The sequence below is a fragment of the Trachurus japonicus genome, chromosome 11 (assembly GCF_045865225.1).
Source record: "Trachurus japonicus isolate A0001 chromosome 11, Traja_1.0".
In the NCBI taxonomy this organism is placed as follows: domain Eukaryota; kingdom Metazoa; phylum Chordata; class Actinopteri; order Carangiformes; family Carangidae; genus Trachurus; species Trachurus japonicus.
In genome coordinates, this window is record NC_140917.1 from 22,586,863 (window position 1) to 22,647,810 (window position 60,948).

At 43.2% G+C, this 60,948-nt stretch overlaps 7 protein-coding genes across 12 annotated transcripts in view; 3 read left to right on the forward strand and 4 right to left on the reverse strand.

The window, feature by feature from the left end:
• aste1b (asteroid structure-specific endonuclease 1b) overlaps positions 1-3,945 on the forward strand; it is a 4,588-nt gene extending 643 nt beyond the window's left edge. For 3 of the 4 annotated variants that reach the window (XM_085791864.1, XM_085791865.1, XM_085791863.1), the window contains exons 2-7: positions 1-141; positions 467-733; positions 839-1,878; positions 1,969-2,200; positions 2,322-2,514; positions 3,124-3,945. The exon at positions 1-141 is cut by the window's left edge. In XM_085791864.1, coding sequence (XP_085647990.1) covers positions 1-141; positions 467-733; positions 839-1,878; positions 1,969-2,200; positions 2,322-2,514; positions 3,124-3,436 — 2,186 coding nt within the window. In that variant the 3' untranslated portion in view covers positions 3,437-3,945. The remainder of the gene's footprint in view (positions 142-466; positions 734-838; positions 1,879-1,968; positions 2,201-2,321; positions 2,515-3,123) is intronic. The other variant, XM_085791866.1, reaches the window with a different exon arrangement.
• A 545-nt stretch (positions 3,946-4,490) lies between these two features.
• klhl7 (kelch-like family member 7) lies at positions 4,491-9,189 on the reverse strand. Its single transcript, XM_085791867.1, has 12 exons — positions 8,720-9,189; positions 8,518-8,620; positions 8,211-8,304; positions 7,803-7,927; positions 7,386-7,561; positions 7,019-7,193; positions 6,721-6,863; positions 6,247-6,487; positions 5,872-6,073; positions 5,033-5,130; positions 4,754-4,937; positions 4,491-4,665 (listed from the first exon to the last, which is right to left on the reverse strand). Exons 1-12 carry the CDS (start codon positions 8,846-8,848, stop codon positions 4,500-4,502), a joined length of 1,836 nt encoding a protein of 611 aa, XP_085647993.1. The 5' UTR covers positions 8,849-9,189; the 3' UTR covers positions 4,491-4,499.
• Positions 9,190-9,495: 306 nt separating this feature from the next.
• Positions 9,496-11,985, forward strand: LOC146978842 (uncharacterized). 2 transcript variants are annotated; one of them, XM_085791869.1, is made up of 4 exons: positions 9,496-9,692; positions 10,166-10,238; positions 10,349-10,567; positions 10,683-11,985. In XM_085791869.1, exons 1-4 carry the CDS (start codon positions 9,639-9,641, stop codon positions 11,078-11,080), a joined length of 744 nt encoding a protein of 247 aa, XP_085647995.1. In that variant the 5' UTR covers positions 9,496-9,638; the 3' UTR covers positions 11,081-11,985. The 2 variants fall into 2 exon arrangements, with proteins under 2 accessions (XP_085647995.1, XP_085647994.1); XM_085791868.1 differs by having other exon boundaries at positions 9,497-9,692; positions 10,160-10,238.
• Positions 11,986-12,694: 709 nt separating this feature from the next.
• Positions 12,695-34,260, forward strand: hycc1 (hyccin PI4KA lipid kinase complex subunit 1). Of its 2 annotated transcripts, XM_085791871.1 has the most exons (12): positions 12,695-12,853; positions 22,024-22,105; positions 23,764-23,865; positions 24,104-24,283; positions 25,170-25,250; positions 25,351-25,466; positions 26,250-26,345; positions 27,130-27,246; positions 27,428-27,515; positions 29,285-29,447; positions 30,562-30,905; positions 32,223-34,260. In XM_085791871.1, the coding sequence occupies exons 2-11, from the start codon at positions 22,055-22,057 to the stop codon at positions 30,858-30,860; spliced, it is 1,293 nt and encodes a 430-aa protein (XP_085647997.1). In that variant the 5' UTR covers positions 12,695-12,853; positions 22,024-22,054; the 3' UTR covers positions 30,861-30,905; positions 32,223-34,260. The 2 variants fall into 2 exon arrangements, with proteins under 2 accessions (XP_085647997.1, XP_085647996.1); XM_085791870.1 differs by lacking the exon at positions 30,562-30,905.
• Positions 34,261-35,499: 1,239 nt separating this feature from the next.
• LOC146978844 (tissue alpha-L-fucosidase-like) lies at positions 35,500-40,133 on the reverse strand. The gene is made up of 8 exons (XM_085791872.1): positions 39,626-40,133; positions 39,394-39,528; positions 38,235-38,372; positions 38,018-38,123; positions 36,971-37,171; positions 36,694-36,884; positions 36,358-36,457; positions 35,500-36,160 (listed from the first exon to the last, which is right to left on the reverse strand). Exons 1-8 carry the CDS (start codon positions 39,970-39,972, stop codon positions 36,026-36,028), a joined length of 1,353 nt encoding a protein of 450 aa, XP_085647998.1. The 5' UTR covers positions 39,973-40,133; the 3' UTR covers positions 35,500-36,025.
• Positions 40,134-43,071: 2,938 nt separating this feature from the next.
• LOC146978845 (tissue alpha-L-fucosidase-like) lies at positions 43,072-46,746 on the reverse strand. The gene is made up of 7 exons (XM_085791875.1): positions 46,346-46,746; positions 46,047-46,181; positions 44,127-44,370; positions 43,745-43,945; positions 43,471-43,657; positions 43,286-43,389; positions 43,072-43,209 (listed from the first exon to the last, which is right to left on the reverse strand). Exons 1-7 carry the CDS (start codon positions 46,705-46,707, stop codon positions 43,072-43,074), a joined length of 1,371 nt encoding a protein of 456 aa, XP_085648001.1. The 5' UTR covers positions 46,708-46,746.
• A 1,661-nt stretch (positions 46,747-48,407) lies between these two features.
• zbtb8b (zinc finger and BTB domain containing 8B) lies at positions 48,408-54,233 on the reverse strand. Its single transcript, XM_085791876.1, has 5 exons — positions 54,120-54,233; positions 51,795-51,981; positions 50,663-51,578; positions 50,348-50,526; positions 48,408-48,899 (listed from the first exon to the last, which is right to left on the reverse strand). Exons 2-5 carry the CDS (start codon positions 51,966-51,968, stop codon positions 48,585-48,587), a joined length of 1,584 nt encoding a protein of 527 aa, XP_085648002.1. The 5' UTR covers positions 51,969-51,981; positions 54,120-54,233; the 3' UTR covers positions 48,408-48,584.
• Positions 54,234-60,948: the final 6,715 nt, after the last annotated feature.

Here is a 60,948-nt window from a genome sequence, read left to right on the forward strand (position 1 = left end):
GTCTGTACTTCCGCCTCTACTTTAACCACGGTCTGGACCAGCAGCATGGAGGGGACTATGATGCTTTCGCCCGCCTTCTCATCCAGTTTCTCTCTGCGTTGGCAGCCTGCAACATCCAGCCCTATGTGGTACTTGATGGAGGTAAAGATGCTGTAATAACAATCTTATTAAATTCTTGCACCCTATGAGCTCCTAAATCTTTAATAAACTCTATTTCTTTTACAATTAACAATACTGGTTTCCAAGTATATAGTTAGTCAAAGAGGGGAATCTTAAAGAGGCCTTTCAAAGTAAATCAGATCCTCACCCATTCAACCATACAGTCATCTAATCTTCAGTTTCACAAATATCACACATGCAGAGGTCAAGGTCAGTTAGTCCTCATTAGGTCCCGCATTGCATGTGATAAAACATAAATCCTATAACTCACCCACAATGTAATTTCTGTCGTTTTTATGACTATTAGGGACGGACCCCAGTGACAAGAAGTTTTCCACTCTGCGTCAGCGCCTGCAGTCCAAGATAAAGGAGGCAGACAGCATCTCTCATGGCCGCAGTGGCTCTGTTCTCCCCATCCTCACAAGAGACGTCTTCATTCAAGTCCTCAGCCAGAGAAGAGTCCCACTCTACCAGTGTGCAGCAGAGGCTGACTGGGAGATCGCGTGTTTGGCTCATCAGTGGAGCTGCCCGGTTCTGACCAATGACAGTGACTTTTATATCTTTGACCTGCCAGGTGTGGGTAGTACGAAACCCCCTAAATTAATGAATTGTATTGATCTTTGTTATCTTGATTTTATAGTTGTTATATATTATATTTGTCTCTTATGTCTCATCATAGGTGGTTACCTGCCATTCAGCTCTTTCCAGTGGAACAACCTTAACGGTAAAGCCTCTCAACGCTACATCTCAGCTCGCTGCTACACCACTAACCGCCTTTGTCACTGGTTTGGGGGAATGAACCCTGAGTTACTACCCTTGTGTGCAGTCCTAACTGGGAATGACTATGGGACTCCAAAAGATGCTGAAACGCTACTTGCTCTGTTAGATGTTGGCAGAGGTGGCAGAGGTAAAGGTAGAGCTCCTTCCTCCCGCATCGAGGGCATCCTCATGTGGCTGTCTTCTTTTTCAAACCCGGCGGTGGCCCTGGAGGAAGTGAGCAGGTTGATGGGGGAGGAGGATCTCAGGGTGAAGAGAGGACAGAAAGGTGGACTCAGTTCCCAGCTGTGGGCGGGTATGCAGGAGTACCACCTCACCCCCCAGAGCTCTGTGGCTCGCTGGTTCTCTGGAGATAAGGCAGCTTTAGGAGAGTGGGCCTCCAGGCTCACGCAGCTACCAGAGTGTCTTTCGCTGGCTGCAGCGAAGGGGCTTTTGGCCCCTATGGTGGTGGATGCTCTGGTGATGCGTAGGGTCCTGCTCATCCCACAGGTGGAGAACAGCAAACTATCGAGTAGCCACTGTAGTGCTAAAAAGATACGTCAGGCAGTATATGGGATATTATTGCAAAGAGGCCAGTGTAATGTGCCCCAGGGTGGGGCTGGCAGTGGGCAGCTATTAAAGGGGCAGGGGGGTGTAGTCCAAGCACAGGATGTGACAGTACAAGAAAACTTCAGCCAGGGTGTGAGAGGCGGGAGAGGGCGAGGAGGAAGAGGTGGTCACAGGGGTGGAGGGAGGGGTCAGGGCATCATTTCACCCACACAGCAGGGTGTAAATGTAGGATTGAACATCCAACAAGCAGCTGGTGGAGCCACAGTGCACACTCAGGGCTCTAGTGCATCCGTTAGTGTGGAAGAATATGACCGTTCAGACCTGAACTTGAAGAAAAACCAAGAGGAGGCACATCTGCCAAGAACCCCAATAAATCTCGACACACTCACCCAGGTAAACATGACAATAAAAATATGTCTTTCTTATTAACCGTATTTGTTTTGTAATTTTTTAAAAAGGGAAATGTTTCCTAATTTTACGCAGGCTTCTGTGGCAGTTCGTCTTGGCGTTCTGTTAGAAGTCTTAGGAGTGAAGGAGTCTGATCTGGCTGCTGTTCCTCTCCACCTGAGGCTGGCTGTAGCAGCGACAGGCTTCTGGCTGCGAGAGTCCACACCTACGCCCTCACAGCCCCACGTCCAGGCCTTGGTGCTGGGCATGGTTTATGGAGAACTGTCCTGGAACAACCAGCCTGGAGCTAACCATAACCAACATACTGGTTAGTTGTGATCCATCTATCCATTAATTCTACACAATTACAAAGACTAAATGTGATGTGATGACTAACAGTGATCCATCGCTAATGGTCTAAAACCTGTTGCCAAAACATATCATCCTAGTCCCACAGCAGAACTGGGCTGCAGAGCGCAGCGTGTTGGCAGGGATGGACCGACAGCGCGTGAGACCAGGAGAGAGGCGGGGCTTGGATGTTGGAATGGCTCACAGTCTGAGCCAATGGCAGGCCTGCCTCTGGAGCGCACTGTGTCTCAATCAGCTTCTGCTGTTGCCTCTGCCTGAATCTCGCTTGTCATGGTAAGACACAGGGATGTAAAAAATATTACAGTTTGTATTTTTCATGTGCGGAAACATTAGGTGAAACTATTAAGCTGTTTTAATTACTAATTAATTGAAATGTCAGAAAGAAGTGCTAAATGCCGATTACAATCTGCATTTGTGCTTCATAATTGTCTTAATCAAATACATGACTCCGTCTTGTTAGTAACTAATTTTATGTCGATTGTGTTGTGGTGATTGGCTTGATGGCCAATTGTTTCAGCACTGATGAGAAGATTACAGAAATAAATTTGACAAATGTTCCCAGTGCATCAGTTCTACTAAATTATAAAACACTTCCCACCTAGATTTACAGTTTTAGTTTTATTAGCAGAGGTTTTGAGGTGACTGTCTCCGCTGCCGCCTTGGTACAACAGAGGTTGATGACATTTCAGTTGTGGTGCTCAAAACATCAGAAATCAGGAGCTTCTACTTTTTGTCTGAGGACTCTTTTGCACATTGCTGAAATATTAATGACGTTGAAATTTAATTCAGTTTCTCAAAAGTGGACCTGAAACTAACCTCAAGCGTAACTTGTATTTTTGTTCCCATTTGCTCGCCTCTCTTCTCCGCTCTGTGCTTTCTCAGGTTGTTCAGTGGTACCCTGGTGCACGGCCTCCTCAAGTACATCAAAGGGGGCCGAGCTGCTGAATCTCTCTTAGCCGGGGGCCCGTTGTCTGGACAGGTCTACTCCTCCCTCACGGATGCTGTGAGGAAGTGCAGCTCCAAAGCTCATCCCTCCTCTTCGGCTCCAGGCAGAGGAAGGAGAGGAAGAGGCCGTGGGAGGAGAGGAAGGAGAGGAGGCGGGAGAGGGGCTCGGGGAGGGGGGCAGGGGACGGACGAGGTAAACAACAGATTTGCTCTCTTGATGAGCGAGGAAGAGTCTGACGATGATTGGTGAGGAGGTCGGAGAAAAATGAGCCAGTTGATACTAACTAAGTGCTTGCTAGGGGCCAAATGAAGGAGGACATTCCAGTGGTTTACAAAACAAGCTCAGGGAATGCTACAGTCATTTTCAAGTGAAGAAAAACACCTCTTCGTGTTTACCACTGTGCATCAACTTTTAAAACTATTGCACTAATTTAACCTCCCTACTACTTGCTTTTTATGTTCAAATTTCTGTTTCCATTTACAATCATGTGACCTTAAAACATATGCATGCAGCTTTTATCAACATAATATCACTATAATTAATGACATTGTTTCCAACCTTAAAGTTTTATTGACATGTGAGCACAAGATTTCAACAGTGAATGTAGTGATGTTTTTATCATCGTTGACCAGAAAGTTGTATGGCAGCTAATGTCATTGTAATGAGCAATATATGAAATTTCATGTCAATTTATTGCAGATGCCTTAATTCTCATGAATTTGGTGCTCTTGAGTTGTTTACCTGTCTTTCTATAAAAATGTTTTTAAGGTATGAGTATTCAGCTAATTTGTACTTGCAGCCATGTGATTGTTAAGATCAAATGTTGATTGAATGTCTGTCAAGTTACAATGCATCACAGAGGAACGTTTATTAAATATAAACACTCAACACAAACAAGATTCAACTACTCATAAATGCAGTATATCTACACTCTGTAACAGTATGTAATTCACAAGCAACAAAAAGCAAAAGTACAATAAAATGACATCCTCGCTACTCCGCTGTCTTTTTCTTTTCTTTTTTTTTCAAAAACAGCCAGGGTATCCAACCTGACAAACCTCTGTCATCGAGAGCCTCATTATCCCTTTATTCCCATAACTACTTAAATATACACAGAAATATTTACATTGGCATGACCTGTCAAGGCAAGACAGACTGTTCCAGAAAGCCTGGTCTTTCCTCCTGTAATAATTAATTATAATAATAAATTATATTTCTAATGCACTTAATTTGTAAAGCAACTCCATATTCTTTCAGAGGCCCTAATGTAGTGACAGCCATAACGTAAAGTACACTCAACCTTCCTCTCGTCCTATGACGTTGCTGAGGTTGAGGCAGAGGAAGGGGCAGCGGATGCAGCGTGTGGCTGAGAGTCTATAAGGTCCATGTCTTCGTCTTCGTTCACTCCACACGTGTCGACCACGCAGATCAGGCAGCTGGTGATGGGAAACGCTCGCACTTTGCTGCAAGTCACCCACCTGAACACAGAAGAAAAATTATATAATTAGTTTTAGTCTTTTCTGTGCCATTATAATTTGTTTTATTTAGTTAATACACCAATACAACCTGTCGGTGTCAGTGTGGTACTCCAGGACGTGTCCAAGCCGTCCTACACCTTGAAACCCTGCCAGCACGTAGATGACATCACTGACTGCTGCGCACTTCACCGTCACGCCTCGCCACGGCATCGGCGAGGCAGCACGCCACTCATTACTAGCGATGTCATAAAACTCCACTGAGTCCAGTCCACCTACAAAAAAAACACACACACAAATACATATTCCACAGATGCCACAGCCACTCTGTTCAGCAGTACTGGTATTATTACAGTTGCAGTTTTATTACCCAGCGCTCCCTGCCCTCCGACGGCATAGATCCTGTTGTTGACCACCACCAGCCCGTGGTTCTTCCTGGCCTCTCTCATTCCACACAACTCCCTCCATCTGAGGACAGGAAGACAGAGACAGCTCATTACTATGTAATTTTCCTGCTTCTATGTTGAGAAATGCTTTTGATCTATTGATTAGATTAAATTTAGGGATGCACGATAACTCTTTTTTTCCCCCACCGATGCTGATAACCAATAACCGATAACATTATTAATAGTTTGCGGTTAAGAAAGGCTAAGTTGTAGTGAGTAAAGATGAGTTTAACACTATAGCTCTTTACCAAATAATATAACTGACATCACTACTGTAATTACAACAAAAGCAAGAACAGTTATAATAATAACAATAAAAAAAATAAAAATAAAAATCAATCAAGTTAATATTGTTTCAAATCAACTTAGTGGTTAAATGGACTGAAAATGAGTGAAATCCAGGCAAAGTTGGCTAATTATTATACACTTATCCGTGTATTTTGACCAATAATTATCAGCCAATATATAATTATCTGTACCAATAGTTATCAGGCATCCCTAACTAAACTAAAAAAAAAATACTGAGAGAAATAATATTCATATTACAAAATCAATATGTTTATACACACTTTGGTGTAAATAATAAGACCAGTATAGATCAACAATGCAACACTCTTTTCTGCGTATTCTTCATTATTATATCCATCCATACACTTTGCATGTAAACCTATGGGGAAAAAAAACTGTCTCAGGACTGTGAGCACACACTAACGCACCGTGTATAATTTCTTGTGTCGTACAAGTGTGTGTTTGCGTCACTCACTGTTGTGTGCTGGGGTCATACACCTCACAGTTGTTGAGGACCCTGCCAGACAGGTTGTTGCCCACCGTCCCTCCGCAGACGTAGATGAGCCCGTTGGCCTCCACTGAGCCGTGACTGCAGCGGGCCATCAGCATGCTGGTTTTCACCTGCCACGACTCCGTCCTGGTGTCGTAACATTCAAAAAGGTCCAAGGCTGAGCTCCCTGTTGACGCACAATAGATATTTGCAAAAATGGGTGGTATTTCATCCATTGGGAATCATCTAAATAATTCCCTGTACTTTTCCAAACCCATATCTAAAAAAGAAAATATAAACCACCCTGAAGTCACCGATTCCAAGAGACAAAGTCCCTCTCTCCCACCTCGCTGTGCTCACCTACTTCTGACCCTCCGGATGTGTAGATCTTGCCCTGGGCGGCGCAGGCAGCCAGACTGTCGCGTGGCGTTGGCGGACCCAGTTTGGAGTACCAGCTGTCCTTCAGGACATTGTAGCAGTCCATACGCTTGATGGGGAAGAGCTGTGAGCCACCCAGGATGTAGACCACATTGTCCCAGAAGACGGCTGTGGCATCCCTGCGCTTCTCAAAGGGGCAGCGGATGTCTGTCCAGCTGGAGTCCTGCATGGAAAAGTCAGACTGACCTGTGATTGCCTCTGTAAAGCACTTTGTGACATAGATGCTCATGAAAGTTGCTATAAAGTTACTTACTAACTTACGTGACCACTGGCTAATACAATCAAGGTAACTGTTTATGCATCATCTAATCCAGAATTTATAAACAATTGTTACCGTTCTTGACTTGAATGATTTCTCCTGTGGGTAAAAATCTGTTTTAATGTGCAGTCTGTTACCTTGGGGTTGAAGTAGCGGCAGGACTGCGGCTGTGAGCCTCCAAACAAAGCAATGCGGTAGTCGTGCTTCTTCCGTCTCGGTCGGCTGCTCTCTCCCAGGTCCTCACGATCCTCCAGAGACAGCAGGTGGTAGCGCATCCCACCTGAGACAAAAGCGGGGGGTTAGCCTAAATGATAAAGAATATTTAAACTTTTACTGCTATAACAGAATGCGATGCAGACAGTTTAACTAAGATCCAACATATCAACCGTTCCCTCATTACAGCAGTGTTATTGAGTGCAATACACGCTTACTCACTTATGACCATTTTGAGGCACTGTGGGTTGTCCTGGATGAGGGGCTCACCCTGCACCGTCTTAGAGAGGAAGGTTTTGGAGACCAAGGGGAATCGAACACTCCCCAGCACCTCCACCATGTACTGCTGTCTGTTGCACACATCGTACTTCAGCCAACGCACTGCTGCATCATAAATCTTTGACAAGAAATGCAACAATAAAACACGAGTAAACAATATGTTATGGGGAATATTCTTTTAAATCCAGGCCCATTCATTTTGTGATCCAGTTACATACTTGACAAAAGGTTCTTGGACACTTTTCTAGATTAAAAAAAAAAGAACAGTACAAATGAAATGAACCATATTTTCAAAGAATGGCTGTGATACCTGGGCCTCAGCACGGACTGTGAGTTTGTCTTGGTGCAGCACATGTGTGAGCTGTGTCACATCCAGTTGCAGGAACTCATCCAGTTTGTAGACTTCAGTGAAGTGGAGCTGGAAGAAGTCCTCTGCTGCTGCTTTCAGTTCTGGACAGTCCATACAGTCTGCAAGGGCTGAGATACCTGCAGGAGGACAGAACATACATCAGGGTTATGAGTAAAAGCTTAACTGGAAAAGTAATTTAAATACTTTAATATTATTTGTTTTTACATCTGAAAGAAACAAGTGCTTTAATAAATAAATAAATGTAAACAAAAAAAGTATTCTCCTGGACCATATTGGCCATTTCTCCAGCAGCTAATTAATAAGTAATGTTGTTGAATCAATAAATGAAGCATCACAGAAAGATAACGCTGAACTAACCCAGACAGTTTGTTGCATCAATCTGTCCTTTGAGGAACTCCACACACATCTTCTTCACAGGTTCAATCTGGTACTGGTTGGCTGCATCCAGCAACGACTGGACATTACTGCTGTTCACTGAGATCCTGACACACACAAACACAGAGTGCATTTCACATGAGAAAACAGCGAGCAACATACGGGCTTTGTTCTACTGTACTATCATAATGAATAAAGACAAAAATGCCTAAACATAACATACAGCAATAAAGAAAAGAAAAGAAAAAATCAAAGACTAATAAGAAACAACATGCCACGTTATGAAGCTGGTAATGGCAGCATCAGATCACCGTTCATTACCAGTTATCAGTCTTAAAACTCACAATTACCCTTCGTGTCTTATGCTCAACGTCAAGCCAAGATTCTTACCTTGCTGTGTAGATAAACTCGATCAACAGCTCAATGATCTCGGGCTCAGCACTCCTGAGCTCCACCTCGTGGGACATCGACTCCATCATTCTGGCTAGAGGTGAAGAAACAACAAATATTAAGTGGCAGCATTCAATATTTTTTCATGCAATCAATGCTTGACAACATTTAGAAACCAGTGAACATTTAATCAGTTTTGATCATAAACATCATGATTTTACTTCACTTTCCGGAATATGACAGAGGATTATTGAAACCAGTGGGATTCTTCATGATAATGTGTTATGTGTGTTTGTGTAACACTTACTGGTGAACATGAGGCTGAAGAAGTGGCTTGCAGCTGCCAGCACGACTCTATGGGCGGGGAAGTGTTTCCCCTGAACAACCAGGGTCACATCACAGAGGGTGCCCTGAGCAAAACACAGGCAGACATACAGACCAGGAGTCAAGACACACATTTTCATAGCACGCAAATTAGTGTCTATTCACACACACACACACACACTCACCTGTTTCCTCAGGTTGTTCATGACTCCCATGATGCTGGACAGCTGTCTGTACTCCTCTTTGGTGGCACATTTCCTCTCGCTCTTCTTCTTGGAGGTGGACGCCTTCTCCGGAGAGGCTATCCCCGTCATGTCCGCCAGGTTAGTACTGTCTCTCCGGCTTTTATCTATATTTATTTTATCTTTAAGTGCTGCTGCTGTTGCTGCTGCTGCTGCTGCTGCGGTCTCTTTGTTGACAGTTTGCTCACAAGCCCGAGAGCAGCTTGTTGTTGTGTTATCATTAAATGAATTAAAACGCCGTCAGTTTGACTGCAACTTCACCTAGAAAGATGGCAGAGATAAAGTAATAAAAACAAACTTGCTCTCGTGTGTTGAAATAGTAATAAAAACCCCGTTAGTGTAGCGTTTCTTTTAAGCTACAACTCAAATCCTTAGCTTGGGATGTGGGTGTGCTTCTTCTTCTTCAACGGTTTGGTTGTGGTGGGAGCAACTCGCCGGCGCCATCTAGTGACGCACATGACAAGCGACAGATTGACCTGCCGGTTTCAATGCGGAGCTTTAACAAAGTTAGTTTATAGCTCTGACGCGCCTCAGCAGTAGGCTATATGATCATTTTAAATAGTATGTTTTCGATTTGATCTCATTTACAAGGTCCAGATACAGCTCGTGGCGACAGCAGCGGTTTGTTTACGTGGTGTAGCCTAGGCTCATTTCCGCACCCACAGGTGGCCAGGGTCTAACTTACACCTGTCTGTCTACCTGCATACCTGCACAGCAACTTTCGCTACATAACCAGGAAGAAAACTTTGGTTCAGAAATCGCATGACGCTGACGTCAAGCGGGATGGGGGCTACAAGTACATAGCCTATTGTCAGAAATAACTGACCTGAAAACAAACTGACAGGCACCAGAGCTGCAGAAAATGCATCGTTGTCTCTGCTGTTGCTGCTTCTCTCCTGAAAACCCCGAGAGCGAGGTATGTCATTGGACTATTCTTAGTTTTTGTATAAATGCTGATGGCATGTTACAGTAGCCTGCGCTGAGTTCAGAGTTCAAACTGCTTTTGCTGTAGTGAAATATCTGGATCAACCCATTACCACTATCCTTCTTTAATTCAAGCATGGCGGGGACTACACTCATCATTATAATCCTTTAATGTTGGCTATTTGAGTCATGCTTTATACATGTAATAGCTAGAAATCTTCTTGAAAATCACAATTATGTCATAATAATGTTATGTCTCTATATAAAGTGTAGAGATTGCAACATGAAGGCTGGATGAACAACATGAAATACAAACAGCCTATTAGGCTAGAGCACCAATTATGTTTCAAGTGCACATAAGTGTGTAATTATTGCTTTCAGTTTGTTTATCAGTAAAAAAAAAAAAAAATCACAAATGACAGAAAGATGATACGTAAATAAATAACTTTGCTTTTTCAGAGGCAGCCTCTCCTACAGCCCATAGCTTCCTATCTGAATGAAGCTGCATCAGCCAGGCAGATCCAACCAGCACGCAGTGGTATCATCTCTCTAACTCTTTATATTTGTCTCTTAAACCTACATACCAATACATTAAACAGAGAATGAATCTGTCCTACACACACTCTTTTTGTATTTTCTGTATTGTAGCAAACACTGTGAGGCGGATTGGCAAGCTGGTAATTAAGCGAGTAGATGTGCCAGAGTTGGACCAGAGGTTTTCTGACATGGCGGAGACCTTCAATGAACAGCAGGAGCACTATGAGGCCATGGTCCGACACATCAGGAACCTGCAACAGAGCTACGGCTGCGCCCACAGCGATACCATGTCTATTGCTGAATGCGTGGGGAAGATCAGAGAGGAGTATCGTGAGTGACAGACTCTGAGCTCAATCCACACTACTTGTCAATAAAGGAAATGTTTCCAAGCCCCAATGTTCTGTTGCTGTCCCCTGTGTTTAACTCAGTCTCTCCCTTCCTCCAGAATCCACATACAAGGTCTGCCTTAAGATGAATGGCTACGACTTCTTCCTCAGTGTGGTTCCCATGGGGTTAGCAGGAAAACAGAGGGAGGCGCTGCTGCCTCGAAGTCTGAGGTTGGCTCGGGATGAGCTGAGGGGCACTTCTGAGAGGGCCAGAGCCACCATGTCAAGGGGCACCACACTGAAAGAACTGCTCATCTGGCTGAACCACAGCAGGGATCAAATAGCTGAGCAAGTTAAGCAGGTGGCATCGTCGTACCAGGAGCACGGAAGACTGAAGACAAACCTGGAGGAGAACATGAGCGAAGTGAGGAGGGCAAAGGAGTTGTCTGTGCGATACAAAGAACGAGCTGCAGAAGTCCTCAACGAGGCTGCACAGATCGCAGGCTTTAACTCATAGATCCTTTTTTTTTTTTAATTCACAAATTAGATCAGACTTTACAGAGTGTATGCACATTGTTCCATACTTATAGAGAAAACACTTTTTCCAACAGTTGGGCTGTTTTTCCTGATAAACTTGTCAGTTGGAAAGCCAGCAACGGTCACTTGGTGAACATGCAACATATCAGAATCACTAATCTGTGTTCATATCCTGGCACCTGCAGCCACATCAGGAATGCTGTGAATGTGACACAAAAGATAGTATGACACGCACACAGAATGTCACTCACTCATGTACGGTGCCAACTGCACATTGTGCTTTTTAAGCCTTTGCTGCTTCACATTTGTTACAGGGACTTGAGGACTTGCGATCATGCCTGCCTTTTAGTATTTTATCAAAATTGCAATGAATATAGCAGAGATTTGCACTCACTTTTAATGCTGTAAATTTGTCTGCGAAGAATGGAATTTTCCTTTATATGTGTAATGTTATTATCTACCATCAGGGGGCATTGCAGACTCATTTTACAATTGTAACGACTTGTCTTTGATTCATATTTCTTTAGTCTGTCTCAGATATTACATTTATGAATCAAGATTAACAGAAGCTGAGTATCTACATAATCAGTGAATCACATTCTTTTTAATCTTGTATGTAATTAGTCACTTAAATGTATTAGTAATGGAAAGATTGTTCTAATTGTCCTTTTGAACTGCACTAGACAGCCTACTTGATACTACATTTCTTCTATTGGGATAAACAGGACAATACTCTTCTACAGCCACAATGGGAGCTCAACTTGAGTTCTGTTGTGACTGCATGTGTCTCCTTTTGCTATTGTAACATTCAGACAAAGCAGATTTGCTGCTTATTATCCAGAAAAGCCCCCATTGCATTTATTAACTGATTAAAAACGGCCGCTTTTCTGTGTCTGTTGATGTGAAAGCAAACAAACACATGGTCATATGCCATCTTGATAATTAATTTTGGAAAATCCATTGTTCCAGAGGTCATTGTGAAGTGGCCATGCATTATTTATCTGACAGAGTGCTGGTTTGGCCTTAAGCTTTACAGATTAATTTGGAATTAAGTGTTCAGGATGCGTTGGATAAAACCTGAGAACATTGGGTTAGTCTGTACAAATGAAAAGGTTCTGCAAATATAACAAATTAAATTAAATTGTATTCTTTACATGTTCAATCCAGACACCCTAACAATATGTAATGACTTTGACTAGATTCAATGTATTCTGTATTCAGCAAAATAGTTCAAATGTGATAATTATGTTCATAATTAAAGTGTGAATATACTGTTTTAATCAAAAAAAATCAAAGAGAGGTTTCTAATTATTAAACATTATTCAAATGCAGTTTATATGCTGTGGGATATTCTTGAAATGTTCTCATATTAATGAAAGAAAGAAAGAAAGAAGAACTGATTTCATGGTAGATCACTGCTGTCAAAGAGCAGTGACTGGCAGCGACAACCTACCATGATCGTGGAAATTATTAATGTGCAGCCTACACTCTAATCTGATTGGCTACTGCGGCTGGGGGGTGTGGCAGTTAGATTATATACTGCCTCCTCATTGGCTCAGCCGCGCAGTTACTCCGGGCGAACCGTGTCCCCCTCGTCTAAGGTAGTCTGAGTGGAGAAAGTAATGAAGATGGAAGGAGCCGATGTTGTTGAATTATTGAGGAGATTTATTGAGTAGCGAACTGATAGCTGTTTACTCGCCTTGTCGGAAGCGCAGAGGACAGCGATACCAGGATATTGACAGATAGCATGCCAGTAAGTAAACTAACTTCCCCAGTTTAGTTGGTGTCGCGCCTTAGCCGCGTTAGCTAACTAGCTAATCTGTAAGCAACCCTCAGTGACAGCTCGAAGTCATTCAGCAAGCCGACACAGAGTGTGTGACGGCGGCGGGGAGGGGGGATTAATTTACACTCTCCCGGCTGAAACTGCTTAACAAATACACTGGAAATAGCTTGGACGACCGGGAAAGCTAATGTTTGTCATTGAGCCACCGGTGTGTTGAGGCAGAATTTCACGTTGTCTAACTGTGTAGCCCGTGTGACCAGTCGTCAGGGTGGTAAACTAGCTGGTTATTAGCACCACTCAAGGACAGGTACACTTCCACTTAGATAACACCACATTCAACATTAGCCGAGAGGAGAAGTCTGGAATATTTCCAAGTTAACGAGCTTTTCATAGCAACCATTTTGCTGCTGTAAACGACTCGGTTTACATCTATCAAATGTACACAGACTTTGTACTCGACTTTGTGTGTGTGTGTCTTGAGTTGTCTGTGAGGACTTTGGTAAGATCCTCAGGTGATATTCCGCCTTGCATGTGTGAGTCACTTTGGCAGCCACACTGCAGACTGGTATTTTAGAGATAATGCGTTGTTGGGATTTTTCTAAACACTATCATGTGATGCAGCCTTCCTCAGTGCCACTCAGCCATTTGAGGGGTTTCCTGTATGAGTGTGGTAGTATTGTGAAGCTTTGCCGCAGAGCCCCATGACAGAGCAGCTGTATGACATGAACCCCCCCACACACACACACATACTGTTAGAAGTTGGAAAACGTCTCACAGTTTCACACCCTGTGTCCTTCACAGAGGCTTGGCTCCAGGCTTCTAGCTGTTGCTGTTTAATTAAGCTTTTATTTTGGTTGTCCTTTGCTTTACATATCTGTGTTTGCCTTTGTCACAAGGGAGAGGTTTGGTTTCCCACCCCCCTCCATCAGCGGTTGATGTGTTTGTTGGGTGAGTGATCCTGCTCTGTTAAAGTGCTGTCATTCTGGTGTTTGTGTGTGCACGCGTGAAGGAGTATGCGCATGCTTGTTAACTCATTGAGTGCCGCGCTCCTTTCCAAAGTTTTAGTCAAGTGTACCGGCAAATTAGACCATATTTGACTTTTTATTTTAGAGCCATAGTGTATTCTATATTATTGCCACCAACACATACTGTAGCTCATTTGAAAGGTTTAACTTTATCCTTCAAATGGCCACAAACCGTTTGTTTCTACGTGCCTCCGTTCCTGAGAAAAGTCAAGCTAAACATGGCTGGGTTTCACCAAAATCCCTCCTTTTTTTCTAGAAAAGGAGATAGAGCGTCTTTTATGAAAGGTGCGCTGTTTGTGTCTGTCGCTCTTCAGACACTCGCATTTCTGGATCAAAGGGCTCGTATAAGATAAATATACACAACAATTGTTGTTCTATTCACAAAACCACCATCGGGGGCGGGGGGGGCGCCACTAAACAGCAATAACACAGACGCACCGTGCCGTGTCACAGCCTCTCGCCGCGGAACGTGAGGGTCTGTCGGCCACAGCGGCTCGCGAACACCGGTCCCGCCGGTGGTCGCGGTCCGTCTGTGGTACGGGTCGGTGGTGCCGGTCTGCTTTGGCCCAGAGACCATCAGATTTTACCGCGGGAGGACTTTGGGGAGGACACGGTGTTGCTCCAGATGAAGACCGGGCGGGACAGTGGGCTGAGAGCTTCCTGGTTCAGCTCCCAGCTGCTGCAGCCTCGCGGGTGAGAGCAGAGCAGCAGCGGAGCAGCTGCGCTGCATCTGCATGCAGAACTCCGTTTGCAGAAGCTGAGTTATGATAAAAACTTCCAGATCATGAGCTGTCATGTGACTTTGATCGTCATCTATTTCAGTTCTCCTCGTCGTAGAGTCCCCAAATTTACATATAATGTGTATTAAAGTGTCTATTTTCATAATTTAAAAAAAAAGCAAAAAACGAAAAATTTCGTTTTTGGCACTCAACGCATGGGAACGAAAAACGAGAAATTACGTGGTTGGCACTCAATGAGTTAATGTGTGGCATCCGTGGCTGCTAGTGTCTCAGACCTCGTAATGCTTTTTGAAGCTGAAGCCCGGCAGGTCATGGAGCAGGAAGATCACACTGGCTCTGCTGTCATCCAGCATCACAGCAGGAGTCACCCATGCCCTGTGGTCTCATGAGCAATTTGAGCAGTGAAAAACTGTTTCTGTAAAACTGTCTGTCTGAATCTGCACCTACATGCACAAGCGGAGCGTAAGTGAATTACAGATGTATTCATAAAAGCATAATGTTCTAGTCACAGGTGCCAGCAGATGTAGCATACCGTTAGCTTTATGAAAGATCTTTTAAAGTAAAGTGAGCTAATTATTTGCACCGAAAGTGGTATTAGAAAAATCAAAGGCTGATTATTAAAGCTATATGCAACTGTCAGAGAAAAAAGAGACGAGGATGAAAGAGTGCTGAAATTGAAAAACCGGTGAGATTAACCATTGGTCTCTTTCGACTCACTTGCTGCAGGAAGATAGGGAGTCGGAAGAGTGAGAGGAGGGAAAGAAGATGCATCACTGGCTTAGAGGCAAAGGAGGAGAGAGCGTAGGCTGCTATAAGAGGATTCCTCCCTGTCAGATCTCTCTATCTGTCTCCCTCAGCAGCAGAAACCACACACAAACCAGACTCTGTTGTCATGTCCGCTTAGCTGCAGGCGGCCCTCTGTTCTGCATGTTTGTGTGTAAAAGAGAAAGAAAACAGAGGAAGAGCCGACTCCCCCCCCACCCCCCACCCCCTTCTCCTTCAAGCTATAAGCAACCTGCTTATTGAAGAAGACCTGAGGGCAGAGCAAGGTGGGAGGCAGTGATGCAACAGGGTTAACCACAGGCCAAGCTATAGCCCAAATAAAGACGATGGCAACGGACAGCGTGATAAGGATTTGATGCAAACTGAAGAGAAACGTCAAACAAAATGTTGGACAAATGGACATGGACAAACAGTGTAAATTGCTCCAAGCAGGGGCTGGCGAAGCTGTGAGCTTAGTTGCTCTGCCCTTTATGACCAGTTATATAACCTCATTACACCCTTCACTTGGACACCCCTCAGATCCTCAAAATAGTTCCCCAGCGGCTTTTGCTTCCATTCAAGTTGAAATAAGTGTGTAGTCACTGTTTGTGCTTTGTTGACAGTTACCGGCTGGTTACAGATTCAGGGTGGAGGCATGTTTCTGTAGTTCAGGTTTCTGACACTGGTGAGCATGGTTGAGCGGCTATTAGTGGTTTGGGTGTGTCGGTAGAAAAGTTGAGTCACTTTTGTACACACAGCGCTAGTTTAGGTTCATTTCAGATCATTTGATCGATTTCACATCCCTCCTGTTTTGCGTATAGCTTTCATTCCTGGAGGGATTAGTAATCAGCCTAACTAGTAGTTAGTGTGGCTCGCCTTGCACCCTATGACACAGGAAAAAGCAGCTGGGCCAGCTCTGTCGCTCTCAAAAACCACCCACTTCATCTCTCTGTCTGCTTTTCTTTCTTCGCTCCATTCAGACCTTCATTGTTATTGGCCCACTCACTTCCTGAAAAAAGAGAAGCATATGTGTAATAGGAAATGAGGTAATCAGCAGGGAGGGATGGGCATGTTTGTGGGTAACCCCCCCCCCCCCCCACACACACACACACCTTTAACTCTTTCTCACTTGGACTCAGTCTTCAGTCCTCTCTGCAACAGGTTTCTCACGTCAGGTATGTTCACACTCAGCCATCGAGCACCGCGGCCGTCTGCGGTGTATTTTGTGTTTGCCTCAGGTGTTTTGTGGTAACTCTTGTCGGGGCTTGCAAGCACACTTACAGCAAGGATTAGGAATGTAAACTCAAAGGAGACCTGTTTGTGTTGGAAGACGTCCTCAGGAGGAGGAGTTGAGAATAAGGTCATTCAGCCTGCCTGTCCTGTGTGTATGTGAGAGAGTTGAAGGATGAGCCGTGGGTGTAAATTCTGAAGGAACGAACTGTCAACTTGCTAGCTCACAGGAACAATTTTTGTCAAACAAGACACTGAACAAACACACTTGGGGCCACACACACACACACACACTTGTGCAATGCATGACGCATTTTCTATCATGTAGTTCCATCAAGGTGTTTGTTCCATCAGAGCTTTGCAGCAGTGAAAAACTCAGAGAATGTCAAAACCAGGCTGGTAAACAGACCGGTTAGACCTATTTGTAGTTCCGCTCACAGAGAGGGGTGTGTTTTATTGTGTGTGTTTCACAGCATTGGGAGGTTGCCAGCGGCAGCGCAGGTAGAAATCTAGTGAACTCTCCTCATCTGCCGAGTCGACCCCACGGTCTTTTTTCTTCTTGAGTTATCCATCCCTTGGGTTGTCATGAATCTCTTTTATCCCTCACCTCTCTATACATCCATTTATCTCGGCCTCTATTCATTTAGGCATCGATTCATCCCGCTGCTCTCCCTGCCTCTCTGCCTCTCTCTCTCTCCTGCATTGATCATGTACTTGCTCATCACTTTACTGGATTGTTAGTTGTGCCTGTCAAGCCTGCTCAGCCACTTATCCCTAAAACTGGTTGATCCTTGTGTGTGTTCGTGCTGGTCAACATGGCTGAGCGGCATAGAAAGAAGCTCGCCAGCCGCTGTGTCGTTTGTGTGCTCTCTCTGGCTTGTATTGATTTCTGTCATGATCTGTGAGTCCGTAATGACGTAGAGAGGGCTAACGAATAACATAATTACGCTCTATAGAGTACTCCCAGGGCAATTAGTTTTCTATTTGCCCCGGCTATTTGCTTGTGTCTGTCTGCAGCGTGTCAACAACACAGCTGGAAAGTCTTTCTAGATGTAGTATATGTGCTGTTTGTACCATGATCTCTCTCACAGTTTCACTTTGAATCATCTCTGTTTCCATGGATAAGCAGCTCCAATTATAGGTTCAGTATCCTCATTTTGGCTAAAATCATATCTGAGGAAGCCGTTATCAAGTTATCAAGCCATCAAGTCAAATCTTTGCTTCTTCCACTCATTTCTTATTCTAAACTGGAGATAAAAACAACAAACAATGTTGCTCATATTCGGTGTTACTCACAGAAACACATTGTCTGAATCCTTGAGGTTTGACAAATGTGTTGAAAGTATTTCCTTCCTCGTTTTTTTTTTTTTTTTTTTTTTTAACATTTTGAAATCTACTTTGTTTACACCCATGTTTGTTTTCTGGCAGTCTTCCTCATCACTGCCCTTTTTTTGTTGGCACACCGCTGTGTTACCACAATGTGTTACTTACCACCACCTGTAGATCAGTGGGCCAGTGTGAAACCATTGGCAAAGATGTATTGTGCCGCACTAATGTGCATGCAAGTGTATCTTTTGTGCTTGTCTACAACACAAGCAAACAGGGACATCCTGCTCTAGAGGATTAAACCTCAGTAAATAATGAGATGTAGCCTATATGATCAATAGCTACACACCTGCACAGTATGGTACCTTGCTAATTAGATTACTAGAAAAATGTTCCACACGTATGTGATTGGCCATAAAACTTGTTTTGCTTCCTTTTCTGTAACCATGATGATCCTGTCTAATCATTGACAGCATGAAAAGTTGAGTTATTTTGTAAAAATCTAAACACTTTTCATTTTTGCACCTTTCACAAGTATCTACCTAACAGATTTTAAATTTACAACTTTGATCATTTAAAGGGATAGTTCAACATTTTTGGCAAATTGGCCCATTGCCATAATCTGTATAGTTTTAGGAGTAGGTTAGTTACCTTTAATTGTCGGTGTAAGCTATTTTTTTTAGAACGGTGGAGCAGAGCCGACAGCTCCTCAGAGCTATGCTACGGAGGCTAATGGGATTTCTTGGTTTCCTGCATCAAACTCATCAAAAACACAATACAACAACTCCAAAACGCTCTGGTGGACAAGTTGTGACCTGCACATTCACCACGCTATGAGATAATAATGGAAAGTTACGAGACAGAGTTGTTTTCGAGGTAAATGCAGAGACTCCTTGCCGGAAAACTGCCCCTGACAGGAACGTGTATCAGCTGCTTTGCATGAATTTAGCATTCTAAACATAGCATAAGGTAACAAACCTACTGCTATGACCAGAGGGATTCAATGGGCCAATTTGCCAAAAAGTCGAACTATCCCTTTAACTTTGTACCAAGTGTCTATTCTCTTCTGCTGCCTTTAGTGTCACACTGCAGAATCTTTCCTTGCTCGCTGCTGAGACAGAAGGCAAAGAATATCACACGAGTAGGTTGTGTGTGTGTGTGTGTGGCAGGCAGCTGCTGGTTTTGCCCCAGACGCCAGCGTGGACAGAGTTGACGGGTTAAAAGTGACTCTGTAGGAGGAGAATCCATTCCTCTTACAGGACTGACTCATCCACACTCTAATCACAGCCTTTATTTATTTATTTATTTTTATTCAGCCAGCATGCCATTAAAACGCACAGGCTTTAGACACTGCCGTCCTCCTTGTTCGGCTTCTTCGCCAGCATAACCGCCACAAAGGACTAATTTCTCTAAATGGAGGCTATTCTGCTTTATAATCCTTCCCCATTTCATGAGTCACTGCCCCCCCCCCCGCGAGCCCTGTCATTCTTGTCATTGGTACAGTCCATAAATAGACACCTGGCTGCCATTGAGAGACCAAGCACAAGAATCCTACAAAATGTAATAAAAGCCTTTTGATATGTGAAAAGACAGATTAAGAGGCAGGCAAGATGGGGAGAGAAAAATGATGTAGTGTGGGAGGATGTGCGGAGGGACAGAGGAGGCTAAATCAGGACAGGAAAGACAAGAAAACAACCAGTGACATATTTTTTAATTTTGCGTCATGCATACATGAATAGATAATATGGATCCTATGATATACAGTATGAATGCTGTCTGAGTTCATCTCCAGAACATCTTTGGAATATTTGCTTTGCATGTTTGTCAGCTGAAGATGTGAGGTGTGTTTGTGCGTGGGAGTGTGTGCATGCAGATGTGTGTGCGTGAGATCCCCCCGAGTGACATTTTGAAAGTGGGAGACTTTTGGAAGACGAAATTCAAGGCAAAATCCGAGCAGACGTTATCTGCATGACAAGTGTGCACATAGAAGGACTTCTTCCACTTCCTCTCTCCCTCTTTTTTTTTTTCTTAGTCTCTGTTACCAGACACACCAAACATGGACTCTTTCTCTGCATTCAACTGCCAATTCAGCCTTGCACTGTTTTAGAATGCAGACACGACAACAGACACGACATCATACCCCGCAGTTAAAGAGACTGCTAGTCGAAAATGGATGATTAATCAGGCGTGCAAAGAGACATCCTGGGAAGAAGAAAGCATGCTGTAGGTCTCGGTCAGTCTGCCACATTGTCTTAGCTGTCAGTTCTGTCACTCATAATGCAGAGCTGGTTAAGGTGACGACAGTATGTGTGAAATCTGAGACTGAAACTATAGCCTACTTTTTTATTTTTTCAAATTAATTTATGATGAATAATTTGTTTTGAGCTGTAGAATACCAACATGAAAGGTGGCCATGACAGTTTTCTATAGCCAAAGGCATTGTCTGCAAATAACTTGTTATTTAGGGATGCACAATAACCGTTGTTTTTTTTCCACTGATACCCGATAACTTACTGCTTCTCATAACCGATGCCAATACCAATTAACATTTTTGATAGTTTATATACACACCTGAGGTTCAAGAAAGGCCAAGATGTAGTGAGTAAAGATTAATTCAACACTAGAGCTCTGCCTCTGACTTAACAAAATAATATAACTGACATCACTACTGTAATCACAACAAAAACAAGAACAGTTATCTTTAAAAAATCAACATTTATTATTGTTTCAAATCAACTTAGGGGCCAAACAGACTGATAATAATGAAAGAAATCAAGGTAACGTTGGTTAATTATAATTGGCAAAAAAATTTAATTATATTCCACGTACATTACCTGACTTACCTTTGTACCGTATTTTGCTGATAATTATCTGTACCGATAGTTATCGTGCATCCCTGCTTGGTATGTTTAGAATTAGAAACATGTATGAACCAAGAGAAAAGCAGAACATTGTTACATGACATTGGAGCTGGTGAATATTTTTAGCCACACTAGTCATAGGAATGGCAGTGTTGGGCTGTTGGGCTCAAACTGAAATAACAATGATGCACCTATTGTATGGATAGCTATGAGCATCTGGAGAGACATCTATAGTCCTCAAAGGATAAATCCTGACAGGTTATCCTCTGACTCTCCATGGAGCGCCACCAGCAGGTATTGCTGAGGAGTGTGTCTTCCTTTACATTGAGCTGTTTAGCAACCTCTCGGAGCAGCTGGCCAGGCTGTAAATTCTCAGTTGTTGTTGCTTCATAAACAACATAACCTATTTAATTGTTCTCTCCATCACAAGTGATGATTAATTAATCAGGGATGTGCATTGTTTCTTGATTACAAGATGGATTATTCATAAGAGATGAGAAGATAGGGTAACATTGGAGGTTGAGTGGAAAAAAAGTGTCGAGAAGAAGAGAGGCAGGACGCAGGCGATACAAACAGCTGTGTTGATGGGAACGGAAAAATAAAGAAAAAACGGTGATGGGAGAAGCAGAGAATTAATTTCACCTTGAGTAGATGTAAGTTACTGCATTCAAGAGCCTCGTTTTCTGTCCGTCTGCATTTAAAGACGTCTGAACTGTACAGCCTGTTCATCGGGCATCTAAATCTTGCTGTGCCACATTTTTTCTTTTCTTCCCTCTCATCAGTGCTTCAGCAGTGCAGCCAGCCAGGATTCTCTGTGTGGGTGATTTTTCGTTTTGCCAGCCTGAGTTGAGAATAGGTTAGGTACTCTGCACGCTGCAGAGGTGTATGTCTAGAGAGGAATGAGAGGGAAACAGGAGGAGAGCCGGGGGAAGGAGAGACTTGTGTTTCTTTGTGGAGTATTGATGCCTGCAGCATGTACACTCAGCGTGCACCGCCGCTATGGCATTGTTTGTCATTTCTAATAGAAGATTTTTATCAGGATACAAAACAATAGAAGGCACACACATGAGAGGACCTCATTCAAACTGTAATTGCGTGTGTGTATGTGTGAGAGAGAGAGAGAGAGAGCTCCATTTATTTGCTATGTGTCAATAATAATGTTCACTGTGTTTATACTGTATGTGTTTCTCTCTTAGGTAGAGGTGACTCCACTGCAGATGAGGGAACATGTTGGCTATGGACCAAGGAGTGGTGGAGGAATGGCTGTCAGAATTTAAGGTACTGCTGTGTGTATTCATGTGCATGTTTTTTTTTTTTTTTTTTTTGGGGGGGGGGGCAAATGTTAAAAAGCATGTACCCCTGATCAGCGAGCGTGCAGTATCATATCTGCTGCTGCATTTTGGCAGAATCTCCTCCACACACGTAAACAAACACTCTCTGAAGTGCTTTATTCCTAGAAAATCGCACGCTCCTACTCAAACACGAGGACTCAACGATACTTGACTCCTACCAAAGCTCAGGCTCGGCGAAGTGTAATGAAAGAGCAGATGAGATTCTCCTTAGTGAACATATGATGACCCATCTGTCAAACACTCTCAGTGAAGATGACCTCTATAGCAGCCACATCAACATGCAGCTGCTTTAGACTCTTGAGTAGTTCTAATTCTGGTACCAGTAATTAAAATGACTCAGATACTGCCTCAAATTCTGGATGGGGAATTGGAGGGTATGCAAGTCTAGTCTATGCATCTATTCAATACAAGTTCATGTATTGATGAACTTTATAGTTTTACGCCCAGATAAAATGACATGTTTCCCCAGAAATCAGATCTTCTTCGCAGAATCCTACACAAGAGGTTGTACCGTGCAGCCGCTGGGAGCAGTGAAGAGGAATTGATTTCAGACATACAGTGTAGCTCAATGTGCTGATAATAGGTGGGCCGCAGTCCGGGTCCAGATCCAGATGCTGTCCTGCCCAGACCTAAAACCCATAAATTATTGAGAATTATTAAAATTTGATGGACTGTTTCTGTTTTAACTGGTGCTGCTATTTTAGCCTTTAAAATGTAAAAGATTTAAGTCCATTCATCATGTGATGTTACTTGGCCAATTGTTGCAACTTGCCATGGAGATACACACTCACACACGTTGAAATGAGGGAAGCGATGAAATAGGTCGGAGGGCCTGAGCATGTGACAGTTTGCAGTAGCAGAGGTTACACTAATTTCTTTTTCCATATGTTAAAGACCCTAAATAAACACTGTAAGTGGATTACTTGATTACTATAAGCCAATTACTGATTCATCAAATGTATGAGAGAGAGATTTTATCCCAAGCTTTTGAGCCATATCAGCGGTTGATGCCTGTGACTGTGATCACTATAAGCTGTTTCTACTGCAATACAGAGAGATTCCATGGCTTTCATGTATTTGCGCAGTAGCCTATGTTTTACAAAGGGTTTAAGCTGAGCGATGCCATACAACAACAGCAGAAATAATACCACATCCATACAGGGTTAGTAGCATGCCTTTTGTAAATGTTGTTGCATTGGTATTGGGTCATGCTCGATAAGGAAAAAATTAGATTGGATTGGAACATCTCTGCTTTAGATATTATCACTCTTGTCTCTGCGCGCAGTCACCTTGGAGCGCTCTGCCTCCAGTTACAACAGATATGATGCACTGTTGATTCGCTCACTGTCAATGTTGTTTGTTTATTTCATTCAGCAGCAGTCATCATATTAAGCAGATTTATTGGTTTCAAATGATATCTGTGTATCCTGAACTGCATAAATGCCAAGCTTGATCAGATTACATTTCGGTAAATGTTTGGCTATTCCACAGCCCCCTCTCAAATGACCATGCTGTGTTATTCATAGAGTGCTGGTAGGCCTTTAGTCTCAGTTATTTCAAACTTCAACTGTTTGTGTTTTTCAGACCCTCCCTGACAGTGCTGTGTCCACCTATGCGGCCTCACTAAGAGACAAAGGTGCTCTGGTCCCCGCTCTCTACAAGGTCATCCGAGAGAACTACAGTGACGTATGTACACACACTGTAATGCTCGACGTGTTTATGTAAACATTAGAGATTGACATTTGCTTTAGTCTGACTTTCTGACATTTCCCATGTCGTTATATTGTTGTGGAACCATAATTGCCAAATACAACATTTTCTTTACGGCTGCAGGGGCAAGTGTTGCCTGCCAATTTTTGTCGACTGATGTGATGTAACCGTGTGTGTGTGTGTATGAATTTTGTTTTATCTGTTCTCCCTGCAGTTACTGGAGCCAGTGTGTCACCAGTTGTTTGAGTTTTACCGGAGCGGTGAGCCACAGCTGCAGCGTTTCACGCTACAGTTCCTGCCTGAGCTCCTGTGGAGCCTCCTGTCCGTCAGCGCAGCCAGAGATCCCCACACCTCCGGCTGCATAGAGGCCCTGCTGCTGGGCATTTACAACCTGGTAGGGGGTGGGTGATGGGGTTTGTGCATGTGTGTGTGTGTATGCGTGAGTGTCCCTGTTTACATTTTCAATACCACATTCCTATGTCACAGCTGATCCTTTTCATTCATTATCAGTAACAGAGAGCTGTTCTTGTTAATGACAATGAAATATTTCCAGTATGATAAGTGCAAACTGAGGAAAAGCACAAGGGAAAAGTCCCTGATCCTTAACAAGTGGAAGTAATCATGCCGTTTCAGAGGCCGGGGACTTAACCTCTCAACTATTTCTGGGAGCTGCGTCATGTGTTTCAAACAATTACTTTCTGCCCTTTCTGCAGAAAGTAACAGCTACGCATGGAGAGTCACAAGAAGTGTGGGTAAGAAATAGGGGAACTGAAAGATAGTGATTTTGCAAGTATATTATATGGATGAGTTGCTTCTTGCTGCTAAATCCCCCACAGAGATGCCAGTGCTGGTAATTATTACAGTGTGTTAGATTCTGTCTTCATCCATTTTGGCTCTGGGTGATCTATTTATCAGCACGGCGCAGTGCCCCCTTACTTCCTGTCTGAATAGCAGAATAGGTCAGCTGTCACTCAACACACTGCCTGGCTTCCATTAATCTTTTTGACATTAACATGCCCACAGGGGACACCAAAATCCTGGAGTTTGTTGCGTGCTTTTTTTTTTCACACAGCACACGCCCACAAATACACACCAACAGAATGAGCGGGGGAAACGCAGACCCTGAGGTCCACACACATACACCCACACATAACAGATGAGTGTGCTTGAAGAGATAAGCACACGCTCTTCAGAGGTTTATGACAGAGGGGGGAAAAAGCTTGTTTTTTCTCGCTGACAGAAACATTATTTCTTTGTCTTCCTGTCTTTTTCTTTCGCAGGAAATAGTTGATAAAGATGGACAAAGTAAAGTGTTATCTTTTACCGTCCCTTCCCTCTCCAAACCATCAGTGTACCACGAGGTGAGAAGCACACTCAACCGCACACACACAGACACACACACCTTTTTAATGTGCTTTTGCAAAAAACGTAAATATAAAAACGACTTCCTCTCACTGCCAGCCTTCAGCCATTGGCTCCATGGCCCTCACCGAAGGCGCTTTAGCCAACCACGGGCTGAGCAGGGTGGTGTACAGCGGGCCACACCTGCAGAGAGAGACCTTCACGGCACAGAACAGGTAAAGACACTCAATGGGCGCGCTTGTTTTAAAGTCATCGGGGCGGGTGGGGGCGTGTCGGGCAGAGAGGAGATTGTGCTCGTTTTAACACGGGCAGGCTGTCGGTCTGCCTGCTCTGAATTGGCAGCGAACACCAGCCAGCCACCGAAATAGAAACACCCATGAAGGAGGATGTGCACTCTGGCAAAGAAGCACTGACAGGTTTACTCACCAAATGTAATGTTGATAGAAAAACTCTCTGCACTTGTAAGACTATTGACATTTTTATCAGCTTTTGAACATCTTATCTTCAAAATCAGACTTATGTGGTGATGGTGACTAGTTCAGCTCCTACTGTGGCCAATTATTTTATGGTGTGTTTGCTTCAGCTGTGGCCTGTGGCAGCTGTCTTTGTTTCGTAGCGTTTGAAGTTGTTAGATGGCTGTTAGGGTTTCTTAAATTACTGTAATGAGGCTGTACTGCAGACAGACTCTAAAGGTCGCGGCGGTTTGAGTTCAACATCCTCAACTTTCTCTCAGTCCTGTTTTCTTAAACTTTTTCAGACTGGCTAGATAGATTTAAAAATAGGTGATGGATGTTTTTTTTATTTTTAGCTCGAAGAATTCTTTTTTTATATTACAAAACAAGTCTGCCTGCCTTTTAAAGATAATCTGTCTCCTTTGTTGGACTGTTTGTATTGTAAGCATGACTGTAGCTGGAAAGTTCTGCCATGTAAGTTTTGGTTCGTATGTCACGTTATTTATTTATTTACCTGCTATTTAAGCGTGTGTTTATGTTTTTAAGATTCGACGTGCTGACCTTCCTGCTGCTGTGCTACAATTCTGCTCTCAGCTACATGTGCCCCACCTCCCTCCAGTCGCTCTGCCAGCTCAGCTCCAGGTGAAACACAAACATAAACACAGAAATCCCAGCATATCCCAACATACTGTACAGTAGCAAACCACAGGTCACCTTATCATTACGGCCTTGAGGAATTAATCTGTGCCAAGAAAAACTGATTTCATACTTTGTGACCTTTGCGTCACAAAGTACTGATATTTTTAAGGACACTACTTCCAAACATGCACACACACACAGACACACACACACATAGTTTTGCAAGCTCTTACTTATCTGATCCTCTTATAGACTTTGCTGCCAGCGAGCGCCAAGATACCGCTATTCGGCAAAGAGCTGTGATGTACACACATCCCAGCTCAACCCAGTGATTTTGGTAATCTGCCAACTGCAGCTGAGCATTGGTCTGATAAGCACAGAGCTAAAGAGAAGTCATCAGTTTAGATTTCCCCCCTTTACATTTTGCTGTGTATTTGCTAACTGTATAGTGAACATAGTGACTCCTGAAGCTTCAGCATGTGAGAACTATATGATTGAAAATAATTAACCATTTACTGTTTATGCTCTGAAGTTATTCAATATTTGTAAATGCTGTGGGTAATATAGAAAACCATGAATAAATCATTATGTGGCATTCATTTGTGTGTGTACGTGCTTGTATGCTTATGGTCACTCAGCCATTACTTGTTCATTACTGAGCTTTATATCTGCTTGCCACAGAGAAGTAAATTCCCCTAATGGAGATGCAGCTAAATGGCTCAGTCCCAGCTTCCCTGTTAGCACCGATACAAACTTCCCTTTTGGATTTTTATTGGTCGTCCTTCAGGGTGTGTATATGCGGTTACCCACGGCAACAGATGCGGCGCTACAAAGGCATCAGCACGCGACTGACGGTCACATCAGAGTTCCTGGTTCAGCTCATCACGGGTATACACTACGCCTTGTGAGTGCACACACACACACGCCAACACAGCCCCACTGTTTCAACTAAAATGTTTCATGTCCTCAGGTTCCTATTATGCCAACAATTCATCATTTTTAAGTCTCAGAAATGACTGGTGTTTACTGTTTCAAGCAGCTTCTACCAATGTAATATGTTTGTGTGTGTTTGTGCATGTGTGTAGGTGTAATGGGGAAGTGGAACTGGGATCGAAAGCACTGGATGACGTTCTGTATCGAGCCCAGCTAGAGCTGTTCCCCGAGGCTCTACTGGTGGGTACAATAATATTTCTTTGCTACTATCACATCTCCCTGTACTGTTTAGGTTGTGGACCTGCTATGTGCGCGTGCATTCGTGTGCCCGAGAGAGCATGTGACTTAGACGCACATGCTGGCTTGTGGTTTTGATTCATACACGGCACACTATGCTGTATTGTGTTAGCCTGTGTGTGTGTCAGAGTCTGCAAGCAGAGTGTAATCCCACTAGATTATTTACATGCTTTCCTCTCTGCTCCGTTAAGCTGTAATCCTTGAGGTCCAGGGAGTAGAGGATTGAACCGAGGGTCACAGTATTACTACACAAGTCAAGGTGTACCTCTGCAACAATCAAAACACACAATATTAAGAGCGGTGTCAGTTTTTTTGTTTTTTTTTTAATAAAGAAACGGCTTTGTGGATAAATAAATTCCATGAATACACACACTCTGATGTGGAGAAGTTCAAGTATCAGTATTGTCCAGTGTTTATTTGTGTTTACTTGTTGGAGTGAACTGCACCAGGTGGCTGCTAGCTTAGCATAACTTGGTGACGTTTCCCTCATGAGACCAATGTGTTGGAGCCGCACAGACAAAAGACATGTTGTGTGGTGGTGATTATGATGCTGTGTACCTCATGTTACCTACCCAGCTGTTACATGATCATTATTGCAAATGCTGCTTGAGAATTTCCAAGGAGTGCAAGTGGCTATTATATCAGGACTTGTGAAATAGTGTTATGTGAAATAGTGTTATGTAGAGTGAAATACAAAGACTTGTTTGTTCCTATTTCACCAGTCCGTGTAACTGAGGCAGTTGTTGTCAAGCTTTTAGTTTCATCCCTTTGCATAAATCAGGTGGATATGGGATTATTGATCAGATGTCATTGGTTCAGTTACATGGTCTGAACTCACTAGTATCAGAAATGCTGCCTTTGCAGACTCTAGGAACTTGTCCACTGTTTTTACTCTTTGCTCTTTTTGCATCATCTGTTTTTCTCTACTTGTACTTACTACACAGGACTACGATGTTTTCACTGATGCATGTATATACTGATTATAGTCATATCAATGTAATAACCTATTATGAAGAATTGTTTGTTAAATTATATGTGTAAAGTATGATATGCAAAGCACAGGTGCTGCAATTTTTTGATGAAGATAGAATGTGTAATAAACTAACAAAGAGATCCACACAACATTAAACTCCCTTTAGGATATTTATTCAGTAATGTTTGGAGCTGACAGGCTCTTCCTCAGACTTCACAATAGAAAGTGTCACAACAAAACCAAAAATACACACTGTGGTGGGTTAGGATTAGGGTTAAAAAAAAATCATATCCTCCAGATGTGATGAAATATGTTCGGTATAATCCCCAAATGAAATCGTGACTCATAATGCAACATCTGCCAACATATTCAAATTGTTATTTTTGTTTTTTTGATCACCCCTAAAATAGGGTTAGTACCACAACTTGTAGAGTGGCTATCATTCTTCATGACCTGAACTGATACAGATTATTGTGGGGACACTAAGATCAGATAAATGTAAATGACAGTTGACAGCTCCATTCACAAAAGGGACTTGAAGCGTGTACATTGAGGTCGTCTTTGCAAGCAACAAAGAATGGCCTGGTTGTCAACCATTTCCTGGTTGCTAACCATTGCTAATCATTCAGCGGGCTGGTTCAGTTCCTCACTGGCAGAGGGTCTTTTTATGCAAATGCCCCCATTGTCCTCTGAAACTACAGTATTAAACAGTGCTTTTTGTGCTTCTCCTCGCCCTCAGGTGGGTAACGCCATCAAGCAGGCACTCCACGGCGCAGCACTGAAGAGTAACAACAAGGAAGGTGCGCGAAGTATCCAGGTGGAGATCACACCCACCTCCTCCAGGATCTCCCGAAATGCTGTCACCTCCCTCTCTATCAGGGGACACCGCTGGAAGAGACACGGTAAGACGCACACTCGGAGAAAAAAAGCAGGACGTAGGGACATATTTATCGGAGGGTGACCCCGGGAACATGTGGTTTCACACTTTTCTGTAAACAATTTGCAATTTGAATCACATTTTTGTGGGCGAATGAGAACTAGGATTGCTTGTTTGAAGACTAAATCCACACCACAGGAGAGAGCATGAGGTTTAGATCACCTCATTTCACCATTTCATTTCATATATCATTTTTCATGTCCTGTGGTCACAAGTGTTATCATCCCACACATGACATTTCCTCGCTGTCTACTTTCTTCGAACATCCCCATTCAAAAATATAATTTCCTTTCTCTCATTGAGAGTGCTCAGAGAGATGCAGCCAGCCAGACAGACTCAACACAGCTCATGAACCTTATTTGACAGATAGGAGAAGACAGGAAACCACAGAACAGGTATTCATACTGTAGCATAATACCTACGAGCTGCAGTGTCTGGTGAATGTCATGTTGTGTGTAGTTTCAGTCTACAATATTTAGATGGCAGAAACTGAAATTTTGCCGTCGTTGACTCAAAAGAGCAGGATTTAGTCGCTCGTTTGCCAGAGTACAGAAGAGGCAGGTAAATTACAGCCTTCAGCTAGTTTAATGGGTAGGTTTCATCACAAGCCTAATTACCCTTTTTTCATCTCACGGATCCTGCTCATTGATGCTCTTATCAGAGCTTCTTGTTTATGCATAAAGCTTCTGTTATGGGCAAATGATTGAGGAAAATACTATTAAACATTAATTCACATGTAGTGGCCAGTGGTGGTGACCTGTATGAAATGTGATTCCATTCAAATACTGCGTTCACATTCATCTCCACATTGCATGTATTTTGACCATGTGTTATGTTCTGATCAATATGATTTTTCTCTTTTTATTTTTTCTACCATTACATTGATTACCTCTGTTGTGTCTTGTGTTGCTGTGGTCGTGTGTGCCTGTGCACATGGCCGTCTTTTTGTTTGTCTCGTGTGCATGATGTGTGTTCTGTGTCTTGTCCATTTGTGTGTGTGTGTGTGTGTGTGTGTGTGTGTGTATATATATGTCTATGTATTGTCCAATTACCCCCCCGACATGCTCCCCCACCACCAGAGTCCCAGGAGGTGAGTGTAGACAGTGAGGCTGCTCTGGGGGGCGTGGCTATCCCCGAGATCAGTGTGACAGGCGTGAGCGGCGAGCGAATGCCCAACGGAGACTCCCTAAGGCCACGCTCTGACGGTCGCGCCCAGCCTGATGGCGACATGTTGGGCACCACGTCTGAGGTCAGCATGGACCCCCGAGGTCATGACTCCAGCACGCGGGGTCAGGAGGTCAGGAGGCAGAAGTCTGTGAGGCGAATGGTGGAGAATGAGGGTTCTGGGTCGGTCTCCACAGGGAGGAGCCAGTACTAAGGTCCTGCCCCTCCCTCCCCCTGCCCCGCTCCCGGGGTAACCTAGGTAACCGTGTGCGGGGGGCGTGGTCTGAAAAAGCTGCATGATGACTTCCCCCTTTACCTTTTTTGCACTGGGCTCCACCACCCTCTCTTCGCCTAATTGCACTATTCCTCTCATATGTCTTATCTGATGTCATTCATTCATTTACTCTCCTCTGTGGCTAAAGCTTCCTCATGATGATCTCCTGCTGAGATTCCTTAAAATCTAATTAATGACTTGAAGATCTAACAAAATGGCAGATAAATAATCTCATAAAAAATGCATAATAATGAAATGTGCTTGGCTTAATCACATAATAAAATTGATGGGATGTGTTTTACACTTAGCAAAATTAAGAGGCTCAAATTAAAAAGCAGAACATCAGTTAAACAAAAAGCATAAACAAAAGTAAATTTATGACAGTACTGATAACAGGAAGGCCTTGAATCACAATCCAGTGTTGTTTATACATCTGACTCCTTTTTAACTGGTGGGATCAGTGAGTTTTTGTGTGTCTGTCTGTACAGCACATCTCGGTACGCCTCGACAACACGTTACTCCTGGGTTGCACTTGGAGACAGATTACTTCCTTCTGACCGGTAGCTACTGTAGGAGCTGAGGAAAGATATGCAGGTCTTTGAATTATTTGAAGCCAAAGCTTGTCCCAGTGGCTCTGAACAGGGAACACAATCTGACCATGAAATGATGATAAAAAGGACCTGCCTATCAGTCTGTTTACCAGCTGTTTACTGGTGTTCTGTTCCAGTGATAGATCAAATCAGAAGTGTGCATTTGTGCGTGTGTGGCTACTCGGATGGCTTGTGGATGCATGTCTTGAAGAAAGCAGAAAAGCCGTTAGTGCGTGTCTTTAGAGGTAGTGGTGCGAAATGCATTTCGAGATGAACTTTGCCTTTGCCTTCCTTTACCTTCCCTTTGTGGTCTTTCCTAGGCTTGTGCTCTTAGACACTGTCCTCTCCTGCCTTTGGGACAAAACATGCACCCCTCTGCCTCTGACTTGTTGTCTCACAGGTGCTGCTGGTTATCCTAACATGTGTGCTGCACTGGAACTTAAAAGATGTTGTTAGCTGAGGTTACAGTGTGACGGTGCCACCTGCTGGACAGTGACGGAACTCCTCTGTCATCCAGCCCAACTTTTATGCAAAGAGTGCCGACTATATATTCTTTTAAACATTATTACTTTATGATTTTATATTTTAAGAAATGATTTGACTGGATCAGACGGGCTGGATGACAGATGAGGAGGTCGTATTTTCACTCGGTAAGCTCCTGTTTTTCTTTTCACTTCTTGTTTTGTCTCCCATCTGTCTGTCGGTCTCACAGACGCAGTGGATCTGGGTTCCCCGGATGAGCTGATGGATATCTCGGAGGTGGATGAAGGGGTGTGGCCAGGCGGGGTGGGGCCTGACATGACCCCACCCACCATAACTATCAGCAACAGCGTCACCACGTTGAACCTGGGGGCCAAGGCCATGAAGAAGTGTCGGCTCGGCGGGCGCACCAGCAAGGACAAGGACAAGGAGGCGGGGCCTCTAATAACGGGCCGGGCTGCCAGCGAAAACACAGAGCTGTCCGTCAAGAGACTGACGCTCACCTCCAGCCAATCGGTGCCCAAGGCAGGAGCTCTCACCAGCCTGACGCGCACCGCCAGCGCCGTCTTCTCCCGCTCCTTCGAGCAGGTGGCCAGCGGCAACGCCCCTCCCTCCAGCAACCACAACAACGCCTCCGAGGCCGGCCGCTACTCATGCAGCCTGCAGGAGGAGGGGCTGGGGTACTTGAGTCCCACGCCAAACCACACGCAGCGCTCTCCCAGCATCAGCGTGCACCTTGGCTCTGACCTTTGAACCCTTTGTGACTTACCTGAACCCTCACCTCTGACCCTGTACCTGTGACCTGGAACTCCAAGCCATGCCAACTGCAAAAGAACCACAAAGACATGAACAAAAACTCCCACCGTTTCCTCTGTAACTTCATTTTAACGTCTTTGATTCCGTGTGGTGTAAACCAGCCTGCTGTCGTCCTCCTCCTCCACTCAGAGATCCAGAGCACCATCAGCTCCTCTCCTCTAGCAGACTCAACTCCTCTGGGCCTGATGGAGGCGGGATGTCGAGGATACCACTTCCAGCTTCACCGATTTTCAGTAGTGCACTGTTGCCGTGAAGCTGTGCCAGGACAGAACTGCACTCCTTTGCAGAGTGGCCTGTCGTACAATGGGTGCACTTAAAAAAAACTCTCATTACTAAAAACTATGTGGAAATGTATTTGGAAAGTATTTTAATTGGCATTTGTTGCCCTGCATGGCTTTCCCATACATCCATGCTGACCTTGCCCAGGTTTGTCAGAGGGCAGATGTTGAGTATGTGTGAGCATGCTTGAGTGTGTGTACTGTATGTGTATGTACAATTGTTTTTAGAATAAAGGCTGCTGATTGATACAATGAACAAGGTATGATTATCCTAGCTGAAACAAGTGTTTCTACTACTTTAAAAAACAAAAGACAAAAAACAAACAAAAAAAAACCAATACATCCCTTCCCATAGCAATACAAATTTCACTTTTTTCAGTTTTCCATATTTTGGGAAAATAACCCAAACTCCCTCTGTTCACACTTCTTTTTTTGACAGTCAGTGATCAGTTACAGCTGTGCTTCTTTAAAGAAATTCCACATTCTTCCCTTAAAGCATCTGGAAAAACAACCACACAAAATCAAATAAGTATGATACGAATCAGTTTTTAATGTTTACATTCGCACAGTATTGTTATCATGACGAAGAGGCAATATTTGTGTCCTTCCCTATTGCTCCTCTAGCACCTTCCTGAATTGCTGTGTAGTTGATGGCAAAAATAAAAACCCAACCTCTCACAAATGACAAGGATCTGTCAGATTTTGGGGATGATGGGCGTGTGTGATTTGTTAAGTACTGGATTTTGCACTTGAAGAACAAGTGTTTTCAACCTTGGTATTTTCTTATAATGAACAAGAGAGCTTTGACTCTCAACTGTGTTGTTTTCCTGTGAGAGGGAGATGCTTCGTTGCTACATGCGATTCCCATGACTTTTCTAACTAGTCATCAATCCAAAAATTAAAAACCGAATGGACATGCTACCAACTTTAACACAAAAATAAAAAATAGTACAATACCTCCTAAGTAAAGTTTTGTTAACTTGACCAAAACTGTAAATGAACCTGTTCCTGTGTTTTCTGCAGTGGGACGGCATTTGGGGCAACAAGGCATCTCCCCCCTCTTCAGATCCACCCACCATTCCAGATGTTGATGTAGTATTTTGGTGATGTGTTTCCTCTACACTTCCTTGTTGTTCACCATATCATGTCACAAGACATGCTGATATTTCTTGTACCCCCCAAAAAAGAGAAAGTACAACTCCTCCCATCTGCTACATTCGGTGTCCTAAATCAAGCGTTCAAGCTGCCCCACCCTCAAGCAAAAGTATATTCTGTTGTCCATGTACTAGAGCTGTCCAGTGTCCATAGCTTGATGGGACAGTAACAATCATTGTGTTTCTGTATGTGGGTTTACAGAATGTGAATGGGTAAGCTCTTGTTGTACGTCATACCGTTGTACTAAAGTTGGTTCATTGGCCTTTTATTTGTCTGAACATAACTCTACTGCTACAACTTCTGGGAATAAAGTGTTTCTATATTTCACACCTGTGTTTGTTTATATCATATAGTCTCACAGGAGATAAACCACACAACACCACAAAACATGAAACCCAGATACTTAACGTTTTCACTTGCATAGATATGCGTAGAAACGTTGAAAGCCCTGTTTTGTGAGAAGTTGCTGAGAAATTAGATTGTGCTGCTGCCATACTGATGAACTCAATATGCTCTACACTTGACGGTTATTGTTACAGTTTTTGCCAATTGCTTACACACTTTTTTCAAAATTTGGCTCACTGTGTCAAAACTCTACACAAAAGTAAGATAAGACACAACACTTGTAAAACACCTCACAGCTCTGAAATCAAAACCTTACAACCCTTTGTAAAAATGTCATTCTAGCAACAAAATAATACACACGTAATAATACTCACTTTCAAATCAACAGCAACACACTGATGAACTTTACACAAAACACTTCAGTCTTTGCTATTTTTAGGGCTATTCTCCCAAACAATTCTGTGTGGCGCTCAAGAGTAGAATTTCTACAGTAATCATTTGTTCAAATCAGGCCAGTGGTTTTGGAGAAAATGACCAAAAACAACACAGGAGATTTTGACCCTCAAGTGTTTTTGACCAAAAATTAAAAATTCTTCAAATTTCTCCAAACTCGGATATATCATTTGGATGTCCGAGAGGAGTCCAACGTAGAAGATTTGGTTGAAATCAGGCCAGTGGTTTTGGAGAAAATGACCAAAAATAACACAGGCGATTTTGAAAAATGTTTAACCCGTGGGGTTGTCGAATTTTTTTTTTTTTTTTTTGACCAAAAATTAAAATTTCTTCAAATTTCTCCAAACTCGTATATATCATCTGGGGGTCTGAGGGGAGTCCAACGCAGAAGGTCTGGTTGAAATCGGGCCAGTGGTTTTGGAGAAAATGACCAAAATCCACACAGGCGATTTTTAAATTTTTTTTACGGTGTCTTTGTTTCTAGTTCAGACACCCTTCAGACTGAGGACAGCGTGAGGACAGATAAGGCTGAAGTGACTCTTAAGTAACAATTTTTTTTTTTTAATATATCTTTTATTTCCAACAATAGTCATTCATCAGACAAAAAGTGATGCTTTATCCCACAATTTCAAAATCATACAGTAAAAAAATAAGTAAAAAATAAGTATTCATTTTAAAACAACCCACTCCAATTCTGGTTCATTTCTGAAACAGACGTTATAGATATTTGAGAAGCTGCATTCATTGATTCATTCAATCGTTTAAAAAAGAGCAGAATTAAGTGGCACAGCAACAGCAAGCAATGAATCATGGAAGGGGAGTGTGCTGATATTTCTTTTTCCTCACAAATATATGAATCTATTTAATCAGTGTGGTTCCTTTCACCATAGTGCACGTGTGTCCCCTTTTTTCCACAGAGTAAAAACCTGAGTTTAAAGTTCTGCACATTCAGCTGTGGAGAGGTTGGACACTTGTTGGTGTTTGAGCTTCACTGGACACCGTCCAGTTTGAGTGTCCAGGCCTGACCGGGGGCACAGGGCAGCTCAGGCAGGAGGACAATCAGGCCAGAACTGGGCTGGACTGGGGACCAGGGTAAGGGCTTTGGATTCCCCAATAAGGTCACCTGGATGTTGGACAAATAACAGCTATTTAGATTCTTACATCTCACATGCCTGGAATCACACAAGTGAATTAAAATTAAATAAGCAGGTTGTAATGTTTTGTTCCGTGGGGGAGGACAGCTCCTCTGTCAGACTTCATTGTTTCTGTAATTCATTTCTTTTGGTTCGTGTCTTTAAAATATCGTCTTAGTCACTTCACCTTGGTGGCTGCTGATGTTATGGGTTTCAGCAGTTGCACTGTGGCCGTGGTGGGTTTGGTCGTCAGGATGGCATAAACAGAACTCCCTTTAGATGTATACCTAGAAAATTAGAGTTGACAGATGTAGCTTTATATCAATTAATTGATCAATCACTTGATCACCTCTACACAGCAGCACAAGCATGGCCCTTATGATTGTATGTATGTCTATATATGTTATATGTTTGGAACTTGTACCAATGAGCTGTACTGGAAGCAAATTCCACCAGCCTGGCTGTGTGGTCATTAAAAAGAAACAACCAATCAATCAATCAATAAAATCTGAATACTTCTTACCAGACTGACACAGTTGTGTTTTCTGTCTGGACCCTCCAGGGTTTAGAAGCATAAATGGCATCTCCGTTGATCTCCATCCACGCTCCAACGCCCCGGAGCCTCTCCTCAAACACAGCAGGGATCATCCCGTCAGGAGTGGGACCCACGTTCAGGAGGTAGTTGCCTCCCAGAGCCACGGTGCGAACCAGATCCTTTATGATAGCATCATCAGGGAGAGGGTTAAACAGCTTTGTTGGTGATAAATCATATCTAAATGACTGCTATCTCTTCTCCTCACCTCTATGATAGTGGGCAAGTCCATCAGTTCGCTCATCTTCATGTTCCGTCGGTAACCCCACGAGTGCGTGTCCACAGATGTGCACTTCTCCCACTTGTGCTTTGGCAGCTGTCCTGGAGTGTACTTGTCCTCACAGTTATAGTAGCCACCGTGTTTACAGGCACAGCCGGCTCCCCATCTGTCATTGGTCACGATGGTATCCTGAAGGCAAAGGGAGATCTCATAAGTGTTGGGCATGTTACTGTTAAAAACTAATTAGTTATGGTTATTAGTTACTTCCCCAAAAAGTAACTGAATTACTATATTAGGGCTGTCCTAAACAATTGTTTTTCTCTCAATTAATCTATCGACTATTTATTTGATTAATCGATTAGTGTAACGATTCATTTTTCTACTAATCTAGCGATTACTTTTTAGTTGGCGATTATTAATTTAGAAAAACACTGTGGTACGCCATCTCCATTTTGCAAAGGCTGCAGATAGGGAAATATTCACATTTTCTTTTTATTCATAAAAGTAACTCCTTACCAGGAAAAGTAACTATTGCATTTCTTATTTATAAAATGCTCAAATATGTCGAATTACTGTGACTCGCCCTCCTAAACATAACTGTAACCCTCGGTTTATCTGGAACTAACGGAACTAACCAACTCACTCAGTATTATACTGAATACTGTTAGTTCCAGATAAATGGTTTCTTTCCGACTAGTCGATGGACTGAAAAAATGTGTACGTAACGGTGTATTTTATTTTGTGACTGGGCTTCTTGAATCAAGTAACGATGAGTAACGGCAGAATTAATTGTCAGTAATGGTAACGGCTATATAACGGGGGAAACAGGAACTTTTTTGATTACTCGTTACTGAAAAAAGTAGCGCCGTTAGTAACGCAGTTATTTGGTAATGATGTTATTCCCATCACTGCTCATGAGTCCATGCAACACCGCTGAAACAACTGACTGTTGATGGTCTTCTTGCTCGATACAATCTACAATACAATCTTGTAAATACAATCTGTGCATTTCTTCTTTGGCATAAACCCACTTACTTTAACAGGGCTGTCGTTGTAGAGCCAGGCCAGGAACTGGGTGGAGTTCCAGTAGGTGTCGGGCGCTTCCCAGTCCCCGTCAGACCAGATCAACTCAGGTCTGTACCTACAAGACAACAGGATGGCTAAAGGCTCAGACACACTCTCGTAGATGCACATGTCAGTGTAAACATGCAGTAGTGCGAGCAGCTGGTGCAATAACTTCAGCAGTACAAACCTTACAACCATGTTGTAAAGCTCTGGTAGCAGTTTATGCATCACAAAGTCCTGTGTTTTGAATCCGTTCTTCTTGTCAGCCAGGTAGAGAGGGTGGAACCACTCATACAAGGAGTTGTAGAGTCCGTAGTGCAATGACCTAAATAAAGAAATTACACTTTAACTTCTTGTTCAAGGCAGTAGAAAATGACACCATGCCACCATTTCCCTCCCTGATGACTCAATATGTGTCTGTGTTAGGGAGATGTCTTATGCTGAAGACAGTTCATTGAAGTATAATCAATCAAGGAGAACAGAGATATCACCAATACATGTCAATACCATACAGTATATGATGTTACCTCTGTTCTGTGAGTCTGGTCTCCAAGGCTGGTATGTATGTGGTTTCTCAGTCACAAGGGATTAACCTTCTCCCTTTGCAGTTGTTGTTGATATTTACAGTAGGCTACATAAAGGGGAAAACATAATTTACCTCTGGTGCTGACTATGAGGGCACAGTGGTCAATGTTTCTTCACTGCCAGGAGTCTGCTTTCTACTCATTCCTCACAGAGCTCATATATCTGTGTGCAGTGATATGTTGCTGATATGTTTACTGTGGCACTAAAAGCGAATTGCGCAGCTCACATGACTTGACAGTGTAAACAAAGACACTAAACCTAATCCATATGTGGCAAGGTGAAGAGGGCCCGGGTGGGGATTGAACCCATACCTCCCGGGTAAGAGTCATGCGCGCTTGCCAGTCACCCAAAGGGACATCCCTTTGGCCAAGTAGCCAGGGCACATGATCAATTGGAGGCATAGTGACAGGACCTGTCAACTGTCACACATACAAGGACCATAAAAGTAGGCTAAAAGTAGGCTATAAGCAGCACTGATACTGAACCAGGAAGCAGAGTGAAGGCAGTGGATGTCACATGACCAGGAAGATCGAAGGTTACAACACTCATTGCATTATTGTGTTATTTTTATTCAAGCTTCTAAACAAAGTTGCATTGTATTTTTTTGTGCAATGACAAATAAAGATCTATCTACCCATCTATCTACCCATCTATCTATCTATCTATCTATCTATCTATCTATCTATCTATCTATCTATCTATCTATCTATCTATAATATGAACACTTATAAAATGACTTTGACTTGACACTTCAAACCCACCTGTTGCGCACGGCCTCTCCCAGGTCTCCCACCAGATCCCTGTGAGGACCAGTATCGACTGAATTCCAGTTCCAGGAGTTTGGAGAAGCCCAGTTAGTGAAGCCCTCGTGGTGTTTGGCAGTCAGGACGACATATCTGTAATTCAGATAATAATATGTCATGGATACATTTGTTATTATAATACGTTTTTAGGAGCAGGTGTAGGAGAAAAGCGCCCATATTTTGGACTCACTTTGCGCCTGAGGCTTTAAACATGTCCGCCCACTCCTCCGGGTTGAAGAACTGGCCGTGAAACTGGGGCGCGAACTCCGGGTAGCTGAATCCGGGCGGGTAGTTCATGGCCATGTAGATCACACACTTGGGGTCCGGAGGCTGCTGACCCTGCCAGTGCCACCAAAACCACTCGCTGCCAAAGCCGGGGACAGAAAACACACCCCAGTGGATAAAAATCCCCAGTTTGGCCTCGTCGTACCACGGAGGCAGCGGTCTGGCGTCCAGGCTCTTCCAGTCCGCCGTGAACCGAGCCGTCGCCCCGGAGACCGAGGCGGCGGCGCATAGCAACAAGAGCAGCAGCAGCATCGTCGCAGCAGCTGCAGCTCAGTCAACCATCCAGCTCCTTCACCACTAACGTTACGTTACACAGACACTACAAGGAGGCTCGGGCTGCTGGTCTGGACCTGGACCGACGTGGGTTTCGCTTTGTGTTGTGAATGTGCAGGTGACTTACTTCCCGGTCATGTGATTGTAAACATATGAGTGTTCACGTGACGATCTGCTCTCTCTTTTTTTTTTTTTAAATCACAACTTTATTGAACAGACATAGGTAGCTACAGCGCCTTGCAAAAGTATTCATAGGCTACCCCTTGAACTTTTCCACATTATGTAACGTTACAACCACAGACCAACAAAAAGTTGCATAATTGTGGTCTATCACATAAAATCGCAATTAAATACATTTAAGTTTGGTATAATATCCTACCTCCTTTATTTTGTATCACCACTAATATCCCTTATAAAGTAAGGGGGATTTTTTTAAGGAACTTTCAATCTGTTCAGTCAAGCATGCTGATATCAGGAGAAAGGCTGCAGTACATAGAGACTTTTTTTTATTGTTTTGAAGGCAACAAAATGGGCAAAGATCTTCCTGTAATCAATTGCATGGACTTAAAATAAACAAAACAAAACAAAGTGCAGTACAATCTAGTTTAGCCAAGATTAGAATTTGTCCCTACATACAGGCAAAAGACAAACATTCACCTTTTTTAAAATACATAGGCACTGATTTTTTTTTTTTTTTTTTTCCATCTCCAGAGACTCTGCACCAATTACAAAGTATACATTCACTGGGCTGTTTATTAGGAACCCCCTGCTTTTTTTCTCCAAACAAACACAGTAACATGGGAGCAATGCAGATACAGGCCAGGAGCATCAGTTTATGTTTATGTGACAGTTGAGGTTCCTGTCACTATGCCTCCAATTGATCATGTGCCCTGGCTACTTGGCCAAGGGGATGTCCCTTTGGGTGACTGGTAAGCGCGAATGACTCTTACCCGGGAGGTGTGGGTTCAATCCCCACACATTTACAGGGCCTGTTGCTGTCAGGGGCAACTGACAGCAACTGTGATTTACATAATCATCACTCTGCTGATCTCGGGATTGTCATTCATAATAGTCTCTAAAAGGGGATTAAGGGAGCAGCAGTTCTCTATGGAGAATGTAGGGGATATAGGGAATGTTTTCCTGACACACTTATGGCCGCAATCATCATCAATATACCATCAATCATGATTTCGGTGCCACCCCCTTTAATGTATGACCATCATAGTCATAACTTAATATAAACTTTCAGTTTGATAGCACACCATGAGGCTCAAACTGTTAAAGTAGGCTATATGTGAACTTCTGTGGCCTCCTCACTCACCAGATCTGACCCCACTTTTTTTAACTACTGGAGATTGACAGCATGAATGTGCAGCTGACAGATCTGCGATTCTACATTCATGTCAATAGCAACAAATGTTTCCAACATCTTGTGGACTCCCCAAGGCTGTTGAAGAGCAAAGAGATGCTCAGTCACTGCCCAATAGGCCCACAATGCACATGTTAACAAAGAAACTTTATTGGGAAACAATGGGGGGGGGGGGGGGGTCATATTGGAAAGAGGCGCCCACTCCTTTCACTCCATCCGCGGCTCCAGGTGACTGTGACCGCTGCAGTCAGCCTCCGCAGAGGACTGAACCCTGGAGTCCGCCTCACTCTCGTCCCTGCGCACCAGGTCCGTGGAGGAGGTCTCTACCTGTTGAGGGCAGGAGGACGCGTACACAGCTAAAGCCTCCAGCCCGGCCACGATCAGTGAATCCCGTCGCTGGGTCTTGCGGCTGCTGTAGCCCAGTCGCTTCAGCGTCCGGCGCGTTGTAGCGAGTGAGATGGGTTTCTCCTGCGCGCCGCTGTTATACAGAGCCTGGATCTGCTCGTTGGTGGCCTGTGTGTTGGCTTCCAGCACCTTCTCCATCATCTTTTCACCGTCCTCGTCGACGAGGCGCTTTCTCCCGCAGGAGCCCCGGTGACTGGAGGTCTTCCGCTTCTCGCACCATTCCCGGTAAACTCGAGACACCGCGGTCTTGGAGAAGCCCAGCCGCTTCACTGTCTCCGAGATGCTGCAGCCGGCGCTGCGCGCTCCGACGATCATACCCCGCTCAAACTCACTCAAATCCCGAGACTTCCCCATGTGTCACCGGTTCTCCCGACACTGATGCAGCCCGGGGAGGGAGGGTTTCTAAAGCGGTAGACTACACGGACACGCTCGTTTGCTGCTGGAAACAAAACAAAGTCGTAAAAATAAATGATTCTTCTTCTTTGGTGTTGCATATCCGGCTCCACGGAGGCTCACTCTCGCCTCCCTCAGTTGGCTTCGTGAGCTCTATTATTTTTTCCATCAAGAATACATAGCCATAAGTTATTATATTGTCATCATATTTAAACAATTAAAAAACATAGGAGATAAAACCACCAATAGGGTACTAGAACATCACTGAAGCATTTTGTAGAGAAAATACCAGATTGTTGTTGTACAGTAAAAAGTTTGGACACACCTTCTCATTCAATTGTCTTTCTTTATTTTTATTATTTTCTACATTGTAGCAGGGCCGGTTCTAGGCAGGCATATATGAGGGGGCAGTCAGAAATGTGAAGGGGGCATCATATGAACAGTAGTACCATCAGTAGGTGGATTTTTGTGCTACTGCATTTAATTTTGTCAACTTGTAATATACACATTTTTTGAGTATATTAAAATGTGCTTTCTCAACTTCTAAAATTTGGATTTGAGGGGGCAAGACATTTATTTGCCCCTGCGTAGAGCCGGCCCTGCATTGTAGATTCATACTGTCATCAAAACTATTAAGGATGCATATGGAATTATAGGCCTACACAAAAGTGTTAATTGAGTTATCTGTCACCTGACCTAAACCCACTAACAAATGAATCCAATTTATAATCAAAATGTAATACAAACACCAAAGTTACGTGTTCAGAGCAACCTCGGGTGTCAAGGCAGCAGAACAGACAATTAGGAGAAATATAAAACCATTGACCATGACCCCAAAACATATTCATTTTTAACACAATTGCACACATCAAGTGTGTATTTTGTAAACAGAAGTAGGCTACGTAACAAGATTAGGCTACACCCTCCAGTTTTAGAGTCCAGGTATTCCCAAGAGATACTGGCATAGCAGGCATAAAAATGGTCAGTCCAGCTGTTTGTGTCACTGGCATCCACTTCAGTGGTACGTCTGGATAGTCCAAAAGTGTCACCTGTGGATGCAAAACATGATAGTTTAAAGTTCACGGCAAATAATGTTAAATTTACCAGGTACAGTGTAAGGTTTACTTTTGTTGCGCCAGATGTCTTTGGTGTTGGAAGCTGAAGGAGTTGTTTGGGTGGCCAACCAAAGAATATGGCATAAACAGTGCTGTTTTTGGCAGTGTACCTGTCGTAAGAGCAAACAGTAGGTAAAGCTACAACAACATTTTTCATAACAATGAAATGGAACGTGACATATAATTCTCAGTCCCACCAGACAGTGCTGTTCTCCATCTGGATCCTCCAGGGTTTGGAGGCATAGATAGCCTCCCCGTTAATCCCCAACCAGGCACCAAGTCCCCTCAGCCTGTCCTCAAACACTGGGGCAATCATGCCATCTGACATGGGCCCAATGTTCAGTAGGTAGTTGCCACCCATTGCAACCACGTTCACCATGTCCTGTGGTGAGACAGTGTTACATTTAAAACAAGATTACCCGTCAACTAACCACAAAATAACTGGGCACGAATAACTGTGACTTTTCACCTTTATGATGGTGGGCAGATCCATGAGTTCACTGAGCTTCATGCCTCTCCTGTAGCCCCAGGAACGGGTGTCGATGGACTGGCATTTTTCCCACTTGTGGTCTGGAAGTTTACCTGGGGTGTATCTGTCAGCACAGTTGTAATAGCCTCCATGTTTGCAGTAGCAACCATTACCCCACCGGTCATTGGTAACCACCACATCCTGAAGAAACATTTTTCACAATATGCAACAGTATATCAACCAATACTCTAATTTATTCTCACACATGTATATAGAGTCAGAGCTCCTATCATTTCTTATCTCCTTATCAGTTGCATTCCTGGGGTATTAGCATTATTAACACATTATGATATGTAATGGATATATCCATAGTGTCTTTCACCTTGACTGGGCTGTCATTGTAAAGCCAGGCCAGAAACTGTGTGGAGTTCCAGTAGGTATCTGGTGCTGCCCAGTCCCCATCAGACCAGATCAGATCGGGCTTGTATGCCATCACGAGGTTCACCAGCTCAGGAAGAGTCTTACGGGCAACAAAATGTTGAGTCTTGAATCCTGTGGCTTGGTCCATCAAGAAAAGTGGATGGTACCATTCAAACAGGGAGTGGTACAGACCAAAATGCAGTGAGCTGGGGAAATAAAATGATCAGTCATGTAATGTGAACAGTACACCCTAATTTATGAGTAGAAAGCTCTTGTTGAAAATGGGGCGCAAGGACAACGTTATTGAATTATGTCACGGATTATCGTTATCAATCTCATACCAGAAGCTGTGTCTTTTAGATTCCAACTGAACTGAAATATTTCTTCAATCATTCATCTCATCTTCTATTAAAATGAATGACACATTTAACATTATTGCCATTTTTCCTGGCCCAATGCTCATTTGTTAAAGGGATAGTTCAACATTTTGGCAAATTGGCCCATTGCCATAATCGCTATAGTCATAGCAGTAGGTTCATTACCTTTAATTGTAGGTGTAAGCTATTTTCAGTACGGCGGAGCGCAGCAGCTGGCTGCTCAGAGCTACGCTATGGAGGCTAACGGAATTTCTTGGTTTCCCTCATTAAACTCATCAAATTCAACATCCCAAAACTCCACAGCGCTTTTGTAGACAAGTTGTGACCTGCACAACCACCACGCTATGAGATAATGACGGAACAATACGAAACGGAGCCGTTTTCAAGGTAAATACAGGGTAAATACGGCGACTGCTTGCTGAAAAACTGTCCCTGAACGCAACGCGCATCAGCGGTTTTGTATGAATTTACCTCGAAAACGGCTCCGTTTCGTATCGTTCCGTCATTATCTCATAGCGTGGTGGTTGTGCAGGTCACAACTTGTCTACAAAAGCGCTGTGGAGTTTTGGGATGTTGAATTTGATGAGTTTAATGAGGGAAACCAAGAAATTCCGTTAGCCTCCATAGTGTAGCTCTGAGCAGCCAGCTGCTGCGCTCCGCCGTACTGAAAATAGCTTACACCTACAATTAAAGGTAATGAACCTACTGCTATGACTATAGCGATTATGGCAATGGGGCAATTTGCCAAAATGTTGAACTATCCCTTTAAACTACACTACTCTCTCTTTTAATCAATGTGCTGTAATATATTGCTTTTGTTTTTTGTTCTGCTTTTTAGGGTGCCTATTGTCATCTGGCCGGGGACGACAGCAGGATATTAGCCATGTTGGCTAAAGCTGCCCTTTTTACTGTTATTGATACAGTTAATTAATTGGGATTGTCTTCGACATAATAAACTAATAAACTAAAGTTAGGCATATTAGGGTTAGGGTGAAATTTATGGAAAGTGTAAATAGTTCATGCTGCAGTGATATTATATCATGAAAGAATGGCTTTTAAATAGAAGTATGGATTGGTAATGTCTTTGTCTCAAACAATTAATTGACACAAAAGCTAACAACAGTGGTGAGCTCAGTGGACCCTGACAACATCCCATCGTCTGAAGCCTCAACATGGCCAGGTATTTTTATTTGCTAGATGTGGTGGTCTCATGATGTCAGAATATGAACAGCATAATGAAGAGGACTGTTTCAGTACAAACTGTCATTGAACCAGAACATTTTGTGGTCGATTCATGGATCAGACTGTAATTTTTGCTGTTAATCACCTTGCTATTGAACAGCACATTATGTTGTAAGTAGCCTACTTAAGTGTTGAACAGTTGGACAAAAGGTCAAATTAAGTTCACCTGTAAAGGTTATATTGCATTTTAGGTGCTATCAGAAGTTTCTTCCGAAAGCTGAATATCCCTAACATTTTGTCAGTACTAGTGTATACTGTCTTACTGTTTCCTGACAGCTGCAGCCAGTTCTCCCACCAGGTCCCGGTGAGGACCGATGTCCATTGAATTCCAGTTCCAGGAGTCTGCTGAGGGCCAGTTTGTGAATCCTTCATGGTGTTTGGACGTGAATACCACATACCTTGAAATGACAGAGCACCAACAGCCACACACATTTCAGGGTCAGCAGCAGTATAAAAGACATTTTGCAGGTGTGGCTGGTGCTGAGCAAACAGCGACAACAAGAGAGACCTGTTTGTGCACATTTTGAGGGGTATAGGGAAGAAATGGAGCTCATGGTCATACCTGGCACCAGAGGCATTGATTATTTCCGCCCATGTATCCGGGTCAAAGAATTCTGCACGAAACTCTGTCGCAAAATCTGCGTACTTGAAGCCCGGCGGGTAGTTTCTCTGCATGAACTCAACACACTCTGCGCGCTTCTCGGACCGCCACCAATACCAGAACCACTCACTGTACTGGCCGAACCCGGGGACCGAGAAAACCCCCCAGTGAACAAAAATCCCGACTTTTGCCTCGTCGAACCACCGGGGCAGGGGTCTCGCATCCAGACTGTCCCAGTTTGGTGCGTAACGCGCTGCGCACCCAGGTCTGCTCAAAAGTAGAGGGATGACGCACAGCAGTGGGATAATGCATGCAGGTCCCATTTGGAGCAGGATGACCTCTGAGGAAGGTTGGAGCTCTGTAGTGACTTTAAAACTCCTGCTTGCTGCTCCTTGTCAGTCGGACCAAGTGACCCTACACCTGTGTCTTCACTATGTAGCTACCTGTAGCATCCATGGGAGGGAGGGACCCAGGTGTCGCACGCCCGCTTAAAGCTGCAGCTGCTTAAAAATAATATTACTATCTTTGACAGATTGTATTGTGAATTAGACTAAGGCTCAACCTGAAGCAGGTCTTTCTCTAGCAAAAGAAAGTAAATGTAACAACCGGTTCAAACAAAATCATGACATTTCAAATGTCAGAAATTGGGGCGAGGCAGCCTTCTAACAAGTTGCATTATGTTTAGACAAACTTAATATTCATATGAAAATCCTATCCTATAATGTGGTGTCAATATTCTCAATATTTTAAGTAAAGAGCAAATTATTTATTAGCTGGGAATGGCTGTATCACTGTTTAAATTGTAAAATGGTCATCAGTTGTTGTTTTTTGTCTTGTTTCTAGTCTTTTTTGATAATGTTTATGAAAAATTGAGTTCAAAATAATCAGAGCACAACATATAATAATTAAATTAATACCATGTATTTTAGATCGCAATGGAAAAGGGAGAGAGAACCAGGGAAAGAGACAAATGAAAGAAAAGAATGAAGTAAGAAAACTCAATCAGCGCAGGGAAGATGAGAGGAGCCATGGCTGAATATAGGGAGATCATTGAGGATGGTGGTGGAGTCTGAGGTTGTTGGCCAGGACCTGCAACATCTTCTCTTCGGTGCAGGGTACAAGGTCACCAAATCCACTGAAAAAAGGTGACTTTCAAACAGACATTAGTGACACAGCCGTCCCAAACTAGGAAATGCAGATTGCCGGAGACAACTTGACAGTTGTTACTCTGGTATACAGCACTTATTTTAAGAGTGTGATATCAGAATAGTGTCTTTTGAGTTCATACCACCAGAGACCTGACTGGCAAAACTGAGGTGACATCATGCAAGACACATGTGCATCAATGAGTCCTCTGTTCTCCTCAATTGATTTGAGTTTTCATAAACTTCTTCAGGTTGAAACATTTTGGGCCTTGATCAGAGAAATCTCCCCAACACCCATTACAGATATGGCATATGTAATAAAGTAATATTACTTCTATAAACTGATATTTGATAATTTCCTTGTTTATCATTCTAGTTGTATATCTATCTATCTATCTATCTATCTATCTATCTATCTATCTATCTATCTATCTATCTATCTATCTATCTATCTATCTATCTATCTATCTATCTATCTATCTATCTATCTGCAATGAAGAATGCTTTTTGTCCTCACTGGTAGGGATTAAACCACTAGAGGGCGTCGGACACTTCTTAATGTCAAAAACAATACTGGTGGCTCGCCTAATCTCCTCTGTCAAGCAGCATGGGACTGAACTGAAAAACTGACATGAACATACACACACAAAACACGTCAACAGTTTGACACATTTATTGTAATAATTCCCACAGTGGCCCCATCATTAACACAAAGCTAACTCTTTCTGAATGATCTGTAAACTGGAATAATCTGGGATCATAACATAGTACAGCTTTGACAGCCACAATCTCTTTATGTACAGTGCATACAGGCAAATTTGGATTTATCAACTGTGCAAGGATGGGCGGGAAATTAAAGGCCACGTGATTTTAAAGGACAATCAACACTGAATCTATTTTGAGTCAAATCACAGGAGCACTATATCTCCAACAGGTAAAAAGGAATCAATAAATAGGTGAATCGTACGGTAACAGTTTAACATTGATAACAGTATGGCCACAGTTAATTATTTAAGTAGTGGATTTTTTTTTTACTGGTACACTGGGCTACAGATTCACAGCGTGTGACCCACATCAGTGCAGACAGCCAGCTGCCGTTCAAGCATCTGTTTCTCCACCAAGTCTTCCACTCTGCCGACCTCCACCTCATCCACGTCGTCCATAAAACTGGACCAATCTGTACCCCCATCCGCTCGTTCCATGGACTCTGGTTGGCTGGCAGTGTGAACCGGGGCAGAATCATCATGAGTGGTGGTCACGCAGTTGCAGCTGTCGCAGATACCGAAGCGCCTGAGTCCCGGTGAGACGCTGGATCCAGTGAAGGTTCGCCTGCAGCTCTTACAAGACACTGGCCAGTAGTGTCTGTGGACCTGCCAATTGGTGACAGTGAGAAAGACAGCTGTATGTCAATCATATTGGATGGAAAGCCAACAACAACTAGATTGTTCTACAGTAAGCAAAGAAGAGCATTACAGGGCACGTGAGGTTTACACTTCTCATTATGTCAGTCCACACAAAACACAAGCAACAGGGAAAGAACTGAGTTTAAGTGCATACATTTAGGAGTGAGGGGGATGATTACTATTTACAAATTTACTTTAAAGGGACAACGAGGAGTTTCTAATCGGTTATAAAAAAGTCTCACGTTAATGTGGATGAATCTCCGCTACCCACACTTGTTAATGGGCCCATTTTCGATAAATATATCATTCTGTCTCTATCGTTATTTTGTTATTATTAGTGGCGGCGGAGATGCTGGTCGAGCCGACCAGCATTTCTTTACTTTCAGTTTTGCAACGAGTCATGAGAATAACGTAGCTGAATCGCCGTTTATGGTCGGAACTACGGTGGTATGTGAACCTCTTTGAACCTCTGACTGTAATTATTGATGAATGAAAAATGAGTCTGTCTTGCGCCGGTCAAAAGAATTTTACGGTGCGCGCGGAGGCTCATAAATGTAGTGTGAAAATGCTTCGTTTTTCCAAAACTCCTCGTTGTCCCTTTAATTTATTTCTATTTACAACTGTGAGCAGTTACTGGCTTCAACATTTGTACAAACTACCACTTCAGATCAATTCCTTTCAGTTGAAGGGATAGTTCAACATTTAGGCAAATTGGCCCATTGCCATAATCCCTATAGTCATAGCAATAGGTTTGTTACCTTTATTTGTCGTTGCAAGCTATTTTTGGAACGGTGGAGCAGAGCCGTGAGCTGCTCAGAGCTATGCTAGGGAGGCTCATGGAATTTCTTGGTTTCCCTCATCAAACTCATCAAATACACAATCCAACAACTCCAAAACGCTCTCATGGACAAGTTGTGACCTGCACATTCACCACGCTATGAGATAATAATGGAACGTTATGAGACAGAGTTGTTTTCGAGGTAAATGTAGAGACTGCTTGCAGAAAAACTGCCCTTGACAGGAACGTGCATCAGCTGTTTTGCATGAATTTTCCTCTAAACCAACTGAACTATCCCTTTAAGAATGAATCAAAATCAAGAAGAACTTCTAAATCTTTAAGAAGTTAATTCATTTTCTTTTCAGCAGCTGTCAACAAAAGACCAGCCTTTGCTACTCTAGATAAAGATACACTTTTTGCTAAACCTTTGATTAATCTGGGGTAGGTTCATGGAGAATAGTTGGTGCTATCCATGAATGCCCTGGTGTTCTTTAAAAGAAGTTTTAGAAATCCACATCTGAAAAACAAAACTATCGACCTTGGTAATTTAAAGTTATGGCTGCTGGCACGTTAACACCACCTGTAGAACAAAGTTTTCAGGTTTTTCTGCTCTGGCAACTACACTGGGAGTGCTTACGCTGAGGGCGTGGCTGCGAAGATGCTCCTGTCGTGTGAACCTTTTGCCACACATGGGACAAGGGAAGGGCCTCTCTCCTGTGTGGCATCGGATGTGTCTCTTCATGATACCCTTCTGCTTTGCAGTGTATGGGCAGAATGGACATTTGTGGAGTTTCACCGGCACTACCAAGCCATCACCTGCAGGGGGAGAGAGAGAGAGGCCATCAGGTCATCGATCCCACTTACGACAACTCTGCATGATATGTACCCTGTTCTGAAAGCAACACAGAATTGGTTTCAATTCATATTTTTAATGTCACCCGGAGCCATTTACCCGTGTCCTCTCCAAGCCAGTCAGACTGGATCTCCATTATAGATGATCCAACAAACCCTAAACTTTCATCCACTCTGCCTCCACCTGTGCTGCCACCAAGTCCTTGGTTAAAGCGCTGCCCCCCTCGGTCTCCTAGAGGACTGGGGCCTTCACCTCTGGCCAGCATCTCCATCAGCTGCCTGGCATTGAAAGACGGGCTGTATCCCAAAGGGGAGCGCTCAGTGGAGGGAGAGGGACTAGGGGGAAGTAACCTGCTGTGATGAGGATTATGCAAAGAGGGACCAGGATACGAAGCAAGGTCTTTGGTGTCAGGGGACTCCATAAGCTCCTCATCGGGGTCGTACTCTATCTTGGGGTTCACTAACTCTGGGGTCAAAGCAGATGATGAGGAAGATGAGAGGTTGGTCTGATCCATGTGTCCTTTCTGTCCTACGCTCCCAGATGTAAACTCCTCCCTAGAATGATAGTCGCTGTCCATGTCTCTGCTGGTCCCCGGGGGGGTGCCGACAGGGACAGACACAGGGGTTCGAGCCGAGCTCACCGATTCCGGACCTAGACCCGAACCTCTGTCTGCCTCTGCAACCTGTGAGCGAGGCTCTGCACCTGCCACGCCATTAGAGATTGTCACAGCCGGGGTGCCGCTGTCCGCCGGTCCCATCCCTCCATCCTGCCCCTGGTCCTCCTTCTCTGTGTTCCTATCCTTCTCCTTGTTGCATATTTCCAAAGACGAGCGGATATATCCTTTACAGAAGTTCACCAGATCTGTCATCTGCAGGTAGCTGGCGGCCGACATCACCTCAATGACATTGCTTCTGTTTAGGGCCAAGCGGCCAGAGTACAGGAAGTCAAGGATAATTGAAAAAGCATCAGCTGTTACAATGTCAAGCGATGCAGTGCTGTAGCGCTGGCCATTGTCCTGAAAGAGACATGTACACACACATACAATGTCAGGAGCTGACTTCTTCGCTATTTCAATAAAAGACAATCTGTTAAAATAAAACATGTAAGGCATCTGAGCACATGAAACACAGGAATACTGCATTTAATTCAGTCAGATCATGACATTGTTTTCTAAGTAGCCATGACCAACAATTTGAATGAATAAAATAAAAGCCAGATACCCTAATCTCACCTGCAGATAGTGAACCAGAAGAGCCCGAAAGTATCCACTCCCAGCAAACAACACGTTGCGGTGGGCCTTGAAGACACGGCCCTCGACAAGGATGCTGCAGTCACAGAAGAAGTCTCGCTTGCGCTGCTCATTGAGCTCAAACAGCAGTTTGGGCATATAGCAGGGCACCTCCATGTCTCGGACCACCCTGGCAGAGAGAGGAGAGACGAGGGTATGTCACCTGGGATACAGAACGGCGAGAGGTTGATGTTGTTGAAGTTTTTATTTCAAATTGCTAGGAGGCAAAAAGAGTACACCAATATCCAGGGCCGGCCCGTGGCATAGGCAGTATAGGCAAACGCTAGGGCTGCCGGCTGTCCAGAGGGGCGCCACGCTGCCTGGTCGTCCAAATGGGGGCCTATGACTTGTCTGACTCTGAAGGCAGATTCTACCCACTTTACCAGTCAGTCACGCCCCTGTGTTATTGTGCAATATCTGTGTGTGTGTGTGTATATAAGATATATTAAGGCTGTCAAAGTTAACGCAAAATGCTTTTAACGGCAATATTTCTTTTAAACGCACGATTAACACTGTGACATTTGAACCTCGGGCCACTCCGTAGTCTTATAATATATGATCGCCTCCCTTCAGAAACTGGGCCCAGGGCAGTAGTCCAACAAGATAACGACCCCAAACACATCTCCAAGACGACCACTTCCTTGCTAAAGACGCTGAGGGTAAAGGTGATGGACTGTCCAACATTTCTCCATACCTAAACCCTACTGATCATCTGTGGGACATCCTCAGGTGGAGGAGCGCAAGGTGTCTAACATCCACCAGCTCGGTGATGTCATCATGGAGGAGTGGTAGAGGTTTCCAGGGGCAACCTGTGAAGCTCTAGTTAACTCTATGTCCAAGACAATTAAGGCAATGCTGGAAGAAAAAAGGTATAACCCACACAAATTTGGGCACAATTTGGACATTTTACTTAGGGGTGTGGGTGTACTCACTTTTGTTGCCAGCGGTTCAGACATTAATGTCTGTGTGTTGAGTTATTTTGAGGGGACAGCACATTTACACTGTTATACAAGCTGTACTTTTAAATCCAGGTTAAAAACATTTCTCTTTTCACGTGCTTAGGCTATAGCTGAGAACTTAAAACTTTATCTATTTTATTTTATTTTACTTTTATTTGCTCTTGCTTTTAACTCTGTTTTTAGTGTTTGTTTTTATTCTGTCTTATGCTTCTTTTTTTAATGTTTCTTTTATTTGCTCTTGCTTTTAACTCTGTTTTTAGTGTTTTGTTTGTTTTTATTCTGTCTTATGCTTCTTTTTTTAATGTTTTGTCTTTATGTAAAGCACATTGAGTTGCCTTGGTATGAAATGCGCTATATAAATAAAGATGCCTTGCCTTGCCTTGCCTACACTGACTACTTTACATTGTATCAAAGTGTCATATCTTCAGTGTTGTCCCATGAAAAGATATAATAGAATAAAACAAATGTCAGGGGTGTACTGTAAGTTTGGTTTAATATTTGTCAGTGCTGGTAACTTACCAGTCATCAAATGTTTTTACAACAATACAAAAGACACAACAATAATGGAAATTATAATAATATAATAATAATCTGTTTCCACATGCAGAGGTAGTAAAACACGTTTACCTATATATTCATCTCCATATAAATATTAGGTAAACAAAGTAATATAGGCTATAATAAATGATCGATTGTAAGTAAATTATGATTACTATACAACATAAATCAGTTGTGTAATGAGCTCCATGAAACGACATTGCATGAAAATGTTTCGCCTCCTCAACATCACAGAATAATTAGAGTTATGAGTAACCAAAAAACTGAACCAAGTCCAGTTGCATTCGATTTAAATTTCCTTGAGATAACTATGACCTGGACAAATGAGAATATTCACAGGCTTAGAGTCATGAGGAGTTATTTGTCAGGCAGAGAAGGATCATGGAGAAATTGGCAGTGATGCAAAGGCATCAAATCTGTCAAGGTAAGTGTTGCACTGCTGGGTTAAAATGGGTCACACAGTGAGAGGAGGGCACCGTCCTCACTGAGTTTACTTTGCTTGTTCGTATGCAGGTCGTGCAGTGGTTTACCGCCGAGGTTTAATCAGAAGTACCCGTTGTCCTTTTTAGCTTTAGTGTGTACGAGTGGGAAAGTAGCAGGCAGGAGCCAAATCGTCTGAGTTTGTGTTTGCTTACATGCTAGCGTGTGTTGCTAGCGCCGAGTGGCTAGTGTTAGTCAGAGAAATTGATTGAGAGCAGCTGGATAACTACACACAGCAGCAATGAGAGAAAAGCGCATATCGTTGGCTCACCTGTCGGATTACCCGCCAGAACGTCAAAAAACCTTTATAATAACACCAAAATGGAAATTAGCCAGGCTCATTGTCCAGTGTTGACGTTAGCCAACAACCTCCGCCTTCTTTTCTTCTTTGTTTCCGGCGGTCGGTATCCAGCACTTGGTGCATTACCGCCCCCCTCTGCTCTGGAGTGTGACCCACACCACAACACACACACACATAGTTATAAGTTATCCTATAGTAGTACACAAATCCTCACCTAAGCCTACTTTATATCCTATAAAAAAAAGCCCTGTGTCCCTTAAGAAATTCACCACTCGCGCTCTCACTCATTTTGAACTCTTGAACTTGTCATTTCCCCCAAATGAAGCGAAGAGGATGAGGACAATGGAGCTCAAACCAAAAACCTTGTGTAAGGATGATTTCTCCATTCTGATCCCACTGCGGCTCTATCAGGCCACATCTAAGAGTCTCATGTGACATGTTTTTCTTCCTGGTTGTTAGTGACATTGGTGCAAATTCAAACTGAGATTAAAAGAAAGAAACATTAGGCTATTTTAAACAATGTTTTGCTCAATGATTAACAAGATATGCATGCCTGGATGCTATAGCCTACCATACTGCTTTAATGTATCCCACTCTTAAAAGTGGGTCGAAATAATGATTGAACTTTCATTTGAAACCACTGGAGTTGAGAAAATGACATTTTCACCGTATGTGAATTATATATAATATTTTTGATGTGATAAAAAACATATTAGATGGATTCTCTACTTATTTCACTTAGCCTACCTTTTCTTTCAATTCAGAAATGCTGTAGCGTTATTTGAATGTAGCATGTTTGACAATAAAACATTTCTTAAATCTTAACGTCAACGTGACAATCATCCTATTTTTCGACAATAAATGATTGTCTTGACTTTAAAGAGAGACAATGCGATGTTTGCTGAGTAGAAGCAGCCTCTGTGACCACAAGTGGTAATTACAGGGTGTTGGTTCATTAAATTCTGAGTAAGTCCGAGTCCGAGTTAGCTTATGCTGACTGATTGTACCAACCTCCCGCCAGGGGTGACAACTCAAGCCATGGCCACAGATAGACATGTGGATGTAGTCACTGCTAATTATGTGGCTTTGCTCTGTTAATTAGCGGCTAAGTTTCAAGAACAGTCTGAGGACTGGTCATCTGGAACTTGACTCTATTCATTACCAGACAATTTAGATGTTGATGAGACAACAAACTAACAACAGACCATAGCGGCGAATTACATCCTTCATCGGAGGATCTGATAAATAAATGTGGTTACTGCTGGTTACACCCATCGGAAATGAACAGTCATGCTAAACAGTGAGTTACTTTGTGTAGCTTAGTGTTGCACATCCATTTGCTTAGTTAGTTCACTTAGTGTTAGAAGTTTCGTTAGCTGTTGAGTAAAGCAGGATGCCCTCTCTGAGTCTGTTCTGAAACCACTTATTACTTTGCCTCTTTCCCTTCTGTTATTGTTTGACTGAAGGTTATTCTTGTCTTCATCCAAAGTTCCTCACTTTCTGTTTCTGGTCTGTTGACCCTCTGCCAGTCTTGGTCTTTCCGTCTTAGTTATACTTTGCACTGGTAGGTGGTGGCTCTTCCACTTCCCCCGGCACGTTTGTTGTGGTAAGTTTCTTTTTTGTTCTTTTTCTGTTTTATAGTGACTGGCAAACTAGTGACTCACTACTGCCACCTACTGCTTTAGAGTGTCACTGATGTCTTTGCTTTTATGTCTGAACCTTTGTTCATGCCCTGACACATAGGAGGGTTTGTCTTGGCCAACATACCTGGAAAGTGGTTTTAACCGACCATTTTAACCAGTGTAGGATTTAACAAAACCAAACCAAAGTAATAGTGGTTTTGGTACATTTTAAGATTTTAGTAGGCTATCTTAAGGAATCACTTTTTTGACCATGTCATAGTCTTATTTTAATTAAGTCTGAGCTATGTCTGCCTTTTTTCACTGTAGAAGCTCAGTGATAGTAATGATGACAATGATGGTGATGCTGTTGTAGGGGAACAACCTCAAAGTGTCACATAAGTGCTCAAACCAAGTTCAGGATGTTGCAGCACAACCACAGACGACCCCCGCTTGCTCACAACGTCAAGTCAAGAATACTTGTTTATATGACTTCCATCTCAGAGAAAAAATAGTTCCTTTTTTATTTTTGGACAAGGCAAGGGTAAACAAGTAGTTCCTTAAGGACTGCGCCACACCCTCAGCATAATCCACAGCTCTTAGAAGTGTTTTTTACACTGATGGGTGCCGACCAGGCGACTTATTTGTTTCAGATATTTTCCCATGGCAAACAAGGAGAATACAAAGGCTTTGTGGTGGCCTGGAGAAGCCACAGAGTAGGCGTACATGAGCCGCCATACTCTCCCTCTTTTGAAATCGAAATTTATGGCACCCCATAAAAAGTCGATTCACGCTTATAAGCACTAAATATAAACAAGAATAAACCAGCTGCATTTGACACAGTCCTTGTAAACTTGACCCGATACAGCGCTGTGTCCGGCTAAAGGCAGACCTACCGTCGCTTGACCCGGCTCCACAGCCCTTAACACAAGTCTGTCCCAAAACAAAGCCAAAGTGGGTTCAACTCTGAGGTAGCGTTGTTTCTGACCTTCTTCTCACTGTGACTCAGGGAAACACAGGGCCTTTGTTTTGGTCATGTGTTGACATAAGGGCAGGAAACTCCCTCTCCACAGACCGTTTGCAGCCAAGCCATCACACTGGAGTTGCTACAATACTACCCTATCTGTGTGGCAGTTTAATGCTCGTTTACACCCAACAACCCCTAAGAGGCAAATAATATTCATGATTTACGACTGGGTTTTGGCTTGCGCCTGTGATTATGATGACGTATGATTTACTGATTGATGCTCATTCTAAAATGTAAATAGATGTAGCACTGGCTGTTATGAAAGACTACATCTAAATTTCAGACCTCACTCATTGTGTGTGCTAGCCACTCTGAGAGCCATGGCTGGCATCGAGGGCTCCAACAGCACCCCTCTGGGTCCCAGTGGTCTGCGCCTCAGCACATAACAGCCACTTAGGCCGGCATTTTCCCAGGCTGAGACAACACACCATGGTGGCAGCGTGAGCCACAGAGAGGGCCTGATTAAAGAGTAGGGACAATGGAGGGAGAGAAAGCTTGGGGACCTTGGTGGCATTTTCCATCTCTGCCGCTGTCTCCTGGGGGGACCAAGTATGTGGCGTGAAATGTTTGAATTCTCCCAGAATCCCTGGAATCCAGACAGAAACACCGCGGAGAGGACCCTCGACCGGGGATCAAAGAGCTTTGAGAGGCGTGCGGTGGACCGGTGGTGAAGTCGAGTGCATAGGGGAGCCTGAGTGTGTGCGTGTATGTGTGTGCATACTTAAATGTTTCAGAAAAACTGACTTGAAAAAGATAAAGACAAAGTTTAAGTTTGAATCATATTTTCTGTTATGACCACATGTTTAAAGACCTTTAAAAAAAACAAAAAAACATGTTTGACTTCAGAGGGGGCAGCGATTATTGAGCAATGAAATATAGGCATGTGGAGACAGTGTGTGTGTGTGTGTGTTGCTGTCCTTTTATCCCTCATGAGATCAGATAATGCAATCATAGCCAATCATTGGGACTCTAATACAGCGGGTGCCCCTCTTCAGTTTGGAGACGCCACTTTCCTCTGTAGTAACAGAAGAAGAGGAAGAGAAAAGCCAGAGGGGGAACCTCGTCTCTCTCTTTCTGTCTATCTCTCTGTAATTATCACTTAATGTCGCTCAGTGATTTGGAGACGTCTGTCTCTCGCTTAGTCCTTTCTTCCCTTTTTGGAGAGGAAACATATCACAGTCTGAAATAAATCTGTCAGTCCTTTTATCGTTGTATACTTAGCACCAGAACAGAATGGTAAATGGAGCCGTCCCAGACCACAAGCTTTCGGTGGCGCAGGGCCTCAGCTCTGACTGGCTGTCTTTGCCACAGCCAAGCACACAGATCAAAGGCTCCTATACAGCTAACCAGTTGGCTTCCAGCATTGACCTCAAGCAAGTTTTCATGTCTGAGAAAGACAGCGTGTGTTTGTGCCTGAGCTACGTGCAGAGTGTATCAGTTTTGTATGAACATCTGTCATGTGTAGGTCTCTCAATTCATGTATTCATGTCTGTCTGTATCCATGTGGTGTGTGTCAAATTCAGTCATTGTCTTGTGTTTGTTTGATGTCATGTCAAAACAGATGACATTGTGTTTATATTAACATGTGGAAAGCTGTGGCATTACATACATCCTGATATATTTCATACCTGACACGTTCTTCTTGAACCAGAATGCATCCTTGCAGTTGCAACTGCATTCACCATTTGATCAGCTACATCTGAGGCTTTGTGGTGAAGAGGGAAATAGACAGCCAAATAGGACTGCAATCAACAAATTTCAAATTAACAGTCACCAGTGATCTGCCCATCAAAGTCTCTGGTAACACAATGACAATCATGTGTCTGAAAGTCAGTTAACAGTGAGCGAGAAGTTAAATAGGAATTATCCAAGATTTTTTACCTTTTTTAAATTTAAGTGATTAATTTATTAAACAGCTTCGGATTAATTGCGATGGTCAAAGGGCTTGTTACAGGGAAAATGGGGGCTCTCTGCCTTCCACCTAACATCTATTGGCTGAAAACCAACCTTGCAAGATCAGCGCCTCCACCCCGGTGTCCCAGCCCTTGTCTTGGCGGCACCACGACACAAACGTCCCGTTATCCATAATGTATTGTTTTTGACAGATAATAGTACACAAATATACACATTATAACATGTATACGGTAAGATAAATAACGTTATCCACCGCTCCACGGATGCCTTCCTGTCCACTTTGTTGAAAACAAATCCACATGGCCAGGAGGAGGGTTAGCAAAACAGCGAAAAAGCAACCGAACCTGCATAGTTCCCCTTTAAAATAACTGTTGAAAGGTAGTAAAAAGTAACATAGAACAGTGGAAATAGTGTGCCAAAGGTGATGGTGAAACAGTTCAGTAGATAAAAGCAATATATATGTAATGTACACATCTAATGAATGTAGCCTAATGAATGAACAGTTGAAAATGTTTGTCTATAGCTAAAGTGATAAATAGCTGAAATAGCTAGCTAAATACAATGGGTTTGCAGAATTAAACTATAAAAGGAATGATCAACCTGTACAGTCTGAAGATACAGAGCAAAACCTGAAGGTAAACTGCACCAACATCCAACTTGTTCAGCTAATAAAATTTTAACTGTGATTTTGTAGTCTCAAAAGTGCTTCACACAAGTCATCACTCATTCACATGTAGTACATTCATGTAGCACTTGACGCCAGTAGTGCTTTTCCACCACACACATACACACACCCCATACATGTGGGGCAAGTGGTTGACCTGCTCTTCCTCCTGAACCACAGGTTGTTATATTAATGCAAACTTACACAGTAACCAAAAACCAGTCTCTGTATTTACCTCTAAAACAACTCCGTCTCGTAACGTTGCATCATTATTATCTCATAGCGTGGTGAATGTGCAGGTCACAACTTGTCCACGGCAGCATTTTGGAGTTGTTGGATTGTGTATTTGATGAGTTTGATGAGGGAAACCAAGAAATCCCTCTAGCCTCCGTAGCGTAGCTCTGAGCAGCTCACGGCTCTGCTCTGCCATTCTAAAAATAGCTTACACCGACAAATAAAGGTAACAAACCTACTGCTATGACTATAAGGATTATGGCAACAGGCCAATTTGCCAAAATGTTGAACTATCCATTTAACAGATAGATCAGTTATTCCAGTTTTACTGAACAACACAAACTTAATTTTGTGTCATTAAAAAGAACAATGACACATGCACACTCAACGATCAGCGCGACCCTTTTTTTCAGTTCTAGTAATATCAATTTAAGAAAACACCTCAGGATTGATAAAAGTGACAGCTGCTCCCACAGGAGATGAAAACTATGTCCGTCATTACCATTAAGTCTTCTTTTCTTTCCCTGCACACTCACTGTAATCCCCTTCTGGGAACACTAAAAATGACTCAGCAGTGCAGCGGCGGCAAGTTTTTATGTTGGTTTTTAAGGGCTTATGCCTGCTCTTCCGAGCTGCTGTCAGGACGAGGTGTCAGCAGGATGCCTCCCTGATAAAGGCGTAATCTGAGGTGTAAAGTTACAAGAGGGATTTGGGGAAGTGAGAGGGTGTCAGAGAGCTGCAGCCCGGGGTATTCAGGGCAGCGTAAAACAGGGATTAGGACTCCGTGAGAGCTGCTCTGAACAAACATAGAATTCAATTTATCCAAATATCTTAATTTTAAACGGACTGAGGGACACATCCATGTGTTTTCTGTTTTGAGCGCATCCTTGCCATGTACGGTTTACTGTCCTTTCAGAATGACAACATGCCGTCTCCACTGTGTGCCTTTTCTCCAGTCCCTGACAAAAATAGAAAACTGATCGAGGAATCAAGCATTAAATCGCTCCATGCTATAAAAAATACTCTCCTCTATAAAACTTGAATGATAGTCAGCTTGAGCAAAAGTAGTTTTATGTTTTATCGTGGTGAATATTAGCTTGAGTCCACCCTGGGGACAGAGCGGATTAGCCCTGAACTCTTTTCGGTTTTTTCTCCACTTTCCCCTTCTTCTCCTCGTCTTTTGCTGTGGCTCATAAAAGATTGCGTCCTGTGTGTGATGTGGTGGAGGAGTGCAGTAAGAATGAACTGATTACGGACGAGAGCCGGCATGCCTTTCAGTTATGGCACCGAGTAACATTCTTCAGGCACTTAAAAATAGTAACAGTTGGGTTTTTTTTAAGG

What these genes read in the sequence shown, in the direction of transcription:
- klhl7 (XM_085791867.1), bottom strand. Translation starts at nt 8,848, where the DNA reads ATGACGGGGATAGCCTCTCCGGAGAAGGCGTCCACCTCCAAGAAGAAG. An exon ending in GTGCCTCAAAATGGTCATAA is followed by an intron (nt 6,864 to 7,018) that starts GTGAGTAAGCGT and finishes CTTTTGTCTCAG; the next exon opens with GTGGGATGCGCTACCACCTG. An exon ending in ATCCGGAGGGTCAGAAGTAG is followed by an intron (nt 6,074 to 6,246) that starts GTGAGCACAGCG and finishes GTGCGTCAACAG; the next exon opens with GGAGCTCAGCCTTGGACCTT.
- LOC146978842 (XM_085791868.1), top strand. Translation starts at nt 9,639, where the DNA reads ATGCATCGTTGTCTCTGCTGTTGCTGCTTCTCTCCTGAAAACCCCGAG. An exon ending in GATCCAACCAGCACGCAGTG is followed by an intron (nt 10,239 to 10,348) that starts GTATCATCTCTC and finishes TCTGTATTGTAG; the next exon opens with CAAACACTGTGAGGCGGATT. An exon ending in GAAGATCAGAGAGGAGTATC is followed by an intron (nt 10,568 to 10,682) that starts GTGAGTGACAGA and finishes CCCTTCCTCCAG; the next exon opens with AATCCACATACAAGGTCTGC.
- hycc1 (XM_085791870.1), top strand. Translation starts at nt 22,055, where the DNA reads ATGTTGGCTATGGACCAAGGAGTGGTGGAGGAATGGCTGTCAGAATTT. An exon ending in AATGGCTGTCAGAATTTAAG is followed by an intron (nt 22,106 to 23,763) that starts GTACTGCTGTGT and finishes TGTGTTTTTCAG; the next exon opens with ACCCTCCCTGACAGTGCTGT. An exon ending in AACCATCAGTGTACCACGAG is followed by an intron (nt 25,251 to 25,350) that starts GTGAGAAGCACA and finishes TCTCACTGCCAG; the next exon opens with CCTTCAGCCATTGGCTCCAT.
- LOC146978844 (XM_085791872.1), bottom strand. Translation starts at nt 39,972, where the DNA reads ATGCTGCTGCTGCTCTTGTTGCTATGCGCCGCCGCCTCGGTCTCCGGG. An exon ending in GGAGAGGCCGTGCGCAACAG is followed by an intron (nt 38,373 to 39,393) that starts GTGGGTTTGAAG and finishes TTCTTTATTTAG; the next exon opens with GTCATTGCACTACGGACTCT. An exon ending in AACACAACTGTGTCAGTCTG is followed by an intron (nt 36,458 to 36,693) that starts GTAAGAAGTATT and finishes CTAATTTTCTAG; the next exon opens with GTATACATCTAAAGGGAGTT.
- LOC146978845 (XM_085791875.1), bottom strand. Translation starts at nt 46,707, where the DNA reads ATGGGACCTGCATGCATTATCCCACTGCTGTGCGTCATCCCTCTACTT. An exon ending in GGAGAACAGCACTGTCTGGT is followed by an intron (nt 43,390 to 43,470) that starts GGGACTGAGAAT and finishes TTTGCTCTTACG; the next exon opens with ACAGGTACACTGCCAAAAAC. An exon ending in AGACATCTGGCGCAACAAAA is followed by an intron (nt 43,210 to 43,285) that starts GTAAACCTTACA and finishes TTGCATCCACAG; the next exon opens with GTGACACTTTTGGACTATCC.
- zbtb8b (XM_085791876.1), bottom strand. Translation starts at nt 51,968, where the DNA reads ATGGAGGTGCCCTGCTATATGCCCAAACTGCTGTTTGAGCTCAATGAG. An exon ending in TTCTGGTTCACTATCTGCAG is followed by an intron (nt 51,579 to 51,794) that starts GTGAGATTAGGG and finishes TGTCTCTTTCAG; the next exon opens with GACAATGGCCAGCGCTACAG. An exon ending in TTCGCAGCCACGCCCTCAGC is followed by an intron (nt 48,900 to 50,347) that starts GTAAGCACTCCC and finishes ACCAATTGGCAG; the next exon opens with GTCCACAGACACTACTGGCC.